Below are 54,741 nucleotides of genomic sequence, written 5' to 3' on the forward strand. Positions count from 1 at the left end.
AGTTCTCATCTTAGCCAGTCCTGAAGCCAGGAAAGAAATCCTTTTTCAAGCTCCATTTCCACAAACTTTCTATAATTTCCTTTATTACATTCCAATTTTGTCTCATACTTCTCTGCTCTCTCTTTAATGTCATTTTAGGACAAAATTACCTTCTTCCCTCTTAAAAAAATACATGTTCATTCCTTATAACTTTTAAAAAATTTCCTTGAACACAAAGATGTTTTCCTTATTAATGTTGATAGTTCTAATTACACATATTCATCAGAATTCTTTACCCTTAGTAATCTTAATTTGTAGTGAAATCTAACAAGTAAGCACCTGTGAACTGTTTATTCTATCAGTATTTCTTAAAATTGAAGTATAGAACTTCCCTGGTAGTCCACTGGTTAAAACTCTGTCCTTCCAATGCAAGGAATGTGGGTTTAACCCCTTTCTGGGAACTAAGATTCCACATGCCTCGAGGTGCAGCCAAATGTAAATAAATGAAAAATAATAATTGAAGTATAATTTATTTACTATATTAGTTTCGGGTGTAGAGCCTAGTGATTCAGTATTTTCACAGATTAGAATCCCTCCAAATTATTACAAGATAAGGGCTATAGTTCTACAATCTATCCTTATTGCCTACCTATTTAATACATAATATAATAGTTTGTATTTCTGAATCCCATATTCATAATTTCCCCTGCCCCCTTCCCTCACCCCACTGGTACCCACTACATTGTTTTCCGAATCTGTGAGTCTGTTTCTCTTTTGCTATGCACATTCATTTTTAGATTCCACATGTAAGTGATACCATACAGTATCACTAAATACGAAATCACCATGTAAAAATACTAAATCACCATGCTGTACACCTGAAATTAACATGATATTATGAATCAACTATACTTCAATCACCAAACAACAGATTAGACATCTATTCACAATGGGAAGCCCATGAACTGCAACTAGAGAGTAGCTCTCACTTGCAGCAAGGAAGACTCAGCACAGCCAACAGCACAGTCAATAATTCATTAATTAATTAAAGTTTGAAAAGAATTCTCCCACAAGAGAGACCAGGAAGCCAGGAAAGAGTATACTGATACAAAGAGAGAAAATCCCAGAGTATACCACTACCATGACACAGAATGCCCCAGCTGAAAGTAACCACCAAAGATTTGAGGAGGTGTCTACTACTCATCTCACATGCTAGCAAAGTAATGCTCGAAATTCTCCAGGCCAGGCTTCAACAGTACATGAACCATGAATTTCCAGATGTTTAAGCTGGATTTAGAAAAGGCAGAGGAAGCAGAGATCAAATTACCAACATCTGCTAGATTATCGAAAAAGCAAGAGAGTTCCAGAACAGCATCTATTTCTGCTTTATTGACTACACCAAAGCCTTTGACTGTGTGGATCAAAACAAACTGTGGAAAATTCTTAAAGAGATGGGAATACCAGACCACCTGACCTGTCTCCTGAGAAATCTATATGCAGGTCAAGGAGCAACAGTTAGAACTGGACATGGAAAAACAGACTGGTTCCAAATCGGGAAAGGAGTACATCAAGGCTGTATATTGTCACCCTGCTTATTTAACTTACATGCAGAGTACATCATGTGAAATACCAGGCTGGATGAAGCACAAGCTGGAATCAAGATTGCCAGGAGAAATATCGATAACCTCAGATACTCAGATGACATCCTCCTTATGACAAAAATCAAAGAACTAAAGAGACTCTTGATTAAAATGAAAGAGGACAGTGAAAAAACTGGCTTAAAACTCATTCAGAAAACTAAGATCATGGCATCCTGTCCCATCATTTCATGGAAAATAGATGGAGAAACAATGGAAACAGTAAGAGACTTTATTGTTTGGGGCTCCAAAATCACTGCAGATGGTGACTGCAGCCATAAAATTAAAAGATGCTTGCTCCTTAGAAGAAAAGCTATGACCAACCTAGACAGCATATTTAAAAGCAGAGACATTACTTTACCAACAAAGGTCCATCTAGTCAAAGCTATGGTTTTTCCAGTAGTCATGTATGGATGTGACAGTTGGACTATAAGGAAAGCTGAGCGCCGAAGAATTGATGTTTTTGAACTGTTGTGTTGGAGAAGACTCTTGAAAGTCCCTTGGACTGCAAAGAGATCCAACCTGTCAATCCTAAAGGAAATCAGTCCTGAATATCCATTGGAAGTTCTGATGCTGAAGCTGAAACTCCAATACTTTGGCCACCTGATGAAATGAACTGACTCATTGGAAAAGACGCTGATGCTAGGAAAGATTGAAGGTTGGAGGATAAGGAGAAGACAGAGGATGAGATGGTTGGAGGGCATCACAGACTCAATGGACATGAGTTTGAGTAAACTCTGGGAGTTGGTGATGGACAGGGAGGAATGGCATGCTGCAGTCCATGGGGTCACAAAGAGTTGGACACAACTGAGCGACTGAACTGAACTGAACTACTACTTCAATTGGGTCTTCCCTGGTGGCTCGCAGTAAAGAATATGCCTGCAATGCAGACCTGGATTTGATCCCTGGATTGGGAAGATCCTCTGGAGAGTGAAATGGCAACCCACCCCAGTATTCTTGCCTGGGAAATCCTATGAACTGAGGAGCCTGGTGGGCTGCAGTCCGTGGGGTTGCAAAAGTTAGACATGACTGAGCACACACATGCTAATAGTCATAGTTTCACTGGTCTTCATCCTCTTGGGAGCAGCCTCTCCCTCAAAGACGGAATTTATTACAGCCTTATTTCCCAGAATTCTCTGCTGTGAGTCAGATAAGGGAAACTCTGAGAAGATGTCTTTCTGCATTTGTTGCAGAAAAAACATCTCAGATGTTTTCCTTTAAAATTATCTTCCCACCAACTCGGGATTTGAGTGGGTCCCCACACACCCAACTGAAATTCTCTACAACTTAAGCCATTTCATCTTGTAGGGCTGGCTTTTCAAAAGTTAACGGGAGGGACTTCCCTGGTCTTCCCATGGTTAAGAATCTGCCTTGCAATGCAGGGGCTGTGCATTCAATCTCTGGTCAGGGAACCAAGATCCCATCTGTCTCAGGGGAATGAAACCCACATGCCTCGAAGCCCAAGCTCTGCAACAAGAGAAGCCACCACAAGGAGATGCTCCCCCACACAACTAGAGAGTAGCCCCCACTTGGCGCAACAAGAGAAAGTCTGCTCATAGCAATGAAGATCCAGCAAGGCCAAAAATAAATAAATAAGTAATTTGTTTTAAAAGGCAAAGTTAACGGGAGATTCAACTACGACATGCAAACCCCACGCTGGTGGTCTCTGGCCAGTATTTTAGCCTGTATGTCACTTCACGTATGTCAGAATATTTTCTAACCCACACCCCACCTCATCCCTCCCCTCTGATTCCTGTACTGCTTTTTGCCTCTTACTACATGTTTCCCTTCTCTGCCTTGATGCTCAGTATTCCAAAAAGCAGACTCCCTGAAGCAGCAGACCACGTAACACTCCCCTTTATCCTCTTTTCTCCCTTTGTGCAAGGCTGGACACGGGAACAATGTGTATCCAATGCTTTTGTTGCTTGAATTAACATCAGAGATTTTCAGCCAGTTCAGTCACTCAGTCGTCTCCAACTCTGCGACCCCATGAATCGCAGCACACCAGGCCTCCCTGTCCATCACCAACTCCCGGAGTTCACTCAGACTCACGTCCATCAAGTCAGTGATGCCATCCAGCCATCTCATCCTCAGTCGTCCCCTTCTCCTCCTGCCCCCAATCCCTCCCAGCATCAGAGTCTTTTCCAGTGAGTCAGTTCTTCGCATGAGGTGGCCAAAGTACTGGAGTTTCAGCTTTAGCATCATTCCTTCCAAAGAAATCCCAGGGCTGATCTCCTTCAGAATGGACTGGTTGGATCTCCTTGCAGTCCAAGGGACTCTCAAGAGTCTTCTCCAACACCACACTTCAAAAGCATCAAATCTTCAGTGCTCAGCCTTCTTCACAGTCCAACTCTCACATCCATACATGACCACTGGAAAAACCATAGCCTTGACTAGATGGACCTTAGTCACCAAAGTAATGTCTCTGCTTTCTAGGTTGGTCATAACTTTTCTTCCAAGGTGTAAGCGTCCTTTAATTTCATGGATGCAAGCACCATCTGCAGTGATTTTGGAGTCCCAAAAAATAAAGTCTGACACTGTTTCCACTGTTTCCCCATCTATTTCCCATGAAGTGATGGGACCGGATGCCATGATCTTTGTTTTCTGAATGTTGAGCTTTAAGCCAACTTTTTCACTCTCCACTTTCACTTTCACCAAGAGGCTTTTTAGTTCCTCTTCACTTTCTGCCATAAGGGTGGTGTCATCTGCATATCTGAGGTTATTGATATTTCTCCCAGCAATCTTGATTCCAGCCTGTGTTTCTTCCAGTCCAGCACTCCTCATGTTGTACTCTGCATAGAAGTTAAATAAGCAGGGTGACAATATACAGCCTTGATGTACTCCTTTTCCTATTTGGAACCAGTCTGTTGTTCCACGTCCAGTTCTAACTGTTGCTTCCTGACTTGCATACAGATTTTTCAAGAGGCAGGTCAGGTGGTCTGGTATTCCCATCTCTTCCAGAATTTTCCACATTTTATTGTGATCCACACAGTCAAAGGCTTTGGCATAGTCAGTAAAGCAGAAATAGATGTTTCTCTGGAACTCTCTTGCTTTTCCATGATCCAGCGGATGTTGGTAATTTGATCTCTGGTTCCTCTGCCTTTTCTAAAACCAGCTTGAACATCAGGAAGTTTACGGTTCATGTATTGCTGAAGCCTAGCTTGGAGAATTTTGAGCATTACTTTACTAGCATGTGAGATGAGTGCAATTGTGCGGTAGTTTGAGCATTTTTTGCATTGCCTTTCTTTGGGATTGGAATGGAAACTGACCTTTTCCAGTCCTGTGGCCACTGCTGAGTTTTCCAAATTTACTGGCATAGTGAGTGCAGCATTTTCACAGCATCATCTTTCAGGATTTGAAACAGCTCAACTGGAATTCCATCACTTCCACTAGCTTTGTTCATAGTGACGCTTTCTAAGGCCCACTTGACTTCACATTCCAAGATGTCTGGCTCTAGATGAGTGATCACATCATCATGATTATCTGGGTTGTGAAGATCTTTTTGTACAGTTCTTCTGTGTATTCTTGCCACCTCTTCTTAATATCTTCTGCTTCTGTTAGGTCCATACCATTTCTGTCCTTTATCGAGCCCATCTTTGCATGAAATGTTCCCTTGGTATCTCTAATTTTCTTGAAGAGATCTCTAGTCTTTCCCATTCTGTTCTTTTCCTCGATTTCTTTGCATTGATCACTGAAGAAGGCTTTCTTATCTCTTCTTGCTATTCTCTGGAACTCTGCATTCAGATGCTTATATCTTTCCTTTTCTCCTTTGCTTTTCACTTCCCTTCTTTTCACAGCTATTTGTAGGCCTCCCCAGACAGCCATTTTGCTTTTTTGCATTTCTTTTCCATGGGGATGGTCTTGATCCCTGTCTCCTGTACAATGTCACGAACCTCATTCCATAGTTCATCAGGCACTCTATCTATCAGATCTAGGCCCTTAAATCTATTTCTCACTTCCACTGTATAATCATAAGAGATTTGATTTAGGTCATACCTGAATGGTCTAGCGGTTTTCCTTACTTTCTTCAGTTTGAGTCTGAATTTGGCAATAAGGAGTTCATGATCTGAGCCACAGTCAGCTCCTGGTCTTGTTTTTGTTGACTGTATAGAGCTTCTCCATCTTTGGCTGCAGAGAATATAATCAATCTGATTTCGGTGTTGACCATCTGGTGATGTCCATGTGTAGAGTCTTCTCTTGTGCTGTTGGAAGAGGGTGTTTGCTATGACCAGTGCATTTTCTTAGCAAAACTCTATTAGTCTTTGCCCTGCTTCATTCCAAGGCCAAATTTGCCTGTTACTCCAGGTGTTTCTTGACTTCCTAGTTTTGCATTCCAGTCCCCTATAATGAAAAGGACATCTTTTTTGTGTGTTAGTTCTAAAAGGTCTTGTAGGTCTTCATAGAACTGTTCAACTTCAGCTTCTTCAGTGTTACTGGTTGGGGCATAGACTTGGATTACTGTGATATTGAATGGTTTGCCTTGGAGACGAACAGAGATCATTCTGTCATTTTTGAGACTGCATCCAAGTACTGCATTTCAGACTCTTTTGTTGACCATGATGGCTACTCCATTTCTTCTGAGGGATTCCTGCCTGCAGGAGTAGATATAATGGTCATCTGAGTTAAATTCACCCATTCCAGTCCATTGTAGTTCGCTCATTCCTAGAATGTTGACGTTCACTTTTGCCATCTCTTGTTTGACCACTTCCAATTTGCCTTGATTCATGGACCTGACATTACAGGTTCCTATGCAATATTGCTCTTTACAGCATCGGATCTTGCTTCTATCACCAGTCACATCCACAGCTGGGTATTGTTTGTGCTTTGGCTCCATCCCTTCATTCTTTCTGGAATTATTTCTCCACTGACCTCCAGTAGCATATTGGGCACCTACTGACTGGGGAGTTCCTCTTTCAGTATCCTATCATTTTGCCTTTTCATACTGTTCATGGGGTTCTCAAGGCAAGAATACTGAAGTGGTTTGCCATTCCCTTCTCCAGTGGACCACATTCTGTCAGACCTCTCCACCATGACCCGCCTGTCTTGGGTTGCCCCGCGGGCATGGCTCAGTTTCATTGAGTTAGACAAGGCTGTGGTCCTAGTGTGATTAGATTGACTAGTGTTCTGTGAGTATGGTTTCAGTGTGTCCGCCCTCTGATGCCCTCTTGCCACACCTACCATCTTACTCGGGTTTCTCTTACCTTGGGCATGAGGTATCTCTTCACGGCTGTTCCAGCAAAGCACAGCCACTGTTCCTTACCTTGGACAAGGGATATCTCCTTACTGCCGCCTTTCCTGACCTTCAACGTGGGATAGCTCCTCTAGGCCCTTCTGTGCCCACGCAGCCACCTCTTCTCGAGTTGCTCCTCCCAGCTGCCACCCATGGCCTCGGGTGCAGGGTGGCTCCTCTTGGCCGCCGCCCCTGATCTCAGAAGCGGGGTAGCTCCTCTCGGCCGTTCCGGCGCCGTCCAAGCCTGGCACTCTCGGCCACTGCCCCTGACCTCGGACGTGGGGTAACTCCTCTCGCCCCCGTTCAGTGCGCCGGGACGCAGCTGCCCACTCCCCTTATCCCAATTGGGGTCCTGCTTGGCTCGGGGCTCTCCACTGGGGTGTGTCAGGTGATGTGCAGACTGTGGGGAGTCAAGTAGTATAAGAGGAATGGGAAGGAGCAAGGTTGAGTGGGGTCCCCAGATTGACAGCCCTTTCTTCCCACGGTCCTTGATGATCAATGACTTCCACTGCCCAGGAAAACAATCAATACACACAATAGAAATGGAATAGTTTTGTTTGACCCAAGCTGAGGACTATAACTTGTGAGGTCGTCTCTCAGAGAGCTCTGAGGAACTGCTCTGATGAAGCATGGTCTCCAGCACAGTCTTACACCTCATCCAAGCAAAGCTCACACATCAGCACGACAGGGTATATTCCTTCCAGATTTCAAGACAGACAGACTTAGTACATAGACACTGAGTCCGCAGGACCCTGGTGTCTGGGAAGGGAACCTTATCTTCCAGGGTCTTAACACAGACACCATGAGAAGGGAGTTCATATTTATCTTCAAAACAGACGTTCTTTACCTCAGTGGTTAAAGTAGATGAGCTGTGAGGGTTGGACAGGCTGTCTTAGTTCACACACAGTTCAGACTGAATGCTTTATAAGCCAAAATGACTTCCCCACACCTCAGTATGTGAACTTTTTCTCCATCACAAGCAGGTAAAATCTTAGAATCATGTGTGTGTCTGTGTGTGTTAATCATGTCTGATGCTTTGCAACCCCATGGACTATAGCCCACCAGGCTCCTCTGTCCATGGGATTCTCCAGGCAAGAGTACTGGAGGGGGTTGCTATTTCCTTCTACTGGGGATCTTCCCGACCCAGGGATCAAACCCAGCTCTCTGGCATTGCAGGTGGATTCTTTACTGTTTGAGCCACCTAGGAAGTTCTATATGAATCTAGCAATTCTTTCTCTGAGACTATACCCAGAAGAATTGAAAGCACACCCTGAAGAAGATATCTGTACATGCATGTTCAAATCAGTATTATTCATAATAGTTAAAACATGAAAGTAACCCAAGTACTCTTGATCAAACAATGGTTACACCAAAGTGTTACCAATAATAGAGTATATTCGCATTAAAAAAGAAGGGAATATAATGCTACAATGTGGATAAACCTAGTGGACATGATATTAAGTAAAATAAACCTGATAGGAAAGAACAATTATTGAAGGATTCCACTTAAATGAGGTGTTTAGAGTGGTCAAATTCATTGAGATAGAGAGTAGAATGGTGATTGCCAGGAATTAAGAGGAGGAGAAGGGAAATTGTTTAATGAGTATATGATTTCAGTTTTGCACGATGAAAAAGTCCTGGACAAAATGTGAAGGTACTTAACACAAATGAACTGGACACATAAAATGATTAAAGTGGTAAATTTCAAGTTATGGGTATTTTACCACAAAAGAAAAAAAAAAAAACCCTCTTAGGACCTCCACCGAGGGTAACCACGGAAGAGTCCGGGCTGATAGTAACACTGCAGATGGTCCCCACCTGCCCAGCCCTATCTCCACCCCAACAGCCCAGGGGTGAGGACTGTCTTCTGTGCTCAGGACTCCCCACTTCGGTTCTTGGAGATGTCTCAGCTCCAGCCCCGCACGGCTTACCCTTAACCTCCCTGACTGATCCAGTGCTCCAGGCTCTGCTCCAAGGATCCAGTAAGTCTTGGGTCACCCTCTTCTGTAGGAAACTGGGCACTGAGTTCACATCCTCCCACAGAGACCTCTGCAACCCCAGAGTGCAGGGGGTTCAGCCCAGCTCCAGCTTGAGGGTGGAGAGACCTGTTTTCCAGCTGAAAACAGGAGCTGGGGACTGTATGTGTGAGAAGAGGTAGGGTTTAGGGGGTTGGATCAAGTCGGGACATTTAGAGACTCTTTAATATTCAAACGATATTAAAGATTCCCCTTATACAAGGTTTATGGTGTGAATAGTGATGTCAATCTCCTATATACTGTTACCCTCTGTATCTGAGAGTTCCTCCTCTGTAGATATGGGAATGATATAAGGGACTTGAGAATCCTCCAATTTTGGTAACTGCAGAGATGACTGTATGGAGATTTATATTAAATTATCATGGGATTTGCTATACCCAAAAACTCTGTGACACTGGTTCTATCGTATATCATTGGCAGCATTTTTAAAATGAGGATAAAATATGAATGGGCTTCCCTGGTGGCTCAGTGGTAGAGAATTCACCTGCAATGCAGGAGATCCAAGAGATGTGGGTTCAATCCTGGGGTCGGGAAGATCCCCTCGAGTAGGAAATGGCAACCCACTCCAGTATTCTTGCCTGTGATATCTCATGGGCAGAGGAGCCTGGCAAGCTACAGTCCATGGGATTGCAAAGAGTCGGACACATGAGTGACTGGGCACACACACACACACAAGACACATAGCACAGAATTTGCCATCTGAAACATATCTGAGCGTCCAGTTCAATAGTGTGGCACCTTTTGATGCAACATATTTTGCTTTCCTCAATTCTCATACACTTCCAGTAACTTCAAAAGACATTGAAAGTTTTATTCACGTTTGTAGAAACCATGGCTCAGAGATGAGGAATTTGTCTGATGTTATTTTGCCCCCTGCACCCTTTAACTCCATTGTTCCAAGGAATTATACTCTCGGGGTCAAGGGCCAATGGACATTCTTGATGGCTTTGTGTCTTGTTTTCTCTGCAGATCGGAGCCGCCTCCATTATGTCTAGGATGCTACATCAGTATGTTCGCCAATTTGGTCAGAAACTTATCCACAAGCGGCCGCTGGAGCCCAGACAGGAGTCTGAGAGAACCGCAGCTCATCTGAACACCCTCGACCTGGTGGCCGTGGGTGTGGGCAGCACCCTGGGAGCTGGCGTGTACATCCTGACTGGTGAATTAGCCAAAGCGAGAGCTGGACCAGCAACTGTCATCTGCTTTCTGGTGGCCGCCTTGTCTTGTGTGATGTCTAGTCTCTGCTTTGCTGAGTTTGGGGCCCGGGTACCACGCTCTGGTACTGCGTATCTCTACAGCTATGTCACCATGGGTCAACTGTGTGCCTTCATCACTGGCTGGAACCTCATACTGTCCTATGTCATTGGTGAGATGATGGATTGAGGGGAGAGTGTGGGGCTTCAGATCAGGAAATTAGGAGGTAGGTTTCAGGTCTTCACTCATTCATGAGAGCATTGTTTTTGACCTTGTGGAGTGAAGTGGATAACAGTGGCAAGAAAATCCCACAACTTCATTGTACTTAAGTCTATCCTGTTTTTCTTAAATAATTAGACCAAGAACCCAGAGGAAAGGGAACTGTAGGGAGCGGGTGAGAGGGAAGCATGGCCCACAGGCTCATCCTCTTCCCTTAGTGAAACCTTTACTCAGCTGTTGCCTTCATGGGATTTTATTTACACCTGGACTTAAAATTTCAACCCACATCTTCCAGCTCTCCTGATCCCAACTTTCTGTTATGTTTTCTTGTATAAAATTGATCTCCTCATAGCATATTAAACAGCTGACCTATTTTGTGAATCATCTGGGTCTGCCCTCTCCAACCCATGAAAAGAAACTCTTTGAGATTAAATATTTTGTTTGAGCCCCCCCGCCAAATATACCATATCAAGAACAGGTTTATGCTTGCCAATGAATATTCCTTCTTCTGTTGCTGCAGCCACGGCCAGTGTGGCCAGGGCGTGGAGCTACATCTTTGACAACCTGATTGGGAACCACATCTCTCAGGTGTTACAAGAATCTTTCTCTCTGAATATGCCTTACTTCCTGGCCAAGTATCCAGATTTTTTTGCCCTGGGCCTCGTGCTGCTGGTCACAGGTGAGAAAGGGGTCAGTGATAGGAAGCAGGGAGTAGGGTGTGGAGGGGGGAAGGTGGGGTGGGAAAGGCTTGGGATTGAAGAATGCTAGGGGATTAGGACTGGAAAGGAGGATGTGTGACACAAAAGACTGGGAGGCAAGACATAGACCATTGTTTCCCACACTTGGCATTATTGACAGTCTGGGCTGGATCATTCAAAGGTGTGGAAGTGTGCACTTCAGATTTAAAAAAAAAAAAAAAGATTCTTGTTGGATGTTGAGTAACATCTCTGGGAAAATCAGAATGTCTCCAGACGTTTCCAGAAGTCAAGAGGTGGACAAATCACCCCAACTAAGGATCAATTACTTACACCTATATGTTTCTTCTCTGTATTAAGACCAAATATGGGTTATCATTTTATAAAAAATATCTTTTAACATTTTTATTTATGTATTTGGCTGTGATGGAAATTAGATATGGTGCACAGACTCTCTACTTGTGCCACTCAGGGTCCAGAGTGCAAGGGCACAGGCTTGCTTGCTCTGCAGCATGTGGGATCTTAGTTCCCTGACTAGGGATCAAACGCACATCCTCTGCATTGCAAGGCAGATTCTTAAACATTGGGCCACCAGGGAAGTCCTCAAAGATGTGTTTTAATTGAGCAGAAATTAATATAGCATAAAATTAAACATTTTATTATTCTCCCAGCTTTATTGAAATATAAATACAACACTGTATAAATTTAAGGTTTACACGAGATGATTTGGTAGATGTATATACTGTGAGGTGATTGTCACCATAAGAATTTAACCATCTTAAAGGATACAATTCAGTGGGACTTAGCTGTTGGGCAAGCATCACCTCTATATAGTCAAAAACATGTTCATCATGCTAAAAGAAAACCCTGTACCACTGAGCAGTCACTACCATCTATCCACTACCACCAACCACCAGCCCTGGGCAACCACTAGTCTGCTTTCTGTATCTATGGATTTGGCTATCTTGGATGTCTCATACATCATCTTTCCCACAGGACTACAGGTTCTGGGAGTTCGTGAGTTGACCCTAGTTAACAAAGTGTTCACAGGCATCAACATTTTGGTTCTCAGCTTCATCATCCTCTCTGGCTTCATTAAGGGAGATGTGCACAACTGGAAGCTCACGGAACAGGACTACGCATTGGACACATCTGGATCCACTGACACCTCTAGGTTAGAAGGGTTCTCTTGGCCATTGTAATGCATGTGAGGGTGCAGAACTGGGAATATGGTGGGGACTAAACAGATCTTGGCTGATGGATCCAGATAACAGGGTCCTGGAGCACAGGACTCATGATATGAAGGGAGAAGCCCAGTAGAGGTGGCTGAACTCACTTTACCCAACTTCTTCCTCATCCCTTCTCTCATCATAGCTTTGGCCCTCTGGGTTCTGGAGGGTTTATGCCCTTTGACTTTGAAGGAATTCTCCATGGAGCAGCTACATGTTTCTACGCATTTCTTGGCTTTGATTTCATTGCCACTAGAGGTAACATGGTTATTGTGTGTTCCATCAGGGGTTTGGGGCCAGTTTGGCTGCTCTTGGCATTAGGAGTTGGGAGAAGGTGATTCTGGTTTTGAACATTGAGAAGGGAATTTAATTTTGTGATTTCACTCCAGTGTTCACCTGACCCAGTACTTCCCCCCATCCTGCAGGGGAAGAAGCCCTAAATCCTCAGCGGTCCATCCCCATCAGCATCATGATCACGCTCTTCATCTGCTTTTTGGCGTATTTTGGTGTCTCAGCGGCACTCACCCTCATGGTGCCCTACTACCAGATTCATCGTGACAGCCCCTTCCCGCAGGCTTTCCTCCACGTTGGCTGGGACCCTGCCAGATATGTCGTGGCTGTTGGCACCCTCTGTGCTCTTACATCCAGGTCAGTATCGTGGCTTTCTCCCTGTCTGCTGTCAGATGCTCAGGTATCCCAGCCCTCAGCATCGAGAGACAAGAGGGAAGGACACCTTGCCCCATGTAGACTAGGGAATGGATGCCCTGGTCTCCCCTGCTTCTCTGCACCCCCAACATGCTCCCATTTTCTCTTCCAGCTTCCTTGGTACCATGTTCACCACCCCTCCTGTGATCCGTGCAATGGCAGAAGACAGGCTCCTTTTCTGGGGCCTTGCCCAGATCCATGCCCGCACCCATACTCCCATCACAGCCATCATGTCTGCTGGCAACCTTGCAGGTGGATAAACAAAACCCACTACTTCACTGTTTGACTTCCCTCCCTTGCATGTTTCCAGTGGTTTCTCACGCTCTCTCCCCACCTTGTTCATGCCCTCTTTCTAGGGGTCATGGCATTACTCTTTGAATTCAGGGATCTTGTGGACTTCGTGTCAATTGGGACTCTGTCTGTTTACTCCCTGGTGGCTTTTTCTGTGCTTGTCCTCAGGTGAGACTCCACTACACCTTGCCTGGGGACCTTGGACTTGTGGGGATTAATGGGGTTGTAATCGTCTTCTGCCTTCACGCTACTTCCTAAACATGCTTCTCTGCTTAACGCAGGACAGATGTGGAATAGGCTGTGTGATGTTGGATGAGCAGGGGCTGCTGTTAATACTGCCATCATGCCTGTAATTCAGGTACCAGCGAGATCAGAATTTAAGCAAGAAGGATAAAACTGAGATGAAGCCCGAAGTTGAAGGAAGTCCTTTGGACTCGGTACCTGAAGCAGGAAACTCAAATATCCTAAAGAGTCTGTGGTTTTCTACCAGCACCACCCCCACCCGGAAATCTGGCCAGATTGTCTATGGATGTGCCTCCCTGCTTGGTGAGCACTGGGATTTCTCTTTGGTCATACTCTGAAACTGACAAGATGGGTGGGATTCTGTGTCTTTGGGAGTTAAGGAGGAGTCCTGGAGATATGATGGCCCTTTCTGATGTAAGCAGTTTCATGGGTGGACTCAAGATCCTGACATCTTTGTCTTCTGGTCCAGCCTGTTCTCCTCCTTCTTGACACTTGCAGTTCTCCTGCTGGTAATCCTGAGCCTGATTCTGGCCCAGTGGCCCAGACGTGTGTTCTCTGGAGACCCCGTGCTCACAACAGTGGCTGTGCTGCTGCTGCTGCTCATCACTGGGGTCACGGTCATCATCTGGAGGCAGCCCCAGGACCCCTCTCCTCTTTACTTCAAGGTAGGTGACCTTACATGTCCAAACTGTCCACCTTGAGTGAATGAAGTCTGCATGCTGTGAGGTCTAAACATCTTTGCTGGACAAAGGAAGAAGGAGATTTGCTAAAACAAGTGGACCCTTCCCTGACCCACACTCAGCACTTTACAATCTCAGTAGGCACTGAACATACAGCCTGAATTGGACTGAATGTGCCCCACCCATGTAGGGTCGGGTCTCCCTTTCAGACGTCTGGGCTGTGTTGAGAGATGACCTGACTCTGCCCACAGGTCCCTGCTCTGCCTGTCCTCCCGCTGGTGAGCATCTTTCTGAACATTTATCTGATGATGCAGTTGACCTCTGGCACCTGGGCCCAGTTTGGTGTCTGGAATGTGATTGGTAAGTGGTTTTCTGGGATAAAGACTCCACTTGAGTGACTGAACCCAAGCTGAACTCCCCCAAACTGTCCTAATAGGAGACTTCTTGGGCCTCTGTAGATGAAAAGAGAACCTACTTTTCCTTCTCACTGTCTCATTTCCCTATTAGGATTTCTCATATACTTTGGATATGGGATCCGACACAGCCTGGCAGGGAACAATCATCAATAGCCACCAGCCTCCACCTCCCAGACTTGACAAAAACATATCAGGTCCTGAAGCATCTTAATCACAGGAAAGAGATGATATGTGGAACTGCTCCATGCACTGGAGGATCTGCTGGTTCAAGAGACACCTTGAGCTTCAATGGAGTATGAAGGTGGAATGCATTTACAGCAGCGTATTTTTGCCAGTGGACAAAATGACTTTGATGTTTTACAATTTGTAAGCAAATTTTTTTAAGCATAATATTCATATAGATTCCTGTGTTAGGAAGATCCACTGGAGAAGGGATAGGCTACCCACTCCAGTATTTTTGGGCTTCCACAGTATTCTTGTGGCTCAGCTGGTAAAGAATCCGCCTGCAATGTGGGAGACCTTGGTTCAACCCCTGGGTTGGGAAGATTCCCTGAAGAAGAGAAGGCTACCCACTCCAGTATTCTGGCCTGGAGAATTCCAGGGACAGTCAATGCGGTTGCAAAGAGTCGGACATAACCAAGTCTTTCCCTCTATTCATATAGAAAATTGCATGCCTCAGAAGTGAGCAACAAGATGATTTTTCACAAATTAAGTACAACAACATAACCAGCAACTAGAAGAAGAAATAAAATATTAACATGCACATACAAAGCACCTTCTTTTACCTAATTCCAGCAAAAACACAGAGATTGAAACTTCAAAAGGAAACACACATAACTACATATTTTGTCAAGAGTTACACTTCACATATTAGCATATAAATAGGTTGAAAGTAACAGTAAGGGAACAGATATAATGTGCACACGTAATAGTAGGAAGCCAAGGCAGCTATATGAATATCAAACAAAGTAGACTTTAAGAAAAAGAGGATACTCACTGATAAATTGGATCATTTCATAATGATAAAGCAAAATGGTTATTTTTATCCCTCCCCAACTTTATTGAGTTATAGTGTAGTGGTGGTGGTTTAGTTGCTAAGTCATGTCCAACTCTTTGTGACTCCATGGACTGTAGCCCGCCAGGCTCCTCTGTCCATGGGATCCTCCAGGCAAGAATACTGGAGTGGATTTCCATTTCCTTCTCCAAGGAATCTTCCCTGACCCAGGGATCGAACTCATGCCTCCTGCACTGCAGGTGGATTCTTAACTGACTGAGCTCCCAGGGAAGCCAGTCGCATACTGTTAGAGTTACACAACAGAGTTGATGGGGAAAAGCTCTTTACTGAAAAAATACTCCTACTTTGCCAGAGGAGAGGGAAGTGGGTGGGAAGTAATGGTTGGTTGATAAATGGCTACAGTTGCATAGAACTAAAAGGAAGTGAAATTGGAGAGACAAGATTAACAGGTGCTGCTGCAGAATTAATGTTTAAATTGGGCTTATGGGCATTGAAGACATTGGTAATAAGGAAGTAGAGGACTGTTGGTGGGAATGAACAGCTGATGTAGAGTGAACAAGGGATGGAGGTCAAGATACTGAGTACAAGTTATTAGATTAATTTAAAAACAGATGAGGATGAACAGAATTAGGACATACAGGATCTTACAAGTTCTGAGATAACAGGCTTAGAAAGCAGTTCATGGAGACTGATTCTTTTGAGTAAAACTTTGATGGAGGAGGCTGACATCACCTGATTGCTGTTCTTGCCTTACCACCGGGGGACAACGAGATATCCCATGTTACCCAGTGTGCTGTAACAGGCAACACAGAATACTGTCCATGAAAGAGTCTTGATGAGAAGCTGAATCAGAATGTGCTCAAGCTTCTAGACCAACTGCTAGCTCATAGGAGACCTAAGAATTTCACCCAAAAACACTATTGTCCAAAACCACAATGTGGACAATTTTCCAGCAAGGAAAAATGATGTACTTTCTGTAACAATTAATTGATATGACCCAAAGTGGAGAGTTAATGTAGACATACCTTGGAGATTTGGTTCCAAACCACTGCAATAAGGAGACTTGGCAATAAAGAGAGTCACACAGCTCTTTGTTTTTCCAGGGCATGTAAGTTACTTTATACTACACTGTAGTCTGTTTAGTGTGCTATAGCACCGCCTTTAATTAAACAATGTATAGACCTTATTTTTAAAGATGTATAGAACAGCCTTTTGGACTCCATGCGAGAGGGCAAGGGTGGGATGATTTGGGAGAATGGCATTGAAACATGTATATTATCATAAGTGAAATGAATCGCCAGTCCAGGTCTCATGCATGATAGAGGGTGCTCGGGGTTGGTGCACTGGGATGACCCAGAGGAATGGGATGGGGAGAGAGGTGGGAGGAGGGTTCAGGATGGGGAACACATGTACACCCGTGGTGGATTCGTGTCAATGTATGGCAAAACCAATACAATATTGTAAATTAATTAGCCTCCAATTAAAATAAATAAATTTATATTTTTAAAAAATAAATAAAAAATAAAATCTAAAAAAAAAAGATGTTATTGCTAAGAAATGCTTACCGTCATCTGATGACTCAAGGTTGCCCCAAAGCTTCAACTGTAAAAAAGTAAAAAATGCAGTATTTGCAAAGCACAACAAAGAAACTTATTTCTGTAAATATGTATATATCTTTATATTCAATATATGTAATTAATATTATATAAGTATTAATATTCATAAATGTTTGTCTGTGTAAAGTATTTGTATTAAAACAGTACATAATGTATAGAACTTTAGAATTGGGTAAATTAATTAAAATGCAGTAAACAACATAGATATGTATATACTGATGGAGAAATGTTTCATAGATGTGTGTGGGTGTGGGTCTGGGTGTGGGCACATTCACTCAGTTGTGTCTGACTCTTTGCAACCCCATGGACCGTAGCCCGCCAGATTCCTCTGTCCATGGGATTCTCCAGGCAAGAACACTGGAGTAGGTTGCCGTTCCCTTCTCCAGGGGATCTTCCCAACCCAGCGATCAAACACACATCTCCTGCATTGGCAAGCGGATTCTTTAGCACGGACCCACATGGGAAACCATTTTATAGGTTATACATTTGATCCATCATCTCAGTTTCCTGTACAATCATTTGTATGTGCGGTTTTGGCAGCAGACTGTAAGCAGATGGGGATATATGTCATGAGTAACTTGATAGCTAGGGCAAGGATAATAATATTAAAACAATAATCATCTATAAAGCAGTGTGGAAAATTTGCCTAGTCCCAAGGGGAACCTACCAATCAGGTCACTGAAAGGGTCAGTCTGTGTTACATTTTGCAACCATTTTGCCCCTTGGAAAATTTCTTCTGTGTGGGTCTCAATGTCTTCTGAGGTAGTAATGTAAGTCAAAGAAGTCATGTGAGTGACAGTATAACGCCTTCTTGTTTGGCCAGTAGAAAATCTAGGGCAATTCTATTCTCTAAAACCTACTTTGGCTGAGGATTTTAGGTAGATCTGTTGTGCTACAATTCTTTCTGTGGTTTCTTCAGTTATTTGAGCAATGGTGGCTTATAGATTTCTAAGTATATTTCTGTTTACACATACCCTTGGGCTAGGAACCAAGATTCCCAAAGACTTTGCCACCAGCTATCTTGGTATCCTGCTAACATGGATCTCTTGACTCTGTAATGGGGAGGTAACATAATGATCCAATACCATAAACCTACTTGCCAGTTATTGAGACATACCTTGGGAAGATGGATTCGTTCCAGTACCACATATGAAGACAAACCCCAGGAGAGCAGAAGGCAGATTTGGACAAATGGGGACCCTCATACACTGTTGTTGGGAATGTAAATTTGTGCAAACACTATAAAACACAATATGGAGGTTTCTCAAAAAACTGAAAATAGAACTACCATCTGACCCAGCAAGTCCACTCCTGGGTATATATCCAATAAAAACAAAAACACTAATTTGAAAAGACGCATGCCCTTCAATGTTCATAGCAGCATTATTCACAATTGCCAACAAATGGAAGCAACCTAAGTACCCATTGACAGATGAATGGATAGGCCTTCCCTGGTGGTCCATTCACCTTCCAATGCAGGGTGCACAGATATATGATGCCTAGTCCAGGAAGATCCTACATCCCATGGGGAAACTAGGCCTGTGAACCACAGCTACTGAACCCACATCCTGCAAATACTGAAGCCTTTGCAGCTAGAAACCATGCTCTGCAACAAGAAAAACCCCACAATGAGAAGCTTGTTCACTGCAACTAGAGAGCAGCCCCTACTGGCTAAAACTAGAAAAGGCCCACGTGCAACAAGGAAGACCCAGCGCAACCAAAAGTAATATAAATAAATAATTTTTAAAAAAGAAAGTCAGATGAATGGATAAAGAAGATGTCATATAAATATTTATGTGTGTGTGTGTGTATATACATACAATGATATACTACGCAGCCAGAAATTGAACTAAAACTCTCCATAATAGCTTAATCTACTTCACTCCCTCTTGTGTGGGTGGCTTTAAAAAACAAAATGACAATACTGTAAATCAACTATATCTCAGTTCTTACAGAAGTTAATGCAATAATCAACCACTTACATTTAAGACCCATGTTGCTGGTTTGTGCTCAGTTTCAGCATGTGGGCCATCTGACGGAGGTCAGAATCTAGTCAACCCTGTACCAGTACCACCATCACCCCCTCGCCACTCCACTTCCTGCTCCTGGCTTTTCCTCCATGAGGAGCAGAGCTCCTGACCTCTCACATCATGTATCACTTCTCCATCTCTGTGCTCGGCTCTCCCAGCAACAGAACTCCTTGAGGAAGACCAAGTCACACCCCCTTTATCCTCTCCCATCAACCGTTCAAGACTCAACAAAGCACAGTGCTTGTTCAATGTTTGTGTTGCTTGAATTCACATCAGTCACGTTAAGCTGCCTTCTCCTGGTTGGGGCACCGCTGAGCTTGAAGGTCCCCACACTGGGGTGTCTCAGGTCGGGTGCAGACTGTGGGGGGTCGAGTCAGGTAAGAGGACTGGGAGGGAGCAGGGTTGAGCGGGATCTCAAGTCTTACAGCTCGTACTTTGCAATGTCCTTGATCTCAAGTGTCCACAGAAAGGGTCAATGAAAAGTACATAACTGAACTAGAAAAGAGTTTTCTTTGAGCCAAACTGAGGACAGTGTCCCTGGAGCTCTGAGGAGCTGCTCTGCTGAAGCGTGGGGTCCAGCGCAGTCTTCTACCTCATCCAAGCTCAGGACATACGTGAACATGACAGGGTGTACTCCTTCAAGGCCTCAAAAGAGGCAGACCTCATCCACAGACAGCAAGACAGCAGCTCCCTGGTGACTGGGAAGGGAACCTTATCTCCCAGAGAGTGCTAACACTCATGCCGTGAGGAGGGAGTTACTCATCCTTATCTTCAAAACAGATGCTCTTCACCTCACTTGTTAAAGAAGACATTCTGTGAGGGTTCAGTTCACACAAAGTTTAGGCTGAATCATGTATTATAAGTCAAAACAATGTTCCCATACTTCAATCTGTGAACATCTTCTCCATCACAAGCAGATAAAAATCTTATGACTGTTTGAGTCAGTGATTCCACTTTTGATGATGTACGCAGAAGGATTGAATGCACACTCTGGAACAGATATTTGCAAATCCCTGTTCACAGCATGTTTCACAATAACTAACGCATGAGAGCAACACAAGTTTTCCATTGATCAAGAATGTATAAGCCAATATGGTAGGTACCCACAATAGAGTATTGTTCACCATTAAAAAGAAAGGGAATTCTAACACAAGATACAGTAGGGATGGCCTTGTGGACATTTTACTAGGTAAAATAAACCTGCCAGGAAAGGAGAAATATTGAATGATTCCACTTAGAATGAAGCACCTGGAGTGGTCAGATTCATAGAGACAGAATGTAGAAGGGTAATTGCCAGGAACTGTGAACAGGAAATGGGAATTACCATTGAATGGAACAGAACTGATGTTTTTGCAAGATGAAAAACTTCTGAAGTTTGCACAAAATTTGAAGGTCCTTAACACAACTGACCTGCAGACTTAAAAATGGCTAAAATGGTCAATTTTGTGTTATGGGTATTTTACCACACTTAAAAAAACCTCTCAGAACCACCCCACCGAGGGTAACCACAGAAGAGTCAGGGCTGATAGCCACACTGCTCCCCGCCCACCCAGCCCCATCTCCACCCCAACAGCCCAGGGGTGAGGACTGTCTTCTGTGCTCAGGACTCCCTGCTTCGGTTCTTGGAGATGTCTCAGCTCCAGCCCCGTGCGCCTTGCCCTCAGCCTCCCTGACTGACCAGGTGCTCCAGGCTCTGCTCCAAGGATCCAGTAAGTCTTGGATCAGCTTCTTCTGTGGGAGACTGGGCGCTGAGTTCACATCCTCCCAAAGAGACCTCTGCAACCCCAGAGTGCAGGGGGGTCAGCCCAGCTCCAGTCTATGGGTGGAGAGACCCATTTTCCAGACGAAAGCAGAAGAAGCTGAGAGCTGTTGTGTTTGTGTGAGAAGAGGTGGGGAGAGGGGGATTGGATCAAGTCTAGAGGTTGTGAGACTCTTTATAGACTCTTTAATATAGAAATAATAGACTGAGGACCTGGAGGAAATCTTGCTGCCGAGAGAGGACATTTTGGAGGTTTTGTGCCTGGAAGAGGGGTCTCTGGAGTCCCACTCCTAGATCTTTATCAAAGATTTGAAAAGAATTAAATTAGGGCCATGGGAACCACAAAGATCACCGCACCTCTGATCTTCGCCATCTCAGTTGCTACCATAGGCTCTTTCCAGTTTGGCTACAACACTGGAGTCATCAACGCTCCTGAGGCGATCATAAAGGACTTTCTCAATTACGCTTTGGAAGAGTGGTCAGAAACCCCCCCGTCCAGCATGCTCCTCACTTTCCTGTGGTCCTTGTCTGTGGCCATCTTCTCCGTGGGTGGTATGATCGGTTCCTTCTCCATTGGACTCTTTGTCAACCGATTTGGCAGGCGCAATTCAATGCTTATTGTTAACCTGTTGGCCATAGCTGGTGGCTGCCTTATGGGATTCTGCAAAATAGCAGAGTCGGTTGAAATGCTGATCGTGGGCCGACTGGTTATCGGTGTCTTCTGCGGACTCTGCACAGGATTCGTGCCCATGTACATTGAAGAGATCTCACCTACTACCCTGCGGGGCGCCTTTGGTACTCTCAACCAGCTGGGCATCGTTATCGGAATTCTGGTGGCCCAGATCTTTGGTCTAAAAGTCATCTTGGGGACTAAAGATCTCTGGCCTCTGCTCCTGGGCTTCACCATCGTACCAGCCATCATCCAGTGCGCTGCCCTTCCATTTTGCCCTGAAAGTCCTAGATTCTTGCTCATTAACAGAAGGGAGGAGGAGAAGGCAAAGGAGGTCCTCCAGAGATTACGGGGCACCAAGGATGTGGCTCAGGACATCCAGGAGATGAAGGATGAGAGTGCGCGGATGTCGCAGGAGAAGCAAGTCACCGTGCTAGAACTCTTCCGTGCCCCCAACTACCGGAAACCCATCGTTGTCTCCATCATGCTCCAGCTCTCCCAGCAGCTCTCTGGGATCAATACGGTGATCTACTACTCGACAGGAATCTTCAAAGACGCAGGTGTCCAGGAGCCAGTCTATGCCACCATCAGCACAGGTGTGGTCAACACCATCTTCACTGTGGTGTCTCTGTTCTTGGTGGAAAGGGCTGGGAGGAGGACTCTACACCTGACTGGACTTGGAGGGATGGCTTTTTGTTCCATCCTCATTATGATTTCTTTGTTACTAAAGACTGATTATAGCTGGATGAGCTTTGTCTGTATTGTAGCCATCCTGGTCTTCGTGGCCTTCTTTGAAATTGGCCCAGGCCCCATTCCCTGGTTCATTGTGGCTGAATTCTTCAGCCAGGGGCCCCGCCCAGCTGCCATGGCAGTGGCTGGTTGTTCCAACTGGACCTCCAACTTCCTGGTTGGGCTGTCCTTCCCCTTGGCCACGTTGTACTTAGGCGCCTACATTTTCATCTTCTTCACCCTCTTCCTCATTATCTTCTGGGTCTTCACCTTCTTCAAAGTTCCTGAGACCCGTGGCAGGACTTTTGAGGAAATTACACGAGCCTTTGAAGGGAAGGTGCAGACAGGAATCTGTGGTGAGGAAGACCCCATCACGGAGATGAACAGCATCCAGCCCACGATGGACACCAGCGCCTAAGACGTGCCTCCTACCTATCTCCCTCCCGTCACGAAAAGCAGCCTCCCCCTGAGCAAGCAGAGAGACCGCATCAGGTTGTAACCCAGGACTGTTTCTGAATGCTGCTATTCCATTCTTTTCTCATCCACACACTCGATGGGCGCTCAGAGGGTTCCAAGGCTGGGGTCAGTCGTTGTCATCAATGGCTTTTAAAAATTTCATTTCTTGGACATTTTCTTCAGCTCAGGAAAGACCAAGTAAACCTACCTTCATTTCAGGAGGGATTGGCCGCTTGGTATGTGACAACTTGGTCAGCTATGCGCCCTTAGGTTCTAAAATTGCCTCAGCGCATTTTGGGGAGTGGGCTAGAAGGTGCCATTCCTCCAACCTCAGACTCACCAGGAAACAGGTACACTCAACAGTAGGGGGCAGAGAGGGATTCCATAAGAGCTCCTTCTCTCCCGTACAGCTCTGCTGAGCAACTTAAATTGAGCTTTATTTAACCTTCTGGTTTTATTGCATATTTATTGTTTGAAATATAAAGTAATTTTACCAAATAATGAAAGCATAAGGAAATTGAGGTTAGAGGGAGGTGCTTCAGGAGAGGTTATAGGGTGGAAGATTTTATACCAAAGAGGTTAAGGTACAATACGAAGGGAAGGATTTAGGGAGAAAGGTCATGCATGATTGGAGGATGCGTGATGTGGTGTGTGAGGTTTGCACGTTGCCTCTTAACAATGTCTCTCCTTCGGATAAAAACTCTCAACTTTCTCAGAAAAGTCATGTGCCTGTGTAAAGAAGCTATTGGTTTCCTTTGGAACTTTTTTCTTCGTTTAAGATTATATGTAGTATTACTTGAAATCTAGGATTATTGCTAAGGTGGGGATTGTAGTTAATAGGGGTTTATAGGTTCTAATTTTGGATGGAGTCCAGAGAAGGGATGGTTATTTCTACAAATCCTCTCTCCCCTCATTGGACCAAGCAGCTTCTTTCTCTGTGGTGAACTCACTTTAAAAATATATATATATCCCTATCACCCATCTGGTGGGAGAGCCTCCCAAGTGAGCAACCAAAAATCTTGGTTCTTGGTAGAGGTTCATTATTTGTTCAGTTTGTTGTTTAGAGGATTTTAGGTGTTGATTTTTCTTTTCCTTTAAGCCATAGCTTTAAAAGAACTCAAAGATGTTTATAGCTAACTTGGAATTTGTAACCTCAGCGCTGGAAGATGATTTTTTTTTCCTGAACGATTATTATCCAATTGACGTGTGTTATTACATGAGGGGCATCTCATGCTTGTTTATGTCTGTTTACCGCGTCAAGTTGCCCTTGTTACCATGTTACCATAGTGTTATGGCAGGTGCCCCCTGAGGGACTTGAACTTTCCTGTAGACCACATGTGACAGTCTGTGTGGATGTGCGGCAAGGCCCACACGTGAGCGTGAACGTGTGTGCACTGTCACAAAGCAGTTGCTGGTTATCTTGTTAGGTTCCTAAGGCCCCTGTTGGGTCTAATGTGTTCAGACTCACTTGTGTCTGTGTAAACAACACTGCCTCTGCTGGGTGGAATCTGCATCAATGGTTTTCTTTGAAACTTCAGAATTCCGCCTCACCTGGCTGCCTTTCCTTGTTGGAGAGGACAGAGAGAACTCCCTAAATATTGAGACTGAGAGCAGAGGACTCACTCTCCACTCAGAGAGCAGGAGAAGACAGGAAGGAGTGTGAGACCAGGACATGATGCCTCCTGGATGCGCTGGAAGGGCATCATGGGGGAGAGGGAGGCATTCTTAGGGGAACAATAAGCTTCTAGATCTGGGTGGCCAGAGGGTTTGCTAGACGGAGGGATTACATTTACCACAGCCCACGGCCACCTCCAGGATCATCCAGTATTTTTAGAAGTGGAGACTGGGCTCTTCATCCCTTTTTCATATGTTGTCAGATCTTCCTTTCCCTCTTTGATGCTTACATATTTCAAGCCCTTCAGTCAAACCCTCGCCTATGACAGTATTTTGATTCTAAGTTCTCACCATTTCCTCTGGTTGCTGAGCCTTTGGGTACAAAACTCACAGAGCCTTGGGACAGGGCTTTGCCGTGATGGGGGCTTGTCCTCCAGCTGCCCCTCTGCTCCGACTCCTCAGCCCAGAGGGTCGGCAGTGGCGCAGCATGGAATATTTCCCAGTTCTCAGTGACCAGGTTGTGAATAATTTCCAAATGGATTTTTTCTATTATTGTTGCTACAGTTCTTTGTTTTGAAATAAAATTCTGATTGTACATATATAACATCACAGGCTTGGTTTTGTGTGTGTGTGGGGGTGGGGGTGGGGGAAACCTTCCTCTGTAACAACGAATCAGCTTTATACACCATGTGGCTGCTCAGTACTTATTGTAACCTAAATAAGTTTCCTATACGATAGTTTTGTACAAATGAAAATAACCATATTCATTTATCATGTGCAGATGAAATGAAAAAGCCTTAGTGCATTGCCTTGCAGACTTAATAAATTAATGTTGCTTGCTTTCAAAAAAAAAAAAAGAAAGAATAGTAACGATTCTCCTTATACAGGGTTTGTGATGTAAATACTGATGTCAGTCTCCTGTATAATGTTGACCCTCTGTATTGGCAGACTCCTTCTCTGTGGATGCGGGGATGATGTAAGGGACTTGAGGACCCCCAGATTGTTACACCTCAGGGGTGACTGTATGGTGATTTATACTAACTTACCATCAGGTTTGCTCCGACCCACAACTCTGTGAAGCTGGGTCTATTATTCACCATGGCAGCAGTTTAGGAAACAGTAGTAACATACCACAGAGCGTAAAGTTTGCCATCTTAAAAACGTCTGTGTCCGTTTCAGTAATGTGGCCCATTCTGATGCAGCATCTTCTGCCCCCCTCAATCCTCTTATACTTCCAATAACTTTGAAATGTATTAAAAGTTTCATTTGTGTCTGTAGAAACCAGAGCTCGGAGATGGAGAGCTTCCCTCACAAGGCCACTGCCCTGTGGACTTGGACTCACAGGGCCGAGGGCAGATGGCGTTCTCCATGGCTTTGTGCCTCGTTTCTTCTGCAGAGTGCAACCTCCTCATCTGTGTCTAGGATGCTGCATTAGTATGTTTGACAGTTTGCCCAGAAGCTGGTAGGCAAACTGCTTCTGGCAGCCGCTGGAACCCATAGAGGAGTCTGAAAGTCCCGAAGCTCATCTGAACACCCTTGACCCGGTGGCCTTGGGTGTGAGCAGAACCCTGGGAGCCAGCATGTATGTCCTCACTGGTGCAGTCGCCCTGTCTGTCGCTGGACCAGCGATTGTCATCTCCTTCTTGGTGGCTGACCTGTCTTGTGTGATGTCTGGGCTCTGCTATGCTGAGTTTGGGGCCCAGGTACCATGCTCTGGTACTGTGTATCTACAGCTACATCACCGTGGGTCAGTTGCGCACCTTCATTCCTGGCTGGAACCTCATACTGTCCTTTGCCCTCAGTGAGATGATGGATCAGGGGAAGTTGTGGGTTTCAGATCAGGAAACAAAGAGGCAGGATTTAGTTCTTCACTCTTCATTCATTCATGAGAACCTTGTTATCCACCTTGGGGGTAAAGAGGATAACAGTAGCAGGAAACTCCCACAGTGTCATTCTATTCACCTCTCTCCTGCTCTCTTTAAATGATGAACCAAGAACCCAGGGGTCAGGGAGCTGTACGGAGTGTGTGAGAAGAAGGTATGTCCCGTGGGCTCATCCCTTCACCATTTTGAAGTCTTTGCTCAGCTGCTGCCTTCATGGAATTTTCCCTTATATCTGGTTTTAAATTTTCTAGTCTCACTTTCCAGCTCTCCTGGTCCCAATTTCCTGTGATATTTTCTTGCATAACATTGATCTCCTCCTAGCATATTAAATAGCTGACCTATTTTGCGAAGGCTTTCCAGGTGGTGCAGTGGTAAAGAATCTGCCTGCCAGTGCAGAAGACAAGAAACGCGGCTTCCATCCCTGGGTGGGAAGCTTCCCTGGAGGAGGAAATGGCAGCCCACTCAAGTATTCTTGCCTGGGGAATCCCATGGACAGAGGAGCCTGGCGGGCTACAGTCCATGGGGTCGCAATGAATCAGACAAGACTGAGCGTGTGCGCACTCACACACACACACACACACACACACACACACACACACACAATTTTGTGAATATTCCTTCTGCCACTGCAGGCACCACCAGCGTAGCCCGGGCCTGGCAGCCTCATTGGGAACCACATCTCTCAGGCATTACAGGAAACTTTCTCTCCGTATATGCCCTCTTTCCTGGCCACGTACCCAGACTTTTTTACCCTGGGCCTGGTGCTGCTGGTCACCGGTGAGTCAGGAGTCAGCGACAGAATGGGAAGAGCAGAGTGTGGAGGGGGAGCTAGGGTGGGAAAGGCTTGGGTGGCAGAATGGTGTGGGATTAGGGCTGGAGTGGTCTCTGATGTGAGAGGCAGAAAAGCAAGACACAGACCATTGTCAAAATTGACAAAATCATTCCCAGGCTGAGATTCATTTACTTGGATCAGTATTCTTATTGTGTAATTGAGGAGTGCATAGTTTCCTTCTTTTAGAAAATCATTGTTGGATGTTGAGTGCCCTTTGGCTTTAATGGGATTCTCCATGGAGCAGTAACATGTTTCTGTGCATTTTTTGGTTTTGATTCCATTTCCACCTGAGGTAACATGGTCATTGTGTGTCCCATTGGGGGCTTGGGCACAGTGTGGGCTGCCCTTGGCTTTAGGGGTCGGGAGAAGGTTAGCCCGCTTCTGGACATGGAGGAAGGAATTTGATTTTGTGCTTCCACTGTGGTGTGTTTTCCTGATCCAAGACCTCCTCCCATCTCGCAGGGGAGAGGCCCTAAATCCTCAGCCGTCCATCCCCTGCAGCATCATGATCACGATGTTCATCCGCTTTGAGGCGTATTTTGGTGTCTCAGTGGCACTCACCCTCGTGGTGCCCTACTACCTGATTCATCCTGCGAGCCCCTTGCCACAGGCTTTTCTCCGTGTTGGGTGGGGCCCTGCCAGATATGTCGTGGCTGTTGGCACTGAAGGGTCTGCTGACTCAAGGACACTCTGAGCCTCTATGGAGTGTGAATGTGGGATGCATTTACAGCCATAAATATTTTCCCAGTGGACAAAATGACTTTGACCTTGTACTTTTTTTTTTTGGCATAACTTTTGGGAACTTAGTTACCAGATGAGAGAATGAACCCCCGGACCACAGCAGGGAAACCGCTAAGTCCTTACCCCTGGACCTCTAGGGAATTCCCCAATGCTGTACAATTTCTATGTAATCTTTTAAAAATATAATATGCATAGAGGAAAGTGCATGCTTCGGAAGTGTGCAGCAAGATCAATTTTCACCAGAAAGTACCATAGTGTAATCAACAACCAGAGGAAGAAAGAAAAATATTAGCTTGCTCATTGCAAACAGTTACTCAGCCATAAAAAAGAACTAAGCCCTCCACACAGCTTCAGCCACGCTTTTACATCTTGTGTGGTTGAATTTTTTTTTTAATTTAGACTATTTTAAGTGGATTATACTTCAATTTTTTTGTCAGTTAGTGTAAAAGTCAACTGGAACATCCCAGGTGGCTCAGGGGTAAAGGGTTCCCCTGCCAATGCAGGAGACATTGATTCAGTCCCTGGGCCAGGAGGATCCCCTAGAGAAGGAAATAGCAACCCATTCTGGTATTGCTGCCTGGAGAATTCCATGAACAGAGGAGCCTGGTGGGCTACAGTCCATTGGGTCACAAACAGTCGGACACAACATAGCTACTAAACAACAACAAAGAGTCCACTACTACATTTCAGTCCCATTTTGAAGGTCTGTGCCCAGTGTCTTAGCACGTTTGATGCAAGTCAGAATCTAGTAAACCCTTCAGCAGTACCCCCACCCACCCTTCACCCCTCCACTTCCTGCGCCAGGTTTTCCTTCCTGAGGAGCAGAGCTCCTGACCTCTGACATCAAGTATCACTCCCCTGCCTGTGAGCTCAGCTCTCCCAGCAAACAAGGAGCTCTCCAAGAGCTCCTTGAAGAAAGGATCACGTCACATCCTTTTTATCCTCTTCCATCCGTTTGTGCAAGACTGAACACAGGCACCTTACTTATTCAATGCTTGTGTTGCTTGATTTAACATCAGAGATTTTAAGCCCCTCTTCTGCTTGGGGTCCTGCTGGGTTGGGGACCCCCACGCTGGAGAGTGGGTGTGCTCAGTTGCTTCAGTCATGCTCAGCTCTTAGTGACCCCACGAACTGTAGCCTGCCAGGCTCCTCTGTCCATGAGATTCTCCAGGCAAGAACACTGGAGTGGGCTGCTATGCCCTCTGTAGTTTCAGTTTCAGTTCAATTGCTCAGTTGTATCTGACTCTTTGCAACCCCATGAACCACAGCATGCCAGGACTCCCTGTCCATCACCAACTCCCAGAGTTTACGCAAACTCAACATGTCCATTGAGTCAGTGATGTCATCCAACCATCTCATCCTCTGTCATCCTCTTCTCCTCCTGCCCTCAATCTTTCCCAGAATCAGGGTCTTTTCAAATGAGTCAGCTCTTTGCATCAGGTGGCCAAAGTACTGGAGTTTCAGCTTCAGCATCGGTCCTTCCAATGAACATCCAGGACTGATCTCCTTTAGGATGGACTGATTGGAGTTCCTTCCAGTCCAAGGGACTCTCAAGAGTCTTCTCCAACGCCACAGTTCAAAAGCATCAATCCTTCGGCACTCAGCTTTCTTTATAGTCCAACTCTCACATCCATTCATGACTACTGGAAAAATCAGCCTTGACTAGACGGACCTTTGTTGACAAAATAATGTCTCTGCTTTTGAATATGCTGTCTAGGTTGATCATAACTTTCCTTCCAAGAAGAAAGCATCTTTTATTTTCATGGCTGCAGTCACCATCTGCAGTGATTTTGGAGCCCAGAAAAATAAAGTCTGACACTGTTTCCACTGTTTCCCCATCTATCTGCCATGAAGTGACAGGACCAGATGCCATGATCTTCGTTTTCTGAATGTTGAGCTTGAAGCCAACTTTTTCACTCTCCTCTTTCACTTTCATCAAGAGGCTCTTTAGTTCCTCTTCACTTTCTGCCATAAGCGTGGTGTCATCTGCATATCTGAGGTTATTGATATTTCTCCCGGCAATCTTGATTCCAGCTTGTGCTTCTTCCAGCCCAGCATTTCTCATGATGTACTTTGCATATAAGTTAAATAAGCAAGGTGACAATATACAGCTTTGACGTACTCCTTTTCCTATTTGGAACCAGTCTGTTGTTCCATGTCCAGTTCTAACTGTTGCTTCCCGACCTGCATACAGGTGTCTCAAGAGGCAGGTCAGGTGGTCTGGTATTCCCATCTCTTTCAGAATCTTCCACAGTTTATTGTGATCCACACAGTCAAAGGCTTTGGCATAGTCAGTAAAGCAGAAGCAGATGTTTTTCTGGGACTCTCTTGCTTTTTCGATGATGCAGAGGATGTTGGCAATTTGATCTCTGAAGGGGGCAAATTAGCCAAAATGGTGTGACCAGGCTCTTTTATCACGCAGCCTCTCACTCTTGCCCCATGTTTTATAAATAATGATTATGTAACAGCTAAGAATGCCAAAGAATGTTCAAACTACCACACAATTGCACTCAACTCACATACTAGCAAAGTAATGCTAAAAGTTCTCCAAGCTAGGCTTCAGTAGTATGTGAATCAAGAACTTTCTGATGTTCAAGCTGGATTTAGAAAAGGCAGAGGAACCAAGGGTCAAATTGCCAATATCCAACGGATCATAGAAAAAGCAAGAGAGTTCCAGAAAAACAACAACTTCTGTTTTATTGACTACACTAAAGCCTTTGACTGTGTGGATCACAACAAACTCTGGAAAACTCTCAAAGAACTGGGAATACCAGACCACCTTACCTGCCTCCTAAGAAATCTGTATGCAGGTCAAGAAGCAACAGTTAGAACTGGACATAGAAAAATAGACTGGTTCCAAATTGGGAAAGGAGTACGTCAAGGCTGCATATTGTCATCCTGCTTAGTTAACTTATATGCAGAGTACATCATGTGAAATGCCTACTGGATGAAGCACAAGCTGGAATCATGATTGCTGGGAGAAATATAAATAACCTCAAATATGCAGATGACACCACTTTTATGACAGAAAGTGAAGAGGAACTAAAGAGCCTCTTGATGAAAGTGAAAGAAGAGAATGAAAAAGTTGGCTTCAAGCTCAACATTCAAAAAACTAAGATCATGGCATCCTGTCCCATCACTTCATGGCAAATAGATGGAGAAATAATGGAAACAGTGACAGACTTTATTTTCTTGGGCTTCAAAATCTTGGCAGATGGTGACTGCGGCCAAGAAATTAAAAGACACTTGCTCCTTGGAAGAGAAGCTATGACCAACCTAGACAGCATATTAAAACGCAAAGACATTACTTTGCCAACAAAGGTCCATCTAGTCAAAGCTATGGTTTTTCCAGTAGTCATGTATAGATGTGAGAGCTGGGCCACAAAGAAAGCTGAGCAGTGAAGAAGTGGTGCTTTTGAACTGTGGTGTTGGAGAAGACTCTTGAGAGTCCCTTGGACTGCAAGGAGATCCAGCCAGTCCATCCTAAAGGAGATCAGTCCTGAAAGTTCATTGGAAGGACTGATGCTGAAGCTGAAGCTCCAATACTTTGGCCACCTGATGCAGAGAGCTGACTCACTGGAAAAGACTCTGATGCTGGGAAAGATTGAGGGCAGGAGAAGAGGACGACAGAGGATGAGATGGTTGGATGACATCACCAACTCGATGGACATGAGTTCGAGTAAACTCCAGGAGCTGGTGATGGACAGGGAGGCCTGGCGTGCTGCAGTCCATGGGGTCACAAAGAATCGGACACGACTGAGTGACGTGAACAGCTGAGATCACTTATAGCACTTATATGCATCATGACATACTCAGCTGATCATGGGTCACTGTGTGCAGGACACCTGTAAGAGCTTCACCCTGAAAGCCCAGCATTAGGGCCACATGGCAGCAACACCATGGCTTGTTATATGAGGTTATGTTATGGCTCCATGTTACCTACGCTATGGTTATGGCTGCTGCACCAGCCAGGAGAGAGGCTGTGTTATGGCGGCCGTGCCAGCCAGGAGAGAAGAAATGTGTCTGCAGCTTCTACGACTCCTCACATCTCCTTCCAGCTCCTTAGCTTGCGCCTCGTCTACCGTGGGTTCAGGGGACAGTGTGAACAGTGAGACAACTGGTGTCATGAATAGGATCAGCAGTACACCCTCCTCCAGGGGATCTTGCCGACCCAGGGAACAAACCCGAGTCTCGTGCATCTCCTGCATTGCAGGCAGCTTCTTTACCACTGAGCCACCAGGGAAGACCCACACACACACACGCTGGAGTGTTCTCAGGTCATGTGCAGACTGTGGGAAGCTGAGTGGTGTCAGAGAACTGGGAGGGAGCAGGGTTTGAGTGGCATCCCCTGATTTACAGCCCTTTCTGCCTAAGGTCTACGATGACCAAAAGAATTCAAGTATACGTGAAAATTAACAATCTCTAGTGGGAATAGGAATGTTTTATTGGAACCAAAACGAGTATTAGAGTCTGGGGGACAGACTCAGAAATAGCTCTGACTAACTGCTCCATTAAAGCATGGTTTTCAGCACATTCTTATCCTCATCCAAAGAACATACATCAATATGACAGGGTACATTCCTTCAAAGTTTCAAGAGACAGACTTAGTAAGCAGGGAGACTATAGGACCCTGGCGTCTGGGCAGGGAATCTTATCTTCTAGGGGGTGTTAACATGAATGCCATAAGGAAATTATCATCCTTATCTTCAAAACAGATACTCTTTAGCTCAGTGGTTAAAGAAGATGTGCTGTGGGGGTCCGACAGGCTGTCTTAGTTCACACACAGTTCAGACTGAACCGTGTGTAAGACAAATTGAGTTCCCCATACCTCAATATGTGGACATTTTCTCTATCACAAGCAGGTAAAAATCCTAGAACTGTAAGATCCAGCAATTCTACTTCTGAGGCTACACCCAAGAGAACTGAAGACACACTCTGGAAGAGATATTTTTACACTCCTGTTCATAGCAGCATTTTTCACAATAAATAAAGCATGAAAGCAGCCCAAGTGCTCACTGATCAAAAAAAAAAAAAAAGGGTAAGCCAATGTGGTACGTGCCCACAATAGAGAATTCTTAAGCATTAAAAACGAAGGGGATATGGCAAAACCAATACAGTATTGTAAAGTAAAATAAAGTAAAAATAAAAATTAAAAAGAAAGAAAACAACGAAGGGGATTCTAACACATGCTACAACATGGATGAACCTGGTGAACACTCTACCAAGTAAAATCAGCCTTCCAGGAAAGGACCAATATTGATCGATTCTACTGAAATGAAGTTCCTAGAGTGGCCGGATTCATAGAGACAGAAAGCAGAAGAGTAATTACAGGAACTGGGAAAGGAGAAAGAGGGGTTGTTGCTGAATGGGTGGAATTTCAGTTTTGCCAGAAGAAGAAGTCCTGGTTTGTTTGCACAAAAAAACTTGACTGAAAAGTGGAAGTCGCTCAGTCCTGTCTGACTCTTTGCTATCCCATGGACTATGTCCATGGAATTCTCCAGGCCAGAATACTGGAGTGGGTAACTCTTCCCTTCTCCAGAGAATCTTGCCAACCCAGGGATTGAACCCAGATCTGCGTTGAAGGCAGATTCTTTACCAGCTCAGCCATCAGGGAAGCCCTACGTGACTGATCCTCACACTTAAAATGATTAAACTAGTCAATTTTATATGTCTTTTAACAGACACGCATACACACACACACACACACACACACACACACACACACACACACACACAAACCATCTTGGAACCACCCCCTGAGGGTTACCACAGAAGAGTCAGGGCTGATAGCAACATGGCAGATGGTCCCCGCCCACACAGCCCCATCTCCACCCCAACAACCCAGGGGTGAGGACTGTCTTCTGTGCTCAGGACTCCCCGCTTCGGTTCTTGGAGATGTCTCAGCTCCAGCCCCGCACGGCTTAACCTCAGCCTCCCTGACTGACCCAGTGCTCCAGGCTCTGCTCCAAGGATCCAGTAAGTCTCCAGTCAGCCTCTTCTGTAGGAGACTGGGCGCTGAGTTCACATCCTCCTAAAGAGACCTTTGCAACCCCAGAGTGTGGGGGGTCAGCCCGGCTCCAGCCTGATGGTGGAGAGACCCATTTTCTAGATGAAAACAGGAGCTGGGACCTGTCTGTGTTTGTGTGAGAAGGTGGGATTTGGGGGGTTAGATCAAGTCCGCAGGCTGTGACTCTTTTTTGACTGGTGCTCAAACAATAGTGAAGATTCCCCTTATACAGGGTTTGTGATGTGAATACTGATGTCAGTCTCCTATATACTGTTGACGCTCTGTATCTGTGGGTTCCTCCTCTGTGGATACAGGGATGACATAAATGACTTGAGAATCCCCAGGTTTTGGTGACTGCAGAGATGACTATATGGTGATTTATATTAAGTTACCATCAGGTTTGCTACAACCCTCTGTGAAGTTGGCTCTATTATTTACCATGGCAGCAACTTAGGAATACAGAAGTGAATGCCACAGAGCATAAAATTTGCCATCTTAAAATATTTTAAGCATCCAGTTCAGTACCGTGGCACATTTTGATGCAACATATTTTCTTCCCCTCAATCCTCTTACACTTCCAGTAACTGAAACATATTAAAAGTCTTCGCTGAGTTTAACAATCCAAAGCTCAGACACGGAAGACTTGCTCAACGTGTCTTTTGACCAACTGCTGCTAAACACTCCATTGCTCTGTGGAATTGGACTCCCAGGGCCAATGGCAGATGGACCTTCTTGATGGCTTCGTGTCTTACTTTCTCAGCAGATTGGAACATGTCAGCTACGTCTCGGATGCTCCAGCAGTATGTTCACCAATTTAGTCAGAAGCTGGCTCACAGGCGGCTGCTGGAGGCCAGAGCGGAGTCTGAGAGTCCCGAAGCCCATCTCAGCACCCTCGATCTGGTGGCCTTGGGTGTGGGCAGAACCCTGGGAGCTGGCGTGTACATCCTGGTTGGTGCAGTGGCCAAAGTGAGAGCTGGACCAGCGACTGTCATCTGCTTCCTGGTGGCCGGCCTGTCCTGTGTGTTGTCTGGGCTCTGCTATGCAGAGTTTGGGGCCCGGGTCCCAGGCTCCAGTTCTGCGTATCTCTACAGCTACATTACCATGGGACAACTCTGCGCCTTCATCACTGGCTGGAACCTCATCCTGTCCTTGGTCATCGGTGAGAGGATGGACTGGAGGAGAGTATGGGGCTTAAGATCAGGTTCTAGGAGATGGGGTTTAGGTCTTCACTCTTTCATGAGAATTTGATTATGCACCTTGTAGGGGGAAGTGGGTAATAGTGGCAGGTAAACTCCACAACTTCACTGTTCTCAGCTCTCCCCTGCTTTCCTTAAATGATGGACCAAGAGCCCACAAGGAAAGGGGACTCTAGGCAGTGGCTAAGAGGGAGGCATGACCCACAGGCTCATCCCCTCACCATACTGAAGTCTCTGTTCAACTCTTTCTTTCATGGAATTTTCATTTACATCCCGCTTTAAAATTTCAATGCATACCTTCCAGCCCTCCTGGTCCCAACTTCCTGTTACGTTTTCTTACATAACATTAATCTCCTCCTAGCATATTAAATAGTTGATCTATTTTGTGAATTGTCTGCGTATTCCCATGCCAACCCATGAAAAGAAACTCTTTGAGGTCAGGTATTTTGTTTGGGTTCCTCCAAAACAAAATATAGCCCATGGCCCGTACTAGGCATCAGTTTATGTTTGCCAGCGATGTTCCTTCTTCTGCCACTGCAGGCACCGCCTGTATAGCCCGGGGCTGGAGCTCTGCCTTGGACAGCCTGACTGGGAACTACATCTCTCAGGGGTTACAGGAAACTCTCTCTCTGCATGTGCCCTACTTCCTGCCCACCTATGCAGACTTTGTCGCCCTGGCCCTGGTGCTGCTGCTCACAGGTGAGAGGGGGTGATAGGATGGGAAGAGTGGGGTGCAGAGCAGAAGCTGGGGTGAGAAAGGCTTGGGGTGGCAAAATGATGGAGAATGAGGACTGGAAAATAGGGTCTGTGATACAAAAGACAAGAAGGCAAGACATTCCATTCTTGGCACCTCTGACTGTTGGGGCTTGATCATTCATAGGTGTGGGGGTGTGCAATTTGGGTTTTTTAGAAAAGCTCATCATTCACTGGATGTTGAGTAGCAACTCTGAACTTTACTCACGAGATACCAGTCACACACACCTCCTAAACTGTGAAAATCATGATGTCCCCAGACATTGTCAAATGTCACTTGGCGTACAAAGTCAACGCCAGCTGAAAATCATTTACTGAGATCTTATTGAGAGTTGAACTATAAAGAAGGCTGAGTGCCGAAGAATTGATGCTTTTGAACTGTGGTGTTGGAGAAGACTCTTGAGAGTCCCTTGGACTGCAAGGAGATCCAACCAGTCCATTCTGAAGGAGATCAGTCCTGGGTGTTCATTGGAGGACTGAGGTTGAAGCTGAAACTCCAATACTTTGACCACATGATGCAAAGAGCTGACTCATTTGAAAAGACCCTGATGCTGAGAAAGGTTGAAGATGGGAGGAGAAGGGGACAACAGAGGATGAGATGGTTGGATGGCATCCCCAACTCAATAGACATGAGTTTGGGTAAACTCTGGGAGTTGGTGATGGACAGGGAGGCCTGACATGCTGCAGTTCATGGGGTCGCAAAGAGTCGGACACGACTGAGTGACTGAACTGAACTGAACTGATTGAGACCTTACGAAGATGTATTATTAATTGAGAAGAAAATAACATGGCATAAACTTAAACATACTATTTTCCCCAGCTTTACTGAGCTATCAATGCAACACTGTACAAATTCAAGCTGATGTTTGGTAGATTTGGATTTAACATGACAATTCGGTAGAGGTATATGTTGTGAGATGACTGTCACAGTAAGAAATTAATGACCTTAGGGTATACAGGTCAGTGGGACTTAGTACATTCACAATGTTAGCTAACAGTCACCCTCACCTGGTTCCAAATATATTTATCACCCCAAAAGGAAACGCTGTATCCACTGAGCAGTCACTGTCCATTCGTCCACCACCACTAACTCCATAACCCCTGACAACCACTAGTCTGCTTTCTGTGACTGTGGGTTTAGCTGTTTTGGATGTCTCGTATTCCATCTTTCCCACAGGAGTGCTGGTCCTGGGAGCTCGCGAGTCGACCCTGGTTTACAAAGTGTTCACGGTCATCAACCTTTTGGTTCTCAGCTTTGTCATCCTCTCTGGCTTCGTTAAAGGAGACCTGCGCAATTGGGAGCTCACAGAACAGGACTACAAACTGCACACATCTGGATCCACTGACACTTATAGTTTGGAACGGTACTCTTGGCCGTAGCAACAGTTGGGGGAGGTGGTGCAGCGCTGGAAATATGAAGACGAAAAGACCGGGGCTTCCCTGGTGGCGCAGTGGTAAAGAATCTGCCTGCCAATGCCAGAGACCTGAGTTCGATCCCTGGGTTTGGAAGATCCCCTGGAGAAGGAAATGGCAACGCACTCTGGTATTCTTGCCTGGGATATCCTATGGACAGAGGAGCTTAGAGGGCTACAGTTCAGGGGGGTGTAAAAGGGTCGGACATGACTTAATGACAAAACAACAACAAAGAGACCTGGGCTGATGGATCCAAGTGATGAGGGTCCAGGATTCGTGGTATTAAGGGCGGAGTCCAGTAGAGATGGCTCAACACATCTCACCCATGTCCTTCCTCATTCCTTCTCTCACCACAGCTTGGACCCTCTGGGTTCCGGAGGGTTCATGCCCTTTGGCGTTGAAGGGATTCTCCACGGGGCAGCTACATGTTTCTACGCATTTCTTGGTTTTGATTCCATTGCCGTGAGAGGTAACGTGATCACGGTGTGTCCCATCAGAGGGCTGGGCACAGTTTGGGCTTCTCTTGGGTGTAGGGGTTGGTAGTAGGTTAGCCTGTTTCTTGAAGATTCAAGAGGGAATTTGATTTTGTGCTTTCATCCCAGTATGTTTTCCTGACTCGGCATTTCCGCCCTTCCTGCAGGGGGAGAAGCCCTAAATCCTCAGCATTCCATCCCCTTCAGCATCATGATTTCTCTCTTCATCTGCTTTTTGGCATATTTTGGAGTCTCAGCGGCACTCACCCTCATGGTACTCTACTACCAGATTCAGCCCAAGAGTCCTTTGCTGCAGGCTTTTCTCCACGTAGGGTGGGGCCCTGCCAGATACTTTGTGGCTGTTGGCACCCTTTGTGCTCTTACATCCAGGTCAGTGTTGTGGTTTTCAACCCATCTACTGTCAGATGCTAGGGTATCCCAGCTCTTGGGATTGAGAGACAAGAGAGAAAGACATCTTACCCCATATAGACCAGGGAGAGGATGCCCTGGCCTCTCCTGCTTCTCCACGTCCACTCACATGTCCCCATTTTCTCTCCCAGCCTCCTGGGTACCATGTTCACCATGCCTCGGCTGATCTGCGAAATGGCAAAGGATGGGCTCCTTTTCCGGGGACTTGCCTGGACCTATGGTCACACAGGCACCCCCGTCACGGCCATCATGGCTTCTGGAAACATTGCAGGTGAATAAAAAGAACCTACTCCTTCTCTGAATCAGCTTCCCAAACGTGCAGTGGTTACTCACTCTCTCCCCTCCCCACCTTGTCTATGTCGTCACTCCAGGGGTCATGGCATTACTGTTCGAATTCACGGATCTTGTGGATCTCGTATCTGTTGGGACGCTGCTTGCTTATTCCCTGGTGGTTTTTTCTGTGCTTGTCCTCAGGTGAGACCCCACTACACCTTGACTGGGGGCTTTGGGCTCTTGGAGATTGATGGGGAGGTAATCGTCCGCTGCTTTCTTGCTGCTTTCTAAACGTCCTGGTCCACTTAGCTGGGAATAGATAGATTAGATTGTCCAATGTTGGATGAGTAGGAGCTGCTCTTATTATTGCTGTAATACCTCTAATTCAGATACCAGCCAGATCAGATCTTAAGCAAAAAGGAGAAAACAGAAGACAAAATTGAGATGAAGTCTGAGATTGAAGGAAGTCCTTTGAACTCTGAGCCTGAAGCAGGAACCGCAAACATTCTAAAGACTCTGTGGTTCCCTACCAGCACCATCCCCACCCGGAAATCTGGCCAGATTGTCTATGGATGTGCTTCCCTGCTTGGTGAGCAGCGGGATTTCTTTTTGATGGTATTCTCATATTGGCAGAGTAGGGTGGAAATGTGCCTTTTTCATTGATGAGGACACTTGGAGATACGATGGCCCTTCCTGATGTGGGCAGCCTGGGGAGGGGTGTGACCCGAGGTTCTGACATCTTTGTCTTCTGGAGTCCAGCCTGTTCTCCTCCTCCTTGACCCTTGCAGTTCTCCTGCTGACCATCCTGAGCCTGGTCCTGACCCAGTGGCCCAGCCAGTTGTTCTCTGGAGACCCCGGGCTCACAACAGTGGCTGTGCTGCTGCTGCTGCTCATCACTGGGGTCACGGTCATCATCTGGAGGCAGCCCCAGGACCCCACTTATCTTTATTTTAAAGTAGGTGACCTTATGTGTCCAAAATGTCCACCTTTAGTTTATGAAGTCTGCATGCTTTGAGGTCTAAACATCCTTCGCTGGACCAGGGAAGAAGGGGAGCTACTGAAACCACTGAACTCTTCCCTGATCCACACTCAATGCTTTACAAATCCAGTCTAAGAGGCACTGAACACATCCCCAGTAATAATGGAATCCTCCATCCACATGGGGTCGGGTCTCCCTTTCAGACGTCTGGGGTGTGCTCAGGGATGAGCTGACTCTGCCCACAGGTCCCTGCTCTGCCTGTCCTCCCACTGGTCAGCATCTTCGTGAACGTTTCCCTGATGATGCAGATGACCTCTGGGACCTGGGCCCTGTTTGGCATCTGGGCAGCGATTGGTAAGAGGCTTCCTTGGAAAATAGGACCTCTTGAGTGACTGAACCTAATCCTTTTCCTACCACCACTCCCTAAACTGTGTCAGATGCTATGATAGGAGGCCTATTGGGCATTTATAAGGGGGGAGAGCACCTACTTTCCCTTCTCATTATCTCATTTGCCTACTAGGATCTGTCATATACTTTGGATATGGGATCCGACGCAGCCTGGAGGAGAACAATGAGCAACAGCCACCAGGCTCCACCTCCCAGACTTGACAAAAACATCCCTGGTGCTGGGTCATCTTAACCACAGGAAGTAGAGGCTGTATGGAATCCCTCCATGCACTGGAGGATCTGCTCTGAGCCTCTATGGAGTATGAATGTGGGATGCATTTACAGCCATGAATTTTTCGCCAACAGACAAAGCAACTTTAAATACTGCACATTTTTTTGGCTGCAAAGCATAGCTTATGGGAGCTTAGTTCCCCGACCAGAGAATGAACCCCAGGGCCACAGGACTGAAATCATCAAGTCCTAACCACTGGGCTTCTAGGGAATTCCTAAAGTCTTGCAATTTTTATGTAAGCTTTTGAAAATGTCATGTGAAGTGAAGAAGTGAAGTCGCTCAGTTGTGTCCGACTCTTTGCAACCCCATGGCTGTAGCCTACCAGGCTCCTCTGTCCATGGGATTTTCCAGGCAATAGTCCTGGAGTGGATTGCCATTTCCTTCTCCAGGGGATCTTCCCAACCCAGGGATCGAACCCGGGTCTCCCACATTGTAGACAGACGCTTTACCGTCTGAGCTACCAGGAATATCCTAAAATATCATATGTATACAGAAAAGTGCCAGCTTTGTAAGTGTGCAGCAAGATACATTTTCACCAGAAAATTATCACAATGTAATCAGCAACCAGAGGAAGAAATAAAAATACTAACCTGCACATAGGAAACAACTACTCAGCCATTAAAAAAGACCTAAACTCTCCACCACAGCATAAGCCACTCCATTACATCTTGTGTGGCTGGCTTTTAAAAAAAAAAAATTTTTAAGTATTTTACATCAACTATTTCAATTTTTTATATAGGTTAATCTAACAGCCCACCACTACATCTAAGTTGCATCATGAAGGTGTATGCCCAGTGTTTTAACATGTGGGTCACTCGATGCAGGTCAGAATCTAGCCAGCCCTTCACCAGTACCCCCATCCCTGCTTCACCCCTCCACTTCCTGTTCAGGTTTTCTTTCATGAGGAGCAGAGCTCCTGACCTCCTAGATCAAGTGTCATTTCTCTGCCTCTGTGCTCAGCTCTCCCAGCAAACAGACCTCCTCGAAGAAGGGGACCAAGTCACATCCCCTTTATCCCCTTCCATCCCTTCGTGCAAGGCTGGACGCAGGCACGATGCTCGTTAAATGCTTTTGTTGCTTGAATTCACATCAGAGATGGTAAGCTCCCCTTCCCCTGGTTGGGGTCTAGCTGGGGTTGGGGTCCCCCCACACTGGAGTGTCTCAGATCATGTGAAGACTGTGGGGAGTCAAGTAGTAAAAGAGAGACTGGGTGGGAGCAGGGTTTGAGTGGGTTCCCAAAGATTTATAGCCCTATCTTCCCAGGGTCCTTGATGATCATATGAATTCAAGTGTCTCTGAAAATAATCAATATAATGGGAATAAGCAAGAGTTTTATTTGAGCCAAAATGAGGACTATAGTCTGGGAGACAGACTCTCAGATAGCTCTGGGGAATTGCTCCACTGAAGCACAGTTTCCAGCATCATCTTATACTTCATCCAAACAAAGAACACACATCAACCTGACAGGGTGTATTCCTTCAAGATTTCCAAAGAGACGGACTGAGCACATAGACAGTGAGGCAACGAACTCTATGCTGATGGCGGGAAAAGGAACCTTATCTTCCAGGAAGTGTTAACACGGAAGCCATGAGAAGGGAGTTGCTCATTCTTATCTTCAAAACAGATGTTCTTTACATCAGTGGTTAAAGAAGATGAGCTGTGAGGGTCTGACAGGCTGCTTGAATTCACACAAAGTTCCAGCTGAGCCATGCATACGTCAAATTGACTCCCTCATATTTCAATATGTCAACATTTCCTCCATCCCAAGCAGGTAAAAATCTTAGATCCACATGATCCAGCAATTCTACCTTTGAGGATGTACTCAGAAAAACTGAAACCACACTCTGGAAGAGGCATTTGTACATCCATGTTCATAGCAGCATTTCTCACAATAAAACACGAAAGCTAACCAAGTGCCCATTGACCAAAGCATGGCTAAGTCCATGTGGTATGTGCCCACAGTAGAGTGTTATTCAGCGTTAAAAAGGAAGGGGATTCTAACACATGCTACAACATGGATCTTAGCGGACATTCTTCTATGTAAAATAAGCCTGTCCAGAAAGGACATACACTGTCTCATTCCACTGAACTGAAGAACCTGGAGTTGTCAGAGTCACAGAGACAGAGAGTAGAAGGGGGACAGCCAGAAACTGGGAATGGAATTCCCAGGAGGGAATTCTGTTGAATCGGTACAGAGAGTTTCAGTTTTGCCAAATGGAAAAAGTCCTGGAGTTCGGTTGCACAAAAAGTGAATGTATTTAATGTGACTGAACTGCACACTTAAAATGATTAAACTAGTCAATTTTATGTTATGTGTATTTTACCACACACAAAAAAATTGTGGAACCTCCCCTGAGGGTAACCACAGAGCAGTCAAGCTGATAGCAACTCTGTAGATACTCCCTATCCACCCAGTCCCATCTCCACCCCAAAACCCAGGGGTTCAGGACTGTCTTCTGTGCTCAGGACTCCCCACTTCGGTTCTTGGAGATGTCTCAGCTCCTGCCCTGCATGACTAAACTCAGCCTCCCTGATTGACCCAGTGCTCCAGGCTCTGCTCCAAGGATCCAGTAAGTCTTGGGTCATGCTCTCCTGTAGGAGACTGGGCGCTGAGTTCACATCCCCCCAAAAGAGACCTCTGCAATCCCAGAGTGCAGGGGGGGTCAGCCCAGCCCCTGACTGAGGGTGGAGAGGCCTGTTTTCCAGATGAAAGCAGGAGCTGGGAGCTGTGTAAGTTTGTGTTGAGGGGAAACAGGTTAGGTGTGGGAGACAGGATCAGGTCTGGATGCTCTTTTTTTGTCTGGAGTTCAAACAATATCAAAGATTGCCCACATAGAGGATTTATTATATGTGGGCCACTTCATTTCAGTCTCCTGTATGCTGTCGGCATCCAATAATTAGGGGCTCCTCCTCCTTGAATATAGAGGAGACCATCAGGGACTTGAGAACCTGCAGGTTTTGGTTCCCTTGGAGGAGGCCATCATGGTGATTTATATTAAACCACCTTGCAATACATTATACCCAAAAAAAATAAAAATAAAATACATTATACCCAGCAACTCTGTGACGCTCTCTCTATTATTTATCATTGGCAGCAATTCTGTTAAATGGTTGTTAAAATACACATGACATAAAATTTACTACCTTAACCGTTTCAGAGTTCAGTAAAGCGTATTTATATTGTTGAGCAACCAACCTCTAAAAACTTTTCATCTTATAAAACTGAAACTGTGTCCCCATTTAGCAATTACTTCCCATTCTCCTCTTCACCAAAGCCCCAGACCAACTACCACCCTACTTTCTGTCTCTATGAATCTGACTACTCTGGGTACTTCATAGAAGTGATAGCATATAATATTTGTGTGTGTGTGTGTGACTGTCTTATGTCACTTAGCTGACGTCCTCTGGACTCCTCAGTGTTGCAGCTTGAGTCAGAATTCCCTATCATTTCTTTTCAGGCTGCACAATATGCCCCTATACATACAGACCACACTCCTTCATGGATGAACACTTGGTTTGCTTCCGTCTTTCAGCTACGGGGAATAATGCTGCTATGAACATACGTGTACAAATACTGCACACTGTTTTGAGATACTATTTCCATTTGTTTTGGGTATACATCCATAGAGGGAATGCTCGATCATTGCTATGTCCAGCACAGCGCATGAGAAAGACCAGAGTTATGAAAAGACAGACATGTATAATTTGGCAAGCGGGCAGTCAGGGGCCCTGCTGCTCTCCATGGCAGGAAGACAAAATGACTCCTTTCAGCCCGCACTTTTATTGGCAGAAGTCACATGAGAGCACTTGGAAAGAGGTATAATAGGGAGTTTGATCAGCGCACCATAAAGGTGGAGGCAAGTTAAGGCCCTGCTGTTGATCAGGAACATCTTGGTTTGTTTCCATGGAGACAGAGGCAGGGGCAGGCAGTGACGCGGAGCAGAGAGCATGTCCCTTCGGCTTGCTTACTAGGACAATCACAGGGTGCGTTACGCTGTACCCTCCAGTCATGGGGCAGGTTCTGGTCTCTGCTCCGCCAGGCTGCAACATCGTCCCCTTTTGGTCCTGACTGCAGGGCCATCGTGATCAATAACAGATGAGTCTCAGGGGACTCTCTCATTGATCTGAGGCTGAATCTGCAGACTGTGAGAAGGAGTGAAACCCAAAGAGCATTAGTGCTCGGGTTCCCCATAGACTTCCTCCTCCGAAGCCTTTGATTATACTGAGAGGGTTAAGTTTTTGGAAAGAATCTTCAATTTTAGTCAGAACTTCTGAGGCTGGGGTGGCCTGAAGGTCGGCTTGACTGGTAATAGTAACCTGTTCCTGGAGATGGGTGATGTCTAGTGACACATTGCTCCAAGCTCCTTGGAGGTGATTTCTTTTTTTTTTTTTTTTTTTACCAAATCCCAAGTATGTGTAGTCATTATATTTAAGAGGAGTAACACAGTAATGAGTAACATTCCAGTGGCAAACAAGTTGTTGCTGGGAAGTGTAGGCTCTGTATCTGTTCTCCCATCCCATCTCCCATAGCAGTGTGTTCTCAGCAGCAGCTAACTCAGATTCAAGTCGGGTGTCAATCCTTAACTGAGTATTCCACACATGGGGAGCATTTTGTTGTCATTGACAACGTGCTGTGTCTGCACAGCCTCTACCAGGGCAGTGGTTGCAACAGCAGTAGCAGTCACTAGAACGACACGGATATAACTCCTGCAATCAGCATCCCCAAAAAGCATTTAAGTGCAACGCACCAGGGAATCAAGTGTCTGGATAATCAAATGCATGCCGGGTGTTGCCTCCCCAGGTTCAGTTAAGTTAACTGGAAGCCAGGCAGCGGGCATGCATGGAAGGACAAGCACAGAACTGCGCTGTATTACAGCATGATTTACGCAGTGATACAGTCTGCAGGATGTACATGTTACATTCCATATATTATTTTCATTTTTAATATAAGGATTCCCTACTAAGAACACTTGTGTGAAAGGCACATACAGTGACTCCTAAGGTCTGACTCTCGGTCACTGTAAGAGTGTAGCTATCCTTGTTTTTAGAGTAATTGCCAGCAGAAATATGGACTGGGTAGAAGGGGAGAGCTATCTTTCAAATATGCACGTGTAAAGGACCCGATTGTTTTTAGTATAGTATCAATATATTATATCTTAGGAGCAGCCTTCATGCCGAACAATGGGACCGGAACTTTGAACAAATGCTTGTGTCTTACCTTGCACAGGCACAGACTGCCATTTCAGGGTTGTACAGTTGCGTCCGAGGGCTCGACCGTGAGGTCCCCAATCATAAAATGTAACACGAATCTGATGAGGACAGACCACACTGTCCTCCCAATACAGCCCCTGTTCAGATGCATCCCATACTTTGTCTGCTAATGGGTGGATCCCGGGACAGAGGCAACAGGTCGTGTGGTCCTGCCTTTTATAACACTTCCATCCAATATCGTGTATATTTGAGCTGTTTGATTATCACATGTGGGCACAAGATTTCTCCAAGTTTGAGTATGGACATGAAGGCAATTGGAGCCACTGCCTACACACAGTGCCAAGGAGGAGGTCAATCCAGAATAATTATGCAAGGCTCCTTCTTGTACTAAATCTGGAGGTGCCATTAGGATCAGGGAACCAGTGGGAATCATTGGCCCAAACTGTGGGGGAAGGGTAAATCCAGGCTGAGGGTCAGGCTGATGGAGGGTTTGGAACACAAGTCCAAAACAAATCAGCATCTGTCCTAGTTACCACCCGAGAGACTGATGCCACCGTAGCCAGCAGCACGGTCTCGGGGGTCTTCAGTGTCTGTGCAGGAGCATCTGCTCGCTCTTCTGACTGAGTCTCTTCAGTTGTCCCCAGGACACAGGAGGTGCCTGGTGAGCGCGTAGCCTCTGGACTTTCTGGGTCACCCATCGCCATGCTCACTGTGGGATCCCTCATCTCCAGTGGTGCAAATGGGGGGTTCATGGTGTGGCTTGATGCACGTGCTTGGCATCCAACAAGAGCCTTGATATGGTTGAGACACAACCATGTCCTCACCCCAGGTTGGTAGAGGGGGTTGGCCCTTCCCATGGAACACCTTCTGGCGCCTTCCACCAATCTGCGGGTGTTGCACTGAAGGGTATGTGAATGGTGTTTCTCACACGGGGTGGATTTTTGGTCATCTGTTGTGAAAAATTTTAAGGTTAGGAGAGCCAGATGCAGACGTTCAGGTGGAGATGTCCCTGCTAGTCCCCCTTTTTGTTTTAAAAGTTGATTTTTAAGAGCATAATGTGCTCGTTCAACAGTAGCCTGGCCAGTCGGGTTATATGGGATGTCTGTAGAGTGACTAATAGACTCGAGAGAGCAAAAGGTTTTAAAAGCTTTATTTATGTAAGCGGGCCTGTTGTCAGTTTTAAGTTTCTTTGGAATGCCCATATGAGCAAAAGCAGCTAATAAATGGCATTGGGCATGAATGGTGGTTTCACCAGGATGAGCAGAAGCCCAAAGCATGTGAGAATAAGTATCGCTAGAAATATGGAGGTAGCTAAGGCATCCAAACTCAGGAAAATGGGTTACACCCATCTGCCAAATTTTATCTGGAGTAAGCCCTCCGGGGTGAACTCCAGGCGGTGGAGGTTGATAAGCACTGACTTGCTGACAGGAAGGATAGGCTTAACTAATTTGTGTTGCTTGGGATTTAGTAATGTTAAACTGATGTCTAAGGGACTGGGCAGACTGCTGAAGAAGTTGAAGAGACTGGTAAACCTGATTAAAAATGGGCATCGTTCAAAGATCAGCCTGAGAATTGCCAAGGGAGGGGAGAGTGAGCTCGACTATGTGTAATAAAGAAAGAAAGGAAAGGAAAGGAAAGGAATGGGAACTAATGGCTTTTTGAAGTTGGAGAAATAGGAATAATTCCTCCGAATTAACTTGTTTAATTTTTGTAGTCTCAAAAGATTTGGTCATTCCAACAACATTGCAGAGTCACTAACAATATTAAATAGGGGTCTTATCTTTAGATACTGCTGCTGCTGCTGCTGCTGCTGCTAAGTCGCTTCAGTCGTGTCCAACTCTGTGCGACCCCATAGACAGCAGGCTCCCCTGTCCCTGGGATTCTCCAGGCAAGAACACTGGAGAGGGTTGCCATTTCCTTCTCCAATGCATGAAAGTGAAAAGTGAAAGTGAAGTTGCTCAGTCATGTCTGACTCTTCGAGTCCCCATGGGCTGCAGCCTACCAGGCTCCTCCGTCCATGGGATTTTCCGTCCAAGAGTACTGGAGTGGGGTGCCATTGCCTTCTCCTCTTTAGATACCGGTATTGTAATTACTGCTACTAGCTCCACCCGCTTAACTAGAGTTTCTCGTTCGTCAGGACCAGTAATGTCTCCTTTGCCATTGTTAGAGCCATCTGTAAAGTAAGTAGGAGCGCCTGGGATAGGCGTGGCCTTGGTGACTCTGGGCCACACGAAGGAAGTTAGGGAAATAAATTGTAATAATTTATGTGCAGGAGGCTGACTGTCTAAAATGCCCACAGAATCAGCAAGGGCAACCTGCCATGATAAGCAAGTTTGCCAAAGTTGCTGCTGTTGGGTTTTGTCAAATGGAACATGGAGAGTTTGAGGATTAAAGCCAGTCAACTGGCAACTGGTCTAATTAAATTAGACCCGAGGGTAATGTATGTCAACAGGGTTCTGCCCTCCTGAGAATGTGGGAACAGCCATTCTATGATGTGTCAATTGTGGGCTGTTCTTGGAATAGAACTCCCACAGGGGCTTCTGGAGAAGCTACAGAAATGAAGAGAATGGGATAATCATAGTGAATACGATTAAGCTGAGCATTTTGAATGGCAATTGTTACTATATCAAGTTCTTTTTTAGTTTGTGGAGTCAGAGTTTGAGGGGAAGAAAGGGCTGAGTCTCCTTTAAGAGTCTCAAAGAGGTATTTAAGTGAGCTGGTAGGAATGTCCAAGGCAGGGAGCAACCAATTAACATCTCCTAAAAGCTTTTGAAAATCATTTAATGTTTTGTACTTTCTGGGGTGTAATGGTGACGTTCTGAAATCCGGTAACCTAAATAGCAAAAGGGAGCTTTTTTTTAATTTTTTCGGGGGCTACATGTAGTCCCCATCATACAAGGTCATGTTGAACTTGGTGAAAAAGTGGGTTTAGGAGAGACTCCTCTGGGGCAGCTAAGAGTATGTCATCCATATAGTGAATGATGTAGGCATGAGGATAGAGGGCTTGAGCTCACTCCAGAGCGCTAACCATGTATGGTTGGCAGAGCATAGGACTATTCATCATCCCAAGGCAACATTTTCCACTGGGAGCTTGTTGGTTAATACAGGGTACTGAAAATGCAAATTTCTCTCTGTATTGTGGAGCTAAGGGGAGTGTATAAAAACAATCTTTAAGATCCAGAATTACAGTGGGAACCTCAGATATACAGATGACACCACCCTTATGGCAGAAAGTGAAAAAGAACTAAAGAGCTTCTTGATGAAAGTGAAAGAGGAAAGTGAAACAGATGGCTTCAAGCTCAACATTCAGAAAAATAAGATCATGGCATCTAGTCCCACCACTTCATGGCAAATAGGTGGGGAAACAGTGGAAACAGTGGCAGACTTTATTTTGGGGGGCTCCAAAATCACTGGAGATGGTGCCTGCAGGCATGAAATTAAAAGACGCTTACTCCTTGGAAGAAAAGTTATGACCAACCTAGATAGCTTATTAAAAAGCAGAGACATTACTTTGCCAACAAAGGTCTGTCAAGGCTATAGTTTTTCCAGTGGTCATATATGGAGGTGAGAGTTGGACTACAAAGAAAGCTGAGTGCCAAAGAACTGATGCTTTTGAACTGTGGTGTTGGAGAAGACTCTTGAGAGTCCCCTGGACTGTGAGGAGCTCCAACCAGTCCATCCTAAAGAATATCAGTCCTGAAATTTCATTGGAAGGACTGATGCTGAAGCTGAAACTCCAATACTTTGGCTACCTGATGCGAAGAGCTGACTCATTTGAAAAGACCCTGATGCTGGAAAAGACTGAAGGTGGGAGGAGAAGGGGATGACAGACGATGAGATGGTTAGATGGCATCACCGACTCAATGGACATGAATTTGAGTAGACTCCAGGAGTTGGTGATGGACAGGGAAGGCTGGTGTGCTGCAGTCCATGGGGTCTCAAAGAGTCGGATACGACTGAGCAACTGAACTGAACTGAACTGATCCCGAGGTATGGCCGAAGGGGATGGGAATCCAAGCGGCAAGGCCCCCGTGGGTTGCATTTCTGCATTAATAGCTCGAAGGTCATGAAGCAGTCTCCATTTGCCTGATTTTTTAGGGACTGTGAATACTGGAGTATTCCAAGGACTCTCCTCTGTATGTCCTGACTGAAACTGTTCTTCTACTAAGGCTTGTAAATGCATCAGTTTCTCCTTTGTTAGAGGCCATTAACCCACCCAAACAGGTTTAGATGTAAGCCACGTTAGAGGTATGGTGTGTGGTGGCAGAGAAACTTCAATGGCCCTCATTAAAAATTTTTCTATCCTAGCCCTTTCCTGTCCAATTTGGGCTGAATAGGTAAAGCAGAAGGGTCTCCCTGTAAATTCTTTCCCAGCCCTTTTCCTGCTTGGTACCCCATTCTCACTGTCATATGATTTGTCTTTCCCTTGTTGGAGAGAACTAGCTTCCATCGGGCAAGCAGATCTCTGCCCCATAAATTACAGGGAATGTCTGCGATAAAAGGTTGGAAATGGGCGAGTTGTTTATCCAGCCTAGGCAAGGAAGAACTGTTGCACTTTGAGCAAGTTGTTGGGGTTCTCCCAAGCCTGAGATTTTTCTCTGGGGTTCAGTCAAGGGCCAGTCATCTGGCCATTGATGAGAAGTAATGATGCAAATGTCAGGCCCCGGTATCTGCGAGAAGGTTTCTCCTTGAATTTTAACCTTACAGGTGGGGCCCATCTGAGAGTATTTGTTGAGTAAAGCACACTACTTGATCATCTGTGATCCCCAATCCTTGTTCTCCTCCGGTGACAGGATTAGAATTGTTACGCGCATGGCAAGGCAAGAGAAGGAAGTGATCAATTCCCTGAATTTCTCCTCAATAGTCTGGGTCAATATGGCCAGGAAGGATTTGGAGGCCCTTAAGAGTAAGCCCACTTCTGCCCAGAATGAGTCCTGCAGTGCCCGGTGGATGGGGGCCTCTGATCGCAGTAGGGACTGCTACAGGGTGCATCCGATTCATTAATCTGAAATTACTCGGACTGAGAGGTGCAACCCAGCACTTCTGCTGGCAGTGGCTGAGAGGCTGGAGACGGGCTGAAGGGTGCGCTGGAGGTCCTCACCGGGTACTGGGGTGGCCTGGCTGGCCGGTTCCGGCGGTAAAGGGGAACCGTTTCTACGGAATTTTGATCTCCATTGACTGGCCCAATGATTGCCTTTCTGGCACCGAGGACACAGTCTTGGGGTTCTATCGTCACCGGTAGGCGGAGGTATTGTAACACCTGTTTGGGGCCGGGAACTGCAATCGTTTTTCATATGTCCGGGCTTCCCACCTTGAAAGCATTTGGCAGGGGAAGAGCTAAAATTATTTTTAAAGGCAGCACAGATTGTGTGAGCTAGCATGGTTTGTTTGTGAGCCTGTGTACCCATATTTAACACGCTAGGACAAAATCAGCAAGGCTGCCATTTTGACGAACAGGGTGAAGGGCGGCCTTGCAGTCTTCACTGGCATTTTCGTAGGCTAATTGTTTTAACAATTCGCCCTCCGCTGTAAGACTAGGAATTTGACGGCGGAGAGCAGATGAGAGCCGGTCTACAAATTCAGGGACGTCTTCTCCGGGTCTCTGTAATATTTTAACAAATGAGCCGGCAGGCTCGCCGGGATCTGATCCTGCCCGCCGCGCCCTTCGGCAGCATTTAGCAATCTGCTCAAAAGCTCCCACCAGTGTACCATCATAAGTCAACTGGGCTAGTGGACTGCTATATTGCCCTGTGCCTGTGAGCATTTCAAAAGGAAGATTATGTCCACTGGCCAAATTAATACCGGCTTGCTCTTAGCACAACTCAGTATTAAGAGGCAAAAAACTATAAATATCGGGGACCGCTGAAAGCAGCTTTGGCTAACATTTTAACATCCTAAGGAGAGCATCTCCACGCAAACAAATTTCCAATAGTTCCTGTGTATGCGGGGAATTAGCCCCATTCAACCTAACACTAGATTTTAGTTCCTTTAAAACTTTAATGTCAAAAGTGTCATCGGTTGCAATAACCTGAGTAGGATTACTAGGGTCCGGCCTGTAACTGATAGGGAAACCAAGATGGTCCTCAATGACCAAAGCACCCATAGGCAGGGCAGAGGCCGTGGCCTGCTGTAACCGAGTCAGCGGCTAATCCTCCTGAGACATTTTCTGGACCCAGTGGAGGCGGCAGTGGTGGAAAATCGCCCTCAAGCTTGGATGGTGAAGGGTGGGAAGGGTTAACGCAGCCGCCTGCGAGCACAGCGCCTTCTCACGTGGTTTCTCACTCTGGAAAGGGTATAGGGCCATTCGCACTAGCCCCAGGTCGCAAATACCGTCATGGGTATGCGGTCCCCTCTCCTGTGTGCTGGTTTTAAATTTTCTCCCACTCGATCCCAACTTTCAATGTCTAGAGTGCCTTTTTCCGGAAACCAAAAGTTATATTTAACCACCTCTCTTAGCAACTGTGTCAACGGCTCCTCTTTCACCTGCGCTCCAGCAGTCCGGAGGAGGTGCCTGAAAAGCTGAGATAAGGGTTCTCAGCTTTCTCAAATCCTTCCCCATTGTCACCCTGACTTTGTAAGACAGCAAGGGACTTCCCACCCTTAGGAGTCTGAGGGCCTGGTCGCAATCCAGGCGTCTCACTTACCGCTCGCTGTCTTCACGTTCAGCGTTTCCCTCGGGAGGAATCCTTCCCGACTTCAAGGCCCTGTTCCAGCGCCACCTGCCGCGTCCAGCACAGCGGGTGCGAAAGACCGGCCTAATTAAAGGACAGACACGTATAATTTGGCAAGCGGGGAGTCAGGGGGCCCTCCTGCTCTCCATGCAGGAAGACAAAATGACTCCTTTCAGCCCGCACTTAATAAAGCCAGTGATGGCAGAAGTCCCGTGAGAGCGTGAGGGAATCGCTGTACTGGGGAGTTGGATCCGCAGCACCATAAAGAGGGAGGCAAGTGAAGGCTCTGCTGTTGATCAGGAACATCTTGTTTTGTTTCCATGGAGACGGAGGCAGAGGCAGGCAGAGAAGCGGAAGCCGAGAGGTATCCTGCCCCCAAGAATGTCCCTTCAGCTTGCTTACTAGGACAATCAGGAGGGCGCGATTTGCCGCAACCTCCAGTCATGGGGGCAGGTTCACAATATGATAGCTCTCATTATCTTAGACCTAGTTTAATACAAACCGAACTGTTCTCTCTGCTTTTTCATCTTGTCATTTCTAGTTTTTTTAACTTATTTTATATTGGGGTATAGCCTGTTAACGATGTGGTGATAGTTTCAGGAGAGTGGCAAAGGGACTCAGCCACACAAATACACATATCTCTTCTCCCCCAAACTCCCCTTCACTGCCTGCCCCCACCTCCATCTCCATGGAAACAAACCAAGATGTTCCTGATCAACAGCAGGGCCTTAACTTGCCTCCCTCTTTATGGTGCACTGATCAAGCTCCCCAGTATAGCTGCTTCCAGGTGCTCTCATGTGACTTCTGCCAAAAAATGTGCGGGCTGAAAGGAGTCCATCTATCCTCCTGCCATGGAGAGCAGCAGGGGCCCCTGACTCCCTCCCATCCAGGCTCCCACATAACATCAAGCACAGTTCCCTGTGCTATACAGTAGGACCTCGCTGGATATCCATTTTAAAATACAGCAGTGTGTACATGTCCAGCCCAAACTCCCCAGGCATCCCTTCTCCCCCTAAGTTCATTCTCTAAGTCTGGGAGTTTCTTTGTTTTGTAAGTTCATGAGCATCATTTCTTTTTAGATTTCACGTATGTAGGATATTATCAGAGAAGGCAATGGCACCCCACTCCAGTACTCTTGCTTGGAAAATCCCATGGACGGAGGAGCCTGGTGGGCTGCAGTCCATGGGGTCGCTAAGAGTCGGACACGACTGAGCGACTTCACTTTCACTTTTCACTTTCATGCACTGGAGAAGGAAATGACAACCCACTCCTGTGTTCTTGCCTGGAGAATCCCAGGGACGGGGGAGCCTGGTGGGCTGCCGTCTATGGAGTCGCACAGAGTCAGACACAACTGAAGTGACTTAGCAGCAGCAGAATATGGGATATTACATGGTATTTCTCCTTCTCTGACTTACTTCACTCAGTATGATCACCTCTAGGCCCATTTATGTTGCTGCAAATGACATTATTCCATTCTCGCTAATGGCTGAGTAGTCTTCCATCGTATACATGTACCACAGACTCTTTATCCGTTCCTCTGTCAATGGACATGTAGGTTGCTTCCAGGCATTGGCTATTGCAAACAGGGCTGAAACAAACACTGAGGTGTATGTATCCTTTCAGACCATTGTTTTCTCTGGATGTACTCCCAGGAATGGGATTGCTGGGTCATATGGTAGCTCTGATTTCAGTTGTTTAAGGAATTTCCATGCTGTTCTCCATAGAGGCTGAACCTATCTACATTCCCAGCAGCAGTGTAGGAGGGTTCCCTTCCCTCCACACCCTCTCCAGCATTTATTATTTTGGGGGTAAATCTATTTTTAATTTTTGGAGGAACACACAATACTTTATCTGCAGCAGCTGTAACAGTTTACATTCCCACTCACAATGCACAAAGCTTCCTCAGCAGTATTTGAGCAAGAAGGAAGCACAGATGCAGAGAAGTACATGACTTGTTCAAAGACACGGGGGTGTTTGAGGAGCCAAGATCCTAATCAGAGTTTCTTGGCCGTTTGCATGCTTGCTCTGAACCAAAATGCTAAACTTGGACTTTGGAGTATCAGGGGTGGAAGCCCCCTGATGGTGTCTTGTGGTCCCTGGGTCAGCCCAGCCCTGCAGAGCAGCGTAGTGAGGGGACACCTCAGGCCCCACAGCAGCAGGAAACAGCGTCCGGTCGTTTCTGAGTCAGAATGAAGGTGAGTCCCCCCTCCCCCCAGGCAGTTGGGAGGCCACTCTGGTTTGATGCTTCGACTGAGCTGAGCTTGAGTCTGTCCCTCCCTACAAATTCCATCTCCTTCTACCCCAAAGCAGAGTCCCTATTCCATTTTCCTCTGCAAGCAATGAAACAGAAAGCTGGGAGATTTCAGGATCCTGGGTGAAGAAATACGTGTAGTCTGAGCTCTCTGATCAGCAAGCGCCTGAAAGAGTCACTTCACACATACCAAGGAAGGAAGGAAATCATGATGATAATAATTTCCCTCATTTTATACAGGAAAGAGGGACAGAGACTGCATGTAGTTTGTGCAAAACCAGACAAGCAGAACTGGATATGAACCAGCAGAGCTGGTCAATTTCTATTAAAAAATCAGCATTCTTCTCCACTCAAATCACCCTGTAATAAGCGTGTAATTACCAGCGTGCCAGGCACAATTAGAAGCTTTTCATTCGCTGGGGGCACAGAGCTTTTCCCTCTAGGCTCTTTGCCCAGTCTAACAAGTTGACATAAGTCAAATGAACGAGTTTAATTTGCTACGTATTC

The 54,741-nt window shown here is 45.9% G+C and overlaps 3 protein-coding genes across 7 annotated transcripts; all 3 read left to right on the forward strand.

Moving 5' to 3' along the window:
- The first annotated feature begins 8,731 nt into the window (after positions 1 to 8,731).
- Positions 8,732 to 17,109, forward strand: LOC114117833 (cationic amino acid transporter 3-like). 2 transcript variants are annotated; one of them, XM_027977596.3, is made up of 12 exons: positions 8,732 to 8,828; positions 9,852 to 10,248; positions 10,816 to 10,974; positions 11,987 to 12,164; positions 12,365 to 12,477; positions 12,645 to 12,867; positions 13,037 to 13,176; positions 13,281 to 13,383; positions 13,574 to 13,761; positions 13,957 to 14,123; positions 14,390 to 14,498; positions 14,646 to 17,109. In XM_027977596.3, the coding sequence occupies exons 2-12, from the start codon at positions 9,870 to 9,872 to the stop codon at positions 14,705 to 14,707; spliced, it is 1,821 nt and encodes a 606-aa protein (XP_027833397.2). In that variant the 5' UTR covers positions 8,732 to 8,828; positions 9,852 to 9,869; the 3' UTR covers positions 14,708 to 17,109. The 2 variants fall into 2 exon arrangements, with proteins under 2 accessions (XP_027833397.2, XP_060255132.1); XM_060399149.1 differs by lacking the exon at positions 12,365 to 12,477 and having other exon boundaries at positions 12,063 to 12,164.
- A 3,691-nt stretch (positions 17,110 to 20,800) lies between these two features.
- Positions 20,801 to 25,047, forward strand: LOC121816563 (solute carrier family 2, facilitated glucose transporter member 3-like). Its single transcript, XM_042232432.2, has one exon. It carries the CDS (start codon positions 21,307 to 21,309, stop codon positions 22,789 to 22,791), a length of 1,485 nt encoding a protein of 494 aa, XP_042088366.1. The 5' UTR covers positions 20,801 to 21,306; the 3' UTR covers positions 22,792 to 25,047.
- Positions 25,048 to 33,659: 8,612 nt separating this feature from the next.
- LOC114118049 (cationic amino acid transporter 3-like) lies at positions 33,660 to 43,160 on the forward strand. Of its 4 annotated transcripts, none has more exons than XM_042232425.2 (12): positions 33,660 to 33,875; positions 34,667 to 35,065; positions 35,643 to 35,801; positions 37,033 to 37,219; positions 37,625 to 37,737; positions 37,909 to 38,131; positions 38,302 to 38,441; positions 38,542 to 38,644; positions 38,833 to 39,032; positions 39,232 to 39,398; positions 39,668 to 39,776; positions 39,943 to 43,160. In XM_042232425.2, exons 1-12 carry the CDS (start codon positions 33,701 to 33,703, stop codon positions 40,029 to 40,031), a joined length of 2,064 nt encoding a protein of 687 aa, XP_042088359.1. In that variant the 5' UTR covers positions 33,660 to 33,700; the 3' UTR covers positions 40,032 to 43,160. The 4 variants fall into 4 exon arrangements, with proteins under 4 accessions (XP_042088359.1, XP_042088360.1, XP_042088361.1 ...); XM_042232426.2 differs by having other exon boundaries at positions 34,670 to 35,065; XM_042232427.2 differs by lacking the exon at positions 39,668 to 39,776.
- Positions 43,161 to 54,741: the final 11,581 nt, after the last annotated feature.

This window comes from Ovis aries, chromosome 14 (assembly GCF_016772045.2).
Source record: "Ovis aries strain OAR_USU_Benz2616 breed Rambouillet chromosome 14, ARS-UI_Ramb_v3.0, whole genome shotgun sequence".
Lineage (NCBI taxonomy): Eukaryota > Metazoa > Chordata > Mammalia > Artiodactyla > Bovidae > Ovis > Ovis aries.

Bases quoted from the DNA above. Each gene is read 5' to 3' on its own strand.
- LOC121816563 (XM_042232432.2), top strand. From the start codon at position 21,307: ATGGGAACCACAAAGATCACCGCACCTCTGATCTTCGCCATCTCAGTT.
- LOC114118049 (XM_042232425.2), top strand. From the start codon at position 33,701: ATGGTCCCCGCCCACACAGCCCCATCTCCACCCCAACAACCCAGGGGT. The intron at 33,876-34,666 runs GTAAGTCTCCAG...TTACTTTCTCAG, and splicing joins GGCTCTGCTCCAAGGATCCA to CAGATTGGAACATGTCAGCT. The intron at 37,220-37,624 runs GTACTCTTGGCC...CTCTCACCACAG, and splicing joins GACACTTATAGTTTGGAACG to CTTGGACCCTCTGGGTTCCG.
- LOC114117833 (XM_027977596.3), top strand. From the start codon at position 9,870: ATGTCTAGGATGCTACATCAGTATGTTCGCCAATTTGGTCAGAAACTT. The intron at 12,478-12,644 runs GTAACATGGTTA...CCCATCCTGCAG, and splicing joins TGATTTCATTGCCACTAGAG to GGGAAGAAGCCCTAAATCCT. The intron at 13,762-13,956 runs GTGAGCACTGGG...TGACACTTGCAG, and splicing joins TGGATGTGCCTCCCTGCTTG to TTCTCCTGCTGGTAATCCTG.